The 72,089-nt window shown below is 36.0% G+C and overlaps 1 protein-coding gene and 1 pseudogene across 1 annotated transcript; both read left to right on the top strand.

Moving 5' to 3' along the window:
- The first annotated feature begins 24,981 nt into the window (after nucleotides 1-24,981).
- LOC138305592 (myomesin-3-like) lies at nucleotides 24,982-43,716 on the top strand. Its single transcript, XM_069245895.1, has 3 exons — nucleotides 24,982-25,097; nucleotides 33,362-35,035; nucleotides 43,511-43,716. Exons 2-3 carry the CDS (start codon nucleotides 33,772-33,774, stop codon nucleotides 43,714-43,716), a joined length of 1,470 nt encoding a protein of 489 aa, XP_069101996.1. The 5' UTR covers nucleotides 24,982-25,097; nucleotides 33,362-33,771.
- On the top strand, nucleotides 43,146-54,966 carry LOC138305904 (uncharacterized; annotated as a pseudogene).
- The last annotated feature ends 17,123 nt before the right edge of the window (nucleotides 54,967-72,089 follow it).

Raw genomic sequence — 72,089 nt, forward strand, 5'->3', positions numbered from 1 at the left:
GGAAATTCTCTCAAACATTGATAATATTTAATTCTTCACATTCATGTAGGCCTATGCTGTGAGAATTAACACATCATATATATTTCCAGAAAACATAAAGGCCTACATGTATGTTACTTTCCTTTTCTGTTGTTTCCTGTTCTTTTTTGTGCTCTGGAGAAAAAGATGATTGAGTTGAAGAAAAGTAATTAATTAAGAGAAATGTGTACCACAGTACTTTGTCTGTAGTCGAGGGGTTCTATACTGTTTTAATAGTCCAGTAATTAATAATTAAATTGAAAATTTAAAATTAAGATGAAATTGTAAATTCCATTTTTGAATGAAGTGGTTCCCCTCCTTTGAGAGTACACAGTGTGTATACCCTTTTTGGTTTTTAGGAATAATACCTGAATAGGAACCTGAAATAACATGACAATCAATCAGGTATGTGTGTGTTGGGGGGTGGGGGTGTGGGGGGGGTCTAAAAGACAGAAGAATCATGAGGTTGGGAAGTTGTAACTTGAGGGGGGGTTGAAATATAGAAAGAAATAGCTACAGATAACTGGAAGTGGAGGGTGCTTTATCATTGATCTGGTCATTGCATATTTGGGGGTTTACATGGCTTTTTTTTGTTATTTAGTCTCATTGATTTTGGAGCAACTTTGAATCCATATGGTACTGTATATCTTTCTTTTTTTCCATGTGTAGCTATTTCTTCTGTATTTCACACCCTCCGCCCAAGTCACAACTTCCCCAATAGGTACCACTTTTTTGTTTAGAACTCAAATCAAAGACATGTACATAGTACTACATACTACATTTTAGTCTATGTGTTTGTAATCACTGTTACTACAGTATTAATACATAAATGGTCTATGTACAAGTTACACATAGACAATAAATGTGAAATTTGGTTCAGACAAAAAGATTTTTGTTATTTCAGATAACTTGCTAGTTTTATGGTTTTATTTATATGTTGAGTCTAACTCTCTTGTAAAGTAGAATTTAGAAATCCTAAGACAATGGTATCTATATTGCTATATGTAAAAAAAATCCTTATATTTTAAAAGTAATTGAAAAGCTATCTCACAAGCCCTTACAAACAAATGGGCAGGCATATGGATGCAAGAATTATAATCACTGGATCTAGAGGACTAAATATTAACAAATATTTCTACAAAGTTAAACAATGAAAAAGTATTGCATCATAATTTTATTTAATGATTACAGTTGAAATGAACATTTAATGAATTAATACTGTTTAAATGTTCTGTTCATGATCTTCTAGGTCCATATTGGAAAAGTTTACTTTCAAGAGCACTCAACTCAACATTCTTCAGTCTTCATATGATGCTAATTGTATGTATATGTATACATACACTTGTATACAGGTCCAAGGGATGAACTTTCTGTATTCATGTCACTATGCATGCATGGTGCCTGAAAAAAAAGAACCAACAATTTTTTTATATCTGTTGAATATGACAAAAATTGAAATGATCAATTTCAAATATATATAAATGAATAAATGTAGGTTCGTTTCTACAGGGTTTTTTTTATTTTTAGAGAAAACATTTTATAAGTTGTGAATGTGTCACTGATGCATTTGATAGAATCAAATATTGTTTTCAAAAAAAGATACAAAATTCATTATCTATAGTTCCAACAAAAATTCAGAATAATTATAAATGATACATGGCTGCAGTACATTTCAACTCTGTAAAGTTTGTCATATACACATGAACCAAGTACAGTTTTGTAAGAAATATACAAACACTATTTATTATTATGACCAGAAATAATACTGTATGTGTCCTCAAAATATATCTAAAGAACAAGCTAAAACCTACATGTACATATGTATATGTGTATATCAGAACATATACAATACAATTTTACCAATTAACCTACAATGTAAATCCTATATACATTTAGGTATGTGTATAACACTACCAGAACATGTACAGAACAAAAATTTACAAACTAAAAATTTATAAATATATACATCAGAACTGTATGAATTGACCGGTAGCATAATATTATAGATTAATTGAAACAAATCTTAGCTTGATAATGCACTAGCGGTTACATTCTAACTGTACATGCATTACAAACGGTACATTTTATAAATATACAGGGCATTCATTACCCCTAAAGAGGCCCCACGAAAGAACCGCTATTTACCCCAGGGTTACGTTTTACGCGATTGGGGAACAGGTATGAAAACATGTGACCATATGTGACCACTCATTTATGAAAAAATACTGCTCGAGGGGACTATTTACATAATGATCAAAATACGAAGACTCACTCACTATCAGCTGAGCAGGGAGTACCGGGTAGTAGGCCTAACAGTTAGGTACGTACAGTAGCGGTCTGGAGCCGCGTGCTCGTTTGAACTGTTCTCTTCACTATAACAAGTTGTATTAACACTCTCCATGCGTCGTTATGTTTACCGAGTCAGTTGTTGGGATTGTCGCTGCTCCCATTGCCTTTCCTTTCGCATTTTAGGTGAGTCAGTTGGTTTGTTTTGGCGGAAACCTTTTGGTTCAAAACTACGGTAGCCATGTTTTTGTTTACTACGGAGAGTGGTGGATGTTGCGCAAGCGTTAAGATTGAACTGCACTCATAGCCGGTAGGGAGGACTTTTAGGATTCCCATAGATATTATTATTTTCTTCGCATGTACAGCGATTTTTGACGGAAAGTTTTATTTTTCTAATTCATAAGAAAATTATACCGGATATATTAATACCATTTTTACCGATTTTACAGTCACTTGCCCGACTATTCGCATTTAATACCTTTCTATTTATTAAAAGTATTTGATTCTACCATTTCCAGAATTTCAGAAGAATATTTTTGAAGTTTTAGCCTATTTGACCCTTTTTTAGCCCCACCCCCTCTGCCCCCAGGGGGTCGGCCAGGACCAATGTGGATATGATATTAAAATGCTATCTCAGGCTAATAATTCTAACCAAGTTTGAGTCGTTTCCAATGAAAATTGAGCAAAACATGCTCATAAATGTGTTTTCCCTATATAAACTATAGTAAACTTGACCCCCTCCCCAGGGGGAAACGCGAGACCCCAGGGTCATATAATTCACAATTTTTGTAAAGGACCTTAAGACCTTTCTATTTATGAAAAGTATTTGATTCTACCATTTCCAGAATTTCAGAAGAAGATTTTTGAAGTTTTAGCCTATTTGACCCCTTTTGACCCCGCCCCTAAAGTCCCTGGGGGTCAGTCATAGAAAATTTGTTAATAGGATTAAATGGCCATCTCATACTGATAATTCTGACAACATCTGACTCATTTCCTATTACAAATGACCAAATAATCTGCAAAAATGTGTTTTCCCAATATAAACTATAGTAAACTTAACCCCCTCCCCAGGGGGAAACTAGAGACCCCAGGGTCATATAATTCACAATTTTTGTAAAGGACCTTAAGACCTTTCTATCTATGAAGAGTGTTTGATTCTACCACATCTGTGAGTAGAGAAGAAGATTTTTGAAATTTTACTCAATTTTACCCCTTTTGGCCCCTCCCACAGCCCCCTGGGGGCTGGGGACCATATAATTCACAATTTTGATTGGCCTTATGCCTAAGAAGGTTTGTGCAAAATTTCATTGAAATTGCTTCAGCAGTTTTGGAGAAGAAGTTGAAAATGTAAATTGTTTACGGACATACGACGCACGACGGACGACGCACGACGCACGACGGACGACGCACGACGACGGACAAAAGGCGATTAGAATAGGTCACTTGAGACTTCGTCTCAGGTGACCTAAAATGATAGGACAAACAATTATGTACAATCATCAATATAAATTTAGTTAAACGAGTGCAGCCACGTCTAACGTTTAGAAATATCATGGTCGGAGGCGTCTAAATACATTTTTCCAGGCGGAAATATTTGAAATTACTAACTGCATATTTCGTTGCCTGCTCAGTTCAATTTGCGTTTGTGTTCTTTTGCAAATTCGTCAGCATTCAAGTTTCAAAACCGTGACATTTATGTTTTGCAAAACGTCGTCCGCACACAGCTTGTTTGCCAGTGAACAGCGCAGATAGCGAGAGCGACGTCATTTTCGTCAATATGACGTTCGTAGCAAAAAGCGCGCCAAAGCATAGTCCCGCGGGAAACCATAGTCTCGGGACTATGTCAAAAATCTAGAGAAATGTTTTTGCAAATGGGGCCGGTAGTTCTTAGTGACGGGACTTTGTATGATTTTGAAAGGAAAATTATTGCTCTTTCCAGCGGTAGTAGCCGTTTTTATGAAGATGTGCTAGAAATGTGTTTATAAAGCCGCTAAATGTAGACGGATTAAAGATTTAGCCACAATGTTCAGCTGACGTTTGATCTTCAGCAAATGAGACTTCAAACATTTTTAACTCCGCCTACTTCAATTTCAGCCAATCCTCGCCTCCTCAGGGTTAGTGTGACGTGATTATCTTGTTGCGTCACTTCATTTAATACAATGTACACTTGCTGCAGTAGTATAGTACTTTCGTCGTTCAAAGATGGGGTTCAACGGCAGTAACACCGAGTGTAGAATCATACCATGATGCCGAGCATTTTGCATTATATTTTGCCTTTTGTGCTCTCAAATCCCCACTACTAGTACTTGTCTCAGTAACGGCACTTTGTAGAGTTGTGTAGGAGGATTTTGAGAGGAAACTAAATTATCGCTCTTTCCAACGGTAGTACTCGTTTTTGAAGACTTACTAAACATGTGATTTTTAGCCGCTGCTGTATAGTATATGTAGAATACGAATTTTACACTCGTCTTGAAGTTTTAATTTTTGCTCGACAAGGCTCGCAACAATAAAAACTTCCAAGACTCGTTTCATAAAATCCCATATAAAATGAACACTCATGTAAGATTCTATATATATTTTTTTTTTATTTCTATTCATTTGCAATACATTGCCGACCGATTGGATACTGTTACTTATTTGAAATTATATATGGCTTAATGATATGTTTGAAAATCAAGACTTTTTCAGTAAAAGTACAATGTTTTTGGACATCAAGGTACACATTCCTCAAAATGTGGCGTTTTATAGTATAAAGGTTGAATATAATTGTAGTTTAAAGTAGTTTTAGCTATTAGTCTCTATGATAGGTAGATAAGATCACTAGGATCATTAATTTGGTGTAACAATTAGCATGTCCAATTAGTTTGTAGTTATTGGGTCAGCAGACCAGCAGGGGTTAAATATAGATGGCGGTTATGGTCAACGCCAGCTGTAAACCGAGCCATTTGTAGACTAGAAAGGGCTGTGGTCAGTCTGAGAGTGCTAATTATATAGTAATGGTGGTGAGAACATTAGGGCACTGAAGGGAAGTTGGTATGCAAATAGGGGTCAGTGATTGTGTATCTATAGAGCCTAACTAATGAGCTGTCTGTAGTAAGGGTCGGTCATTAGGCTAAGGATGGAAAGGGGATTTCCTTATCTTAGTTTTGGAGTTTTTTATATACTTCTGCTCTCTGGTGATTCCGACGCCTATCTTTAGCAGCAGATAGAGATGTGGTGCATTGGTCAGTCTTTAATTTGCATATTCAGTATTGTCCTATGTTAAGTTATGGTATCTAGGTGCTATGTCTAATTTCGGCCAGGGTCACAAAGAGTTCAAGGACCATCCTATTTTAGGTAAGCATGTGTGTTCATAGCCGTCATATAAATATATATCCTTAGTTTAGATTATTTAGTTAAGAATAGCAGTTTATAAATATGTATCATTAGAATAGAGTATATAGCTAAGAATAGTGGTCTTATAATAGAGATGTAAATTAGAATCGGTAAAAGGGAAGGGGACCCTTGGAGTTGGGCAGTTCGTGGAAAGTGAGTCGAGAGGTATAGCTGTAGTTCTTTGGAGTTCTTTGGAGTTTGCCGAGCAGTTGGGCAGTTAGTTGGGAGTTAGCCGAGAGGTACAGCTAAAGTTATTGGACAGTCAGATGATAGTAGTTAGCGATTAGTTTTTAGTGAGTTTAGATAAGTCGAACAGTTGGTTAAAAGAATTAGTTTACGTATTTAGTTGTTGCTGTTGAGTGAAAACCCTGAACTTTTGCTTAATTTGATACAACTTGAATAAATGGAAACATATCTCATATTAGGACTTTGTGTAATAATTTTTTTATCGGCGCCTGACAACCTGAACTTGAACTTTATTTATACTTTGGTTAAAACAAAGAGAACAACTGGTGTCAGAAGTGAGATACTTCTTCAGGATAAAGAATAGACGGAAAACCTCACAAAAACAATTCGTTAAAATAATATTTATTTTTTTTTTCTCCTGAAAATTTCAAAAATGTGAATCGTGAGCTATTTTTCCATTGTCATGTTCTCTATTTGTTCAAAGTTTCGTGCTTTTATTAAAAGGCCAAATTTTGAATGACAGGTATAAGTTGTTTGAAAATCTTTTTTTTTTCAATGAGAGGACAATGTGTTTGTTCATCAGGACAAACATTCATCAAAACAGCAATTGTTAATCGTTAATATGATATTTAATTTCGTCTCGTAAAAATTTCAAAAAAATGTGAATCGTGAGCTATTTGGTTCTTTACTTGTTCCAAGCTTCTGTACAAATGGGCGGGGTTATATTTACTGCAAACAAGAGGCCCAAAGGGTCTTAACGGTCATCTTACTACCTTGACAGTAGTAAAATTAATTATATATGGTGTCACTTTGTTAGGATCATGTCAGGATCATTTTCAATTTCTTTCAACAATTTTTTATTTCAAACAAGAGGCCCAAGGGCCTTAACACATAGGCAATTAATTAGATATAGTATCATGATAGTCATCTTCGATTTGGGATCAACCAGACATGCAATAATACTTTGTCGGGACCATGTCAGGATCATTTCATGCAAGGTTCAGCCAAATCCCACCGCTAGAACTTGAGAAGAAGTTCAAAATGTGTTTTCAAGATGGCGTCTGTGACGGCCATCTTGGATTTCGGATCGACCCGAAAAATAACAACACATTGTCGGGACCATGTCAGGATCATTTCATGCAAGTTTAGGCCAAATCGCACCAGTAGAACTTGAGAAGTTCAAAATGTGTTTTCAAGATGGTGACTGTGGCGGCCATCTTGGATTTCACATCGACCCGAAAAATAACAACACTTTGTCGGAACCATGTCAGGATCATTTCATGTAAGTTTCAGCCAAATCGCACCCGTAGAACTTGAGAAGAAGTTCAAAATGTGTTTTCAAGATGGCGGCTGTGGCGGCCATCTTGGATTTCGGATCGACCCGAAAAAATAACAACACTTTGTCGGGATCATCTCAGTACGATGGCCGAAAACGGCTGACAGAATTGTGTTACTAGTAACACGTTTTCGTCAGCAAAATATGTACGTACAAATTTTGTGCCAAAAACCTGTTGTTATAAGCATGCTATAGTAGTACGTTTTCGTCAACTAAATTTGTACGTACATGTACATATTTTGTTGACGAAAACCTATTGTTATGATAGTAGTAGATTTGGCTGTACACGAAATGTGTACATGACAAAAACGTGTAGTTTAGAAATCTACTGAATCCGTATACCAATTAACATTCCTTTGTTCTGTGATTGATCGTTACACGGTCATATGCTGACTTTACCCGATAAAGGCTTTGAAAGACCAAAACAGTTTCCTTTCATCATATTGTTGTTTTCAAATGCATCAGGTTTAATACATATTTAAACCTAATTCTGAAGGTAACCCTGATAGCTATAGTTACCACATTATCAATTACATATTCATTCAAAGTTAATTACCTGCAACTGCGAAACCGCCATATTCGTATGGGAAAAACAAGACATACTTCTCATAGTAGTAAACCTGCCCATATTAATAGGCTTTTTTGCCTGTAAATCAGGGAGGAAAAAAGGGGGGGCTCGAATTAATCTTGACCCATATTGTTATAAGAATAGAACTATAATACGTCTAAATGGGTTATTACTGAGAACGTCTTAAACGTTGTATATCATGACCCATTGCAGTAAATGTATACATCGTGTTTTGCTTTGATACCATGCCCTTATCAGGTAAAGTTACTATATGACCGTGTAAGAATCAATCACAGAAGAAAAGGAATGTTAATTGGTATACGGATCCAGTAGATTTCCAAACTACACGTTTTTGTCATGTACACATTTCGAGTACAGACAAATCTACTAGTATCATTACAACAGGTTTTCGCCAACAAAGTATGTACGTACAAATTTTGTTGACGAAAACGTACTACTATAGCATGCTTATAACAACAGGTTGTTGACGGCGCAGGACGACGGACGAAGCATGATGGCTATAGGTCATTCTGACCCGTCGGGTCAGATGACCTAAAAATGCTGTACCATAGGACAATGGTTAAAATTAGAGAGTATAAAAGGAATTAGTTTACGGCATTGTTTGGTTTTTAGAATACTGATACTCTTTAACGGCCCACTACCTTTCTGAAACGACTTTTAATATGGTAATGTAAAACGAAATTGATAAAGAGTTATAAGCGTTAGGTAAATTCTACATGTATCTATCGTCATTATACCCTATATCCTTTCAAACATTAATGTATCTTAAATAATCATAAACACATTAAATACAACTGTTTAATTAATTATGTGAAAAAATGTACATTTCAGGAGAATAAGTCCACATCGTTCGGCATATACATGTATTTCTGACGCGTGCGTCTATATAAGGTACTGCGAGTATGGAAGAGAATGGGGGATACACTTGGATTGTCCAAAATCCTTTAACAGAAGTTATAGATATATGTCCTATCACATTTTTCTTTAGGTCATAAAACATTGGAAAATAATCTCTTACCTGAACATACAATTTGAATATCCTAAGGTTAGTAGTTAGAACGACTGAACTGTTAATAAATCATGTTCCCTTGACCTAGTTTTACCTGGAATGACATGGCCGTTTCTCAGAATAACTATTTTCTGTCCCGGTGTGTTTGCTTAGTTGTTTATATAATGTATTCGATGATCAGTCTTATTGTGAACTTGTGGCATTAGATACTGAGTCTATCTCACTTTGAACTATGACTACACCATATGTACTGATACATAAAAATTCGTGTCGTTACCTGTTCAATTGAACGGTTCGAAATGTATTATTATTATGTTACTAATTAGATTTTCCATAGGCATTCTATGATGAGGATTGTGAGGTTTTCGTTTTACCTCTGATCTGCTGCTGTCTTTAGCAAATACGTTTTCAGTATGCGATAGACGTCATGTAATAGCTTAGCAGGGGCGTAGGAAGCGGGGTGGGGGGTGGGTGGGCAATTGCCCCCCCCCTCGTTCTCCAGGACGGGGGAGGGGGCAAACATGTATTTTTGGCCCCCATTTTCGCCGAGTGAAATGTTCTAAAAATACACATTTGAAAGAAAAAAGGTCCTCCTGCACATTTTTGTACTTCATTTTAGAAAATTTTCCGCTGCGCGGCGGGTTTCCTAAAATGTTCAAGCATGTAATGTTGGAACCTTTAAAAATGAAAATTCAATACACACGAACTAGACTAAAAATGTCCATCAAGGGATTATACTATTAAAAAAATGCTTCTTAAGATATTAATTTGTTTATATGGCTTAGCAAGACAATCAATTCGTTATTATTTTGAGTTACACAACAATGTGCCGATGGTGTGAATCCGGTATGTTCAGATCGAGCTGGGTTTCATAATAGCATGACGACACTCACAATTATCATTTCTCAATGCAGGTAACTTTAAATCGAAAAATTACCGTGTTAAGAACGCTTTAAAATCATCAAAAGACATTGTAAAACTCATCTCAGCCATTCCAAATCGTAATATTTTTTTCTCGGGGGAGACCCCCGGACCCCCCAACCATCAAAATCTCGCGCCTTCGGCGCTCACAAATTCAACAAAATGCATCATAAAACTCATCTCAGCCATTCTAAATCCTAATTTGTTTTCCTGGGAGAAAACCCAGGACCCCCAGACAACAAAATTGCACGCCTCAGTGCCCGAAAATTCATCAAAATGCATCGTAAAACTCATCTCAGCCATTCTAAATTGTAAAAAAAAAAAAAAATCCGGGGGAGACCCCCAGAAGCCCCCAAACACCAAAATCTCGCGCCTTCGGCGCTCACAAATTCAACAAAATGCATCATAAAACTCATCTCAGCCATTCTAAATCCTAATTTGTTTTCCTGGGAGAAAACCCAGGACCCCCAAACAACAAAATTGCACGCCTCGGTGCCCGAAAATTCATTAAAATGCATCGTAAAACTCATCTCAGCCATTCTAAATTGTAAACAAAAAATTCCGGGGGAGACCCCCAGAAGCCCCAAAACACCAAAATCTCGCGCCTTCGGCGCTCGCAAATTAAACAAAATGCATCGTAAAACTCATCCCTGTCATTCTAAATCGTATATTTTTTCCCGTAAGGACCCCCGACCCTCAAAAATACCGACATATTTTGCCTTCGGGGCTCCCAAATACGATGGTCAATATCAGCCGACATGGCAACTGCTTTACTAAACTGTAGTTGTACACACATTTGTGGTGATTGTCATGGCAACTGCTTTAGTAAAAAGCACTTGCCAACGTGTTTTGTCATTTTACTCGTTTGGCAACTGCTTTACTTAAGTACAATGTAACTGTTTTGTCATCCTTACGGATTACCGTAGTTTGCATACACAAACAATTTTAAGCATAAATGATTTTAAATTGCTCATGAGACTATTAAAATATTTTAATAGTGTTCTTCAGCACATTACGACAATAACTGATCACATGGGTCCGAGAGACTGGGTCACATCAAGTTAAAGTAGAAACAAATACTATATAGATGGACATAATACTCCAGTCAAGATAGTGAAAATATAGACCTAATTCAGAAATAATTGTAACAGAAAATGTTTTTGCTTTTTATTAGTAGTTATCCTTAGTAGTAATAACAGAAGATATATACGTTAAGAAAATCATTGTTCTGGGAAATATCGGGAAAATAGGGAAATTTGCTCAAAATGCTGCTTTAATAGTGTATTTTTAACACTGGGGGTACAAATTAACTATGCGTAGTTTAGCCTCATTATAGTACCTATAAGCTGAAATGGGAAAAAAGTTACTAATTGAATGAAGAATATAGATCAATAAAAATGACGAAGCATGTTTTGAAAATGGTAATATCAACATTTAAACCCTGTTCAGATACGGACAACATTTCATTAATTATCATTTGTCTGGTATCATTTGCATATATGTTGATTCATTCACAAGATCCTAATAAGTAGGAATTTTATCAGTTGGCCGATCATACCAATTTCCTGATATTTTATATCCATTATAAATATTTTACACTCAAATGTGATCAGATATAAGTTTTACTTATAATCCGTTTACTATTGAAAATAGATATTTCTGGGAAAACAAGTTCAATTTGACACGAGTGCTAAAAATTAAACAATTATATAAAAGGTTGTGAATTAAAATTTTTGAACAAATAGATAAATAATTAAATAAAAACAACTTAACTCCTTTCAAACACATTTTAACATTACCTAAAGCTATGTCGATTATCTTAATGTTTCGCCTAATAAGTCCAGCAAAAATTGTTCTAACACGAAAGAAGTAGCTAAAACTCCAATGTTTCAAGAGTCGTTTTTTCAACAACAAAAGGAAATTAATAAAAATAAAGAAATGCACACGTTTGATAACTTTTTAAGTAAAATATCTGCTATATTTGCAATACTTCAAATATGGATTTGATGTATAGTAAGGCGAACTTTTGGTTAGTATAAATAAGTTGAAAGGATACATTATTTTAGTTTATTGATGAAATAAAGGAGGATGCAAACAAGCTGAAAACCTTTTTGCGAGTATTACCTTTTGTGTCTTTTTAGATGTAAAAAAATATAATATCTAACCCTGAACAATACATAATTTTTTATATTTATGCATGACTGGTAATACATTTACAAGAAAAAAACACCGAAATATTCAACTGTCAGGTCGGCTGCTGGTACCGATTTGATATGTTTCATATCTAGATATTGAACAGAAAACCTATTTCGTCAGCCAATATTTCGAAAAAATGACAAACAAATGCTTTCATCTATGTTATATTTTTACGGATGTTTTGTACTTAATTCAAGTTTTTATCATTTGTACTAAAATCAGTATGAATATGCATACGTTATTCAGTATAAAAAAATCGGAAATTCGTATGAATACCAAAAATGACAAAGTCCATAAATCTGCAAGACAAAAATCCTTATTTCTCAGAATACCTATTTTCTGTCCCAGTGTGTTTGCTTAGTTGTTCTTACATATGTGACATCTTGGCATGTGATTTTTTTTCCTATAGAAATTATTGCTTTGAACGGATTCTGGTTTAAATTAATTTCTAAGTGAATCTTGTCAATTGAATTTAAAAAAATGATTCATGTTGTATTCTAAACAAATTTGATAGATATGTTTAATAAAATAATCATAAAAATGGTATTTTTTAACAGCTAAAATGGCCAAGAATATGTTAATCAGGGTGTGAATTGGCATATACACCGAATGAAATGGTTTTTTCCATCGGAAATTTGAATATATTTTTATTTCTATTTATTTGCAAAACATTGCCAACTGATTTTATACTGTTACTTATTTGAAAATATAAATGGCTTAATGACAGATATTTGTTGTTTGATTTTTTCAATAAAAGGACGATGTGTTTGTACATCAAGATCAACATTCCTGAAAAACAACAATGGTTAATCGTTAAAATATTATTTAATTTCGTCTCATAAAAAAAAAATAAAAAATGTGAATCGTGAGCTACTTTTTTCTATTGTCAAGTTTCCGTGCTTTTTAATAGTTTCGTGCTTTTATTAAAAGGACAAGTTTCTGCACGAAGTTGCAGAACTACATTTACTGCAAAAAATGCCGTAAAATAGAACAATGGTTAAAATAAATGAGTATAAAAGAATTAGTTTTACGGAACTGTTTGGTTTTTAAAAATTCTGATACTCTATAAAGGCCCACTATCTTTCCGAAACGGCATTTGATTTTAATATCGGAATGAATAACGACTGATTGATAACTCTTTGTAGAGTCGCAAAAGTTATAAACCGTTAGATAAATACTGCACTGCATGTATCTATCGTTATTATACCCTATATCCTTTCAAATATTTTAATGTATCTTAAATAATCATTAACAAATTTAAATACAACTTTTTAATTAAATAAATTGTGTCTACATGAAGACATTTTGTAAGCTTGCAAATATAAATTTTGAAAAAGTATGTGAAAAAATGTACATTTCAGGAAAACAAGTCCACATCGTTCGGGCATATATTTCTGACGCGTGTGTCCATATAGAGGTACTGCGAGTACGGAAGAGAATGGTGGATGCACTTCCGATATTTGGATTATCCAAAATCCTTAACAGAAGTTATAGATCTATGTCCTATCATATTTTTCTTTAGGTCATAAAACATTGGAAAATAATCTCTTACCTGAACATACAATTTGAATATCCCTAAGGTTAGTAGTATAGAACGACTGAACTGTTAATAAATCAATGTTTCCCTTGACCTAGTTTTACCTGGAATGACATGGCCGTTTCTCAGAATAACTATTTTCCTGTCCCGGTGTGTGTTTGCTTAGTTGTTTATATAGTGTATTCGATGATCAGTATTATCGGAAACTTGTGGCATTAGATACTGAGTCTATCATCACTTTGAACTATGACTACACCAGGTGTACTGATACATGTATATAATAATTCGTGTCGTTACCTGTTCAATTGAACGGTATTCGAAATGTATTATTATTATGTTACTATATTAGATTTTCTACATGTATTCTATGATAAGGAATGTGAGGTTTTCATTTTACCTCTGATATGTCGATGTCTTTAGCATTAGTGAGTTGCAATCACCCGGTATTTCAGTATTCGATAGACGTCCTGTCCCAGCCACCACTGTAGCCTATCACTGGTTATTTTCCTATTGATCACGTCTCCTTCTTCATTTGATCTAAACAGGGATCTGATAATTAGTTACGGTTGTGTAGAGTTGGGCGATCATCTATTAATATGGAACCCATATTGGAGTGCAGTACTATTGACCATATTTATGTAGACGATAGTATGTTTGGTTTGGTGTAGTTATTTCCAAAATAATCGAAATAAAATTCGTCATTCCACATGTACATGTACTATACATCCTCGATCGACCTGAGACTAACAATTCTAACCCCACATAGTTAGTTTTAACGGCTATGTGATCACATATTTAGTAAGTTTTAACAAGTATCCTAGCTTCCCCAAAAGCTAAGAAAGGCTACCATACAGTCATTATTTTATTAGGAAAGCACATAATAGTGAAAGCTTGAGACATACATAGTTCTGTTCACTAGGTGAGCTGCTCATCAGGTTCTTTGGACATATTCATTTTTTTTTGTTCGATAGAATGAGATAATTTAAAGGCTTTTTTGATTTCTATGTTTAAGATAATAATCAACTTCATGTACTAGGGCCCACTATGACTTCCCTGCTTATGTATCATTTATCTTGATATGTGCGTTTTATCCATATCCTATATAAACTCTTATTTTCCGCACACACTGATGAGGTCATTTTCAAAAGCATAACAATTTTGCCCCAGTTCGGGCTGCAGTCCATTGTTATAGTCAACTAACGACTTCGTGGCTCCTGAGCCGGCATTAATCAGCCAGGACCCCCCCCCCCCACCGCACCCCCCATGTAAGCAGTTTGTTGCAGTGTCACCATGAAAAATTTGTTTATTAGAGAATGCTATATATACGTATTGTGTCATCCATTGTAAATGCTATGTTCAATTGTTAACACATTTTTATTGACATATAGTAATCATTTAGCAGTTCCAAAAGTTAGGTGGACAGTAGGCGATATCTAACTCTTATCTTCTTAATGGTGACAAGTTGGCTAAGATATACTAGAAGATAATATACAATGTACAACATTTATGACAAATACTCAAACAAACATAAACAAGCGGGTTGTAACTCATTATTGTATTCTATTGAATTTAATATTGAACTTGAGTGCAGAACGTTGCCGGACCCAATTCGTACCGTGTGCGTATGATTTTCCGTGTAAAACATTGGTGGACTATCTTGGACATTTCCACCTAACAATCATGTGCCAATCTTTAACAAATAACACATGTTTCGAGACAATCTCGGAGACATTACATATAAACACATTTATTTTTTTGAATGTATTATTGTTACCTATTTGACATGAATAAAATAATAGATCTCTGCATAGTCCCTCCAGGGACTCTCCGCCGCCCTCGTTTCGGCATGGATCCTCGCTTTTCAGTCCGGATCTCTCGGTTGGACGACGAAGTAACTGGGGAAACGCCGAGACTAAATCAAATAACTGAAAATACGAGAACGATTTTTTGTCGACGTCATGAAAAAAAGGGCGGATGACGGGATTCTCGGGAGAACGCTGGGGGGTCAGTCAAAAGGGGCGCTCTTTTATGAATGGCATGTTGTGACTTTGGCATCAACATTGAAAGACTGTATAATTTTTCACGCGGGACAATATATACACAGTGGAAATTATTGGTATCGCTCGACTTTTGATGATTTTTATTGTTTAAGGAGAAAATGTATTAAATATAACAGATTATACATATTGCTGCTCCTTGCATTTGTTTATGAGAGTGTACTAAACCCAGATGAGAGCAGTCGAATGAAATTGTACGTATAAAGCTTATGCGATTTAGATAATTTACCTGCAATTAATGTGATTGTTATACAAAAAATATTCATAGAAATAAATTGCTGTGACTCCCATACCATTCGAGTGAGTGAAACGTATTTGAACATTTAAATATTGTGTGTGACACTTGCGCAGTATATTCCCGCACTCAATTCTATGTTCTCGCTAATTATATCATATTTTGAACTTTGGAGTATTGAATTTTGATCCTTGAAATCTGGTAGCTGGACCATGGGATATATACTAGTAACAGGTAAAAAAATAATGTCTAATACTCTTTCGAATTTCCTTTAAGTACTATTCCACGGATATGCATGCAATTTGAAAAACACGCCACATCTTGTTTATATGAGTGAGCTTGATATTAGTAATGTACTATACCAAATTGTTACCCCATTCACTTTATGGTCCTCGTTTAGCTGCAAGACGAACAACTATCCACAGGTTATCTGACAATGATAGCGTATGTTATAATCAACCAGGAGACAGAATCCTCATATCCATTTCACTACGAGCCGGCAGGCTCAAGCTCGCAACATCAAAAGTACAAATGTGTATGTCAAACCATTAGTGGTCAAGAGCGTGAGTTAATGAGAAATGGTGAGAGATCACCTAATTGAGTCATCTTTATATAGACCAGGCAATATCAGGAACAGACGAGGTATATTTTCGTAACTCGCCCCTACCTACGCAATGCAGGTGGTTTATGAATAATGTAATTCTTGATACAACTTAAGAGACACTAGGCTGGGAAATAATATTACTCATGTGTTTTCTTTTTGGCCATTGTTGATTGACTTTTGCTCCTGTAAATACCGCCTTAACTCCTATAGATGAGGATTAATTAACATGTAAGCAATGCAGATCACCATAATCTATTTACTTAGTGTAGAAGCGGGTTGTCATTCTTCTTGTCTATTATTAATGATGGTGCTATAAATTAGTATTTGAGATCGTAGCCTTGTGTATCATATTCACAATATCTTTGATTGATAAATGAATTCATAGAGATAAGTACCATTAGATTTGATGAAACGTAAAGGCCCCTTCACGTAGGTGCCCTAAAGGTTGACAATTTCCCGTCGCCTTAACGTACTAATTGCTTCTATTTGATGTACCAGTCATATCTACATACCTGTGAATAAAAAACAAATCAGTATCCTAACTTTCTGCTAAATTTCTATGTTAGCGCGAGTGTAGCACTTTATTATGTTGAATTTAAATAAATGACCAATTATATTCAATAAAATTACAATATTAATAGCCTTTCTCTGTCAGAAACAGACTTGACAGAATTTAAAAACTTTCTTACATATTTTACATCTTAATGTCATGCTCAACCCACAGATTAAACATCTGAAACAGATGCGCCTTGAATACCCAATCAGCAGGCTCCGAATCCTTCACTTGGCTATGAAATTTTTTGTCCATATGGGGATTTCTAGAAATCTATTTTTGGTTTGATTCTGCGTCCCATTACCAACCAGTGTCATTGAAGGAGGTTTCCCATGTATGTGATGTCTTGAGTGGAGTACTAATTTCGTATTTTGGGGAGACCCTGTATTCATATTGTGTATGGTGGAATTTTTTCCCTCTGTATAATGCTATATCACTGTAGCATTCCGCCGAAAACCCGAAGCAATGCACCCCACTCGGTCACATTATATTGACAAAGGGCGACCTTTAAACATTTGTTTGTTTGTTTGATTGATTAACGTCCTATTAACAGCTATGGTCATGTAAGGACGGCCTCACACGTATGCGGTGTGTTTCGTGTATGTAGTGCGAGGTGAGTGTTTTGGGAGACTGTGGTATATTCATGTTGTGTCTTCTTGTATAGTGGAGCTATTGCCCTTTTTAAAGTGCTATATCACTGAAGCATGCCGCCGAAGACACAAAGCAACACAACCCACCCGGTCACATTATACTGACAACGGGCGAACCAGTCGTCCCACTCCCGTTATGCTGAGCGCTAAGCAGGAGCAGAAACTACCCCTTTTATAGACTTTGGTGTGTCTCGGCCAGGGAACAGAACCCAGAGCCTTCCTCACAGGGGCGAACGCTCAACTCAAGGCCAAAAGTGAGGCGGTGCCAAGGGAGGCATTAGGAAAGACAAAGTCAGTCAGAAAGAAGAGAAAAGTTAGGAAGAATGAAGTAATTTAGGAAGAAAGAAAAGATAAGATCCTAAATAGGGGCAGCAGGTACAATTCTAACGCCCTACCTGCAGGGCCATCCTTCTAGATAAATCCACCCAATGCCTATTACCTTTCCAAAAGAAATTTAAGTTCTTAAAAACAATAATAACCAGGAATTAGATATCGATGACCTCAAAAATGAGGTTATAACAACAAATAGATGCAAGATTCCATTTCGCTGTTTTGCAGTCTTGCTTAGTGATGTTAAACTAACACGCGGTAATTAAGACGACGGCGGGAACATAAGAGGACCCGCGTTATGAAATTGAGCAATTGATTTATTTAAATTAAATTGTTTAGAAGGTGATGGTTAATTAATGGCATAACAAAAATATTTACGACTGCATAAAATCATCAATCTTGACTTACATTCCCATGTTAAAAAAACGTTTCTGAAAGGCAGAGGGCCTTTAAATAAAGCAACTAACGCAAGAAATATACACATAAGAAGATTCAACATGTAATAGTATCAAGATACTGAGTATGTGATGTAATTTGTAGAATACCAAAATGACCTACAACAGATATATTATTAGCCCATAGATACACATATCAAGCTAGAAAGGGTTTACACCGTTGACTTGATCAGGGGATTTTCAAAAAATGATAACGACTGTTAAAGATTAAACTTTGTACGGGGCGTTATTTGACTAATCGTAACATTGTGTAACAAGCTAAACGGCTGACACAAGTGAGATTGATTTTCTTCATTGATTTAAACAACCTAGTATTCAACTTCATACCCGACCCAATATATATTCGTGAGTATATTTTTCAACGAATACACATTTATTTTTTGGTCAGAATGACCTATAGTCGTCATGTTTCGTCGGTCGTCGTCCGCCGTGCGCCGTCCGCCGTGCGTTAACTTTTCACATTTTGAAGTTCTTCTCAAGTTCTACCAGTGCGATTTAGCTGAAACTTACATGAAATGATCCTGACATGGTCCCGACAAAGTGTTCTTATTTTTCGGGTCGATCTGAAATCCAAGATGGCCGCCAGAGCCGCCATCTTGAAAACACATTTTGAACTTCTTCTCAAGTTCTACCAGTGCGATTTGGCTGAAACGTGCATAAAATGATCCTGACATGGTCTCGACAAAGTGTTGTTATTTTTCGGGTCGATCCGAAGTCCAAGATGGCCGCCACAGCCGCCATCTTGAAAACACATTTTGAACTTCTTCTCGAGTTCTACTGGTGCGATATTGCTGAAACGTGCATAAAATGATCCTGACATGGTCCCGACAAAGTGTTGTTATTTTTCGGGTCGATCCGAAATCCAAGATGGCCGCCACAACCGCCATCTTGAAAACACATTTTGAGCGTCTTCTTAAGTTCTACCGGTGCGATTTGGCTGAAACTTGCATGAAATGATCCTGACATAGTCCCGACAAAGTCAATCTGATTAAAATACAGATCCTTATTATCACTACGTTAGATAAGAGGATCTGAGAAAATCCCATCAGGGGTCATGTCCAGGTGACCTTTGTAAATGGCCAATCAAATTGCTGCTGGCAAAATTTTGACAGTGAATTTTAGGGGACGAATTAGTTTGAAAATCTGTCAGAATTATTTCCGTGTACGTAGTCATCTCGCCCAAAGATCACAATAAAGCTAATCGTATCTGTATGTTGGGGCGAAATGGCGTTGTTAATTGACAGAACAACGTGCAGAAAATGCATTTGATTTGAAGTACACGTGGTATAAAGGTCATCCGACCATGACCCTTAATCGGATTTTCTCAGATCCTCTATTGAATGGAGTGGTTATAAGGATCTGTATTTCAATCAGATTGCGACAAAGTGTTGTTATTTTTCGGGTCGATCTGAAATCCAAGATGCCACCTTGAAACCACATTTTGAACTTCTTCTCAAGTTCTACCGGTGCGATTTGGCTGAAACTTACATGAAATGATCCTTACATGGTCCCGACAAAGTGTTCTTATTTTTCAGGTCGATCCAAAATCCAAGATGGCCGCCACAGCCGCCATCTTGAAAAAACATTTTGAACTTCTTCTCAAGTTCTACCGGTGCGATTTGGCTGAAACTTGCATGAAATGATCCTTACATGGTCTCGACAAAGTGTTGTTATTTTTCGCGTCGATCCGAAATCTAAGATGGTCGCCACAGCCGCCATCTTGAAAACACATTTTGAATTCCTCAAGTTCTACCAGTGTGATTTGGCTGAAACTTGCATGAAACGATCCTAACATGATCTCGACAAAGTGTTGTTATTTTTCTGGTCGATCTGAAATCCAAGATGGCCGCCACAGCCGCCATCTTGAAAACACATTTTGAACTTCTTCTCAAGTTCTACCGGTGCGATTTGGCTGAAACTTGCATGAAATGATCCAGGCTTGGTCCCGACAAAGTATTGTTATTTTTCGGGTCGATCTGAAATCCAAGATGGCCGCCATCTTGAAAACACATTTTGAATTTCTTCTCAAGTTCTACCGGTGCGATTTGGCTGAAACTTGCATGAAATTATCCAGACTTGGTCCCGACAAAGTATTGTTATTTTTCGGGTCGATCTGAAATCCAAGATGGCCGCCATCTTGAAAACACATTTTGAATTTCTTCTCAAGTTCTACCGGTGCGATTTGGCTGAAACTTGCATGAAATGATACAGACTTGGTCCCGACAAAGTATTGTTATTATTCGGGTCGATCTGAAATCCAAGATGGCCGCCATCTTGAAAACACATTTTGAATTTCTTCTCAAGTTCTACCGGTGCGAATTGGCTGAAACTTGCATGAAATGATCCTGACATGGTCCCAACAAAGTATTGTTACATGACTGGTTGATCCCAAATCGAAGATGGCTACCATGACACTATATCTAATTAATTTCCTATATGTTAAGGCCCTTGGGCCTCTTGTTTGAAAGAAATTGAAAATGATCCTGACATGGTCCTGACATTAGACATTATGGTCCTACGTTAGATAAGAGGATCTGAGAAAATCTTATTAGGGGTCATGTCCAGATGACCTTTGTAAACGGCCAATCAAATTGCTGCTGGCAAAAGCAATAAATTTTCGACAGTGAATATCATGACGTTGCCAAATAGTCAAAAAAATCTGTACACCACAACAAAAAATTATTTCCGTTCAACGTATTTTCCGCCATCTCGCCCAGTGATAGAGCACAATAAAGCTAATCGAATTTGTATGCAGGGGCGAAATGGCATTATCAATTGACAGAGCAACGTGCAGAAAATGCATCTGATCTGAATTACACGTTGGTTATCAGGTCATCCGACATGACCCTTAATCGGATTTTTCTCATATCCTCTATTGAACAGAGTGGTTATAAGGATCTGTATTTCAATCAGATTGTGAAAAGCTAATCAGTGTTTTCTCAATCTAACCTCAATACGTCGTTTTATTATACTACTCTCCTTATAAATGTGCATTGATAATTTATACTACAGTATTTAGAATCATTATAGCTCATTTTGCATTAGAATGTTTTGATTGGATAAAACGTGATCACATGACATTGAAGGTGTTAGATATTTATCGAAATTGGAAGGCGAGTGGAAATAACCTCTGGTAGCTTCCGCACCAGACAATGAACGTCATCTGCAACTTCAACCAAAGATCAATCAATGTTTCTAAAATCTAACGACTAAGATGCTAGACACAACACAAAATATTGCGCGCAGTCATCAAATGGCTTACATCATGGAGACTTTACTTTAATTCCTGTTGAATACACAAATTTATGTGGTTTTAGTTTTGTTTCAGTATAATTTTGGGACACATATAGAATTGTCTCTCTGGAACTTTTTCTTGGGAGACAATTCTAGATGCACTCAGACACAAAGGGACAGAATTATTTGATGATAGCGAACAGAGCCAAAACATCGTCATTCCGTTTTATTCAACAGTAATAACAAGAGTAAATCTATATAACTCATGTAAATAGCTGCCAACGACGTTTGTTAACTCCATCAGTACGCAGTTCATGATAAAAGTCATAATGACTGTAATGAACATTTGTGCATCTTTGTTGTTAAGAATTTTAGAAACATCATAGCCATTTTGGTTGGGGTTACAGATGACGTCCACATCCGGACACGTGCGGAGCGTCCAAGCGGCTAGCTCCCTCGGGGGTTATTTCCCCCACCATCGTATTCCATTGATACATCAAACCTATTCAATATCACGTGATCACATTTAATCTAATCGGGTCATTCTAAATGAAAGTGAGGTATAATAATTCTAGTGGTATCCCTCCATAGAGGGCCATAATTGTGTTGTATACCATGATGATGTAGTGTAAACTATTTAGGTATACGTATAAAGAGAGTGGAATAAAACGAGGTATTGAGGTACAATACACAAAAATTATACCATAACTTTACATATTTCACAGTAAAAATGATTATCTTAATATCCAAAATGGCGGAAATACAAAACCTTGCTTTTTTCATCAATTATAAATTGTACCATAGCTTGTGAACTCTCAGCGCCTCATAATTTGATGTAGAGTGGTGAATTTTCACACATTATACATTATATATGTTAACATATATATCTATCAAACATTGTCTACAACAGTGTGTTCATTTCAAGTTAATAAAATACGAAATGGCGGAGCGGATATATAGCACTACAAATATGACGATTCGTTCGTTTTCCGTAAAGGAATAATGTTCAGAAGTATGAGCAAACTGGGCTCAAATTATGATTAGTTTTGCTTTAATGAAATTTGAGGTCAGTTTGTAACCTAAACAATGATACAAAGCATCATTTGTATAGTCTATCAATATTTCAATACCTAAGTAACAATGTCCACAACTTGTGAATGTCAAACTCTATTGTATTCACCCTAGTGAACATCCTATGCAAATACACTTATTTGTTTTAAAAGATTAAATAAATAAATTCCGGTCCCCTCACCATTCACATTACATATCACTGGAATATATAAGCTCATGATATAGACATTTTGTCTTTGGTTTTAGAACACCACATAGACCTTTTATCTCTGATAATTGGCATTTTACAGAATTAGGTCACTGTGACCTATACGCTGACAGTAAGTTATATTTTACAATTTGGTTTATTTTTGACATATCAAAGCATATCAATTTTCGCAAAAATCATTCAAAATATAATTTCGTTCTAGCAAATCTGGACCTTACAGAAAATTGACCATCATGTTTACCCCTCCCCCATAAGTCTGAAGAACTCAGTCTTGACCTTAATCAAATGCCATATCATGCTGTGCTAACCCCCGGGTATCTGTAAACAAAAATAATGCTGATCAGTCAAGGCCACCAGTGGACCTAATAGGACAATCTTCCTTTCACCGTAACTTTATGTGTTTTCAGAGCCTTTTTCTTTATTTTCAGCACGTATATACTTTAAATTCGATCAATATCTACAGAAGTTGAGTTTCAATGTTATATCATAAAAAGTTGGAGATATATTGTTATGTGGAAATGGCAATTTGGTCATCATAGTTGCACAATAATCGCGATTGCTTGCAGATATCTGCGACATCACACAAATATCCGACACCACACGAATATTCCGCAGTCCCCAAAACACGTACCGCGCACACGCAGCACATCCCATACATGGAAAGCCGCCCTGACATGATCCGGACTATTAATATTACGTTAATGAATTCAAGCAAACACATCTGTTTTACGGCTACTTCTCATAATGTTAAGAAGAGGTCTTTCTAAAATTCCATATGTTGTTTCCCCTTGGACACTAGTTGTGTCTATGGTATTTTTGGATCGAGCAGTCGATTAGATTGCCGACAGGGCGCTCTCTTCGATTTGAAATTGATTGGCTTGGTTTATTATATGAACGCCCCATTATAGAGAGTGCAGATCTAAATGATTTCTCTTAGACGACAATGTTAACGATTGCCACAGTCCAGGTTAAAAAAATGTTTTCAATTCTGGTCACCCGTCACTAATTTTGAAGGTCATCTCACATACCTGTTAATAAAAAAATCTACCAAATTGCTAAACGTCTATGAGGGACCGCATCTTATGTTGAATTCCGCACCAAAAATCGACCAAAACTTTTATAAAATTATTTTAAAATTCCTTTACATATTTTATATCTATATGTATTGCCCAACCCACAGATTAAACATTTGAAACTTATGCGCCCTGAATACCCAATCAGCAGGCCCGAAACATTCACCTTTCTATGAAATCTTTTGTCTACGTGGGGCTTTCTAGGTTGATTATGCGGTCCCATTAACAACCAATGTCACTGAAGGACGGTCTACTATTTAAGTGGTGTCTTGTGTGTGTGGAGTACTAACTTCGTATTGAGGGAGCCCTTGTATAATTGTATTGTGTTTTCATGTATAGTGGAATTCTTGCCTCCTGTATAATGCTATATCACTGAAGCATGCCGTCGAAAACCAAAAGCAATACACCCCACTCGGTCACATTATACTGACAACAGGCGACCTTTAAGCATCCTTCTAGATAAATCCAACCATTGCCCATTACCTTTCCGAAAGAAATTTAAGTTCTTAAAAACAATAATAACCAGGAATTAGATATCGATGACCTCAAAAATGAGGTTATAACAACAAATAGATGCAAGATTCCATTTCGCTGTTTTGCAGTCTTGCTTAGTGATGTTAAACTAACACGCGGTAATTAAGACGACGGCGGGAACATAAGAGGACCCGCGTTATGAAATTGAGCAATTGATTTATTTAAATTAAATTGTTTAGAAGGTGATGGTTAATTAATGGCATAACAAAAATATTTACGACTGCATAAAATCATCAATCTTGACTTACATTCCCATGTTAAAAAAACGTTTCTGAAAGGCAGAGGGCCTTTAAATAAAGCAACTAACGCAAGAAATATACACATAAGAAGATTCAACATGTAATAGTATCAAGATACTGAGTATGTGATGTAATTTGTAGAATACCAAAATGACCTACAACAGATATATTATTAGCCCATAGATACACATATTAAGCTAGAAAGGGTTTTCACCGTTGAATTGATCAGGGGATTTTCACAAAATGATAACGACTGTTAAAAATTAAACTTTGTACGGGGCGTTATTTGACTAATCGTAACATTGTGTAACAAGCTAAATGGCTGACAGAAGTGAGATTGATTTTCTTCTTTGATTCAAACGACCCAGTATTCAACTTCATACCCGACCCAATATATATTCGTGAGTATATTTTTTCAACGAATACATTTTTTTTTTTATAAATGGAGTTTGTCTGCGAAATTCCTCTTAAATTAAGATCATCCATTTTGTGAAAAGCTAATCAGTGTTTTAGCCAGTCAGTCTAACCTCAATACGTCGTTTTATTCTACTCTCCTTATAAATGTGCATTGATAATTTATACTACAGTATCTAGAATCATTATAGCTCATTTTGCATTAGAATGTTTTGATTGGATAAAACGTGATCACATGACATTGAAGGTGTTAGATATTTATCGAAATTGGAAGGCGAGTGAAATAACCTCTTGGAAGCTCCGCACCAGACAATGAACGTCATCTGCAACTTCAACCAAAGATATCAATGTTTCTAAAAATCTACGACTAAGATGCTAGAAACAACACAAAATATTGCGCGCAGTCATCAAATGGCTTACATCATGGAGACTTTACTCTAATTCCTGTTGAATACACAAATTTATGTGGTTTTAGTTTTGTTCGGTATAATTTTGGGACACATATAGAATTGTCTCTCTGGAACTTTTTCTTGGGAGACAATTCTAGATGTACTCAGACACAAAGGGACAGAATTATTTGATGATAGCGAACAGAGCCAAAACATCGTCATTCCGTTTTATTCAACAGTAATAACAAGAGTAGATCTATATAACTCATGTAAATAGCTGCCAACGGCGTTGTTAACTCCATCAATACGCAGTTCATGATAAAAGTCATAATGACTGTAATTAACATTTGTGCATCATTGTTGTTAAGAATTTTAGAAACATCATAGCCATTTCGGTTGGGGTTACAGATGACGTCCACATCCGGACACGTGCGGAACGTACAAGCGGCTAGCTCCCTCGGGGGTTATTTCCCCCACCATCATATTCCATTGATACATCAAACTTATTCAATATCACGTGATCACCTTTAATTTAATCGGGTCATTCTAAATGAAAGTGAGGTATAATAATTCTAGTGGTATCCCTCCATAGAGGGCCATAATTGTGTAGTATACCATAATGTAGTGTAAACTATTTAGGTACACGTATAAAGAGAGTGGAATAAAACGAGGTATTGAGGTACAATCACAAAAATTATACCCTAACTTTACATATTTCACAGTAAAATAATTTTATCTAAATATCCAAAATGGCGGAAATACAACCTTGCTTTTATTCATCAATTATAAATTGTACCATAGCTTGTGAACTCTCAGCGCCTCATAATTTGATGTAGAGTGGTGAATTTTCGCACATTATATATGTTAACATATATATCTATCAAACATTGTCTACAACAGTGTGTTCATTTCAAGTTCATAAAATACGAAATGGCGGAGCGGATATATAGCACTACGAATATGACGATTCGTTCGTTTTCCGTAAAGGAATAATGTTCAGAAGTATGATAAACTGGCTTTGGCATTTAATTAGAACACCACATAGATTTTAAATCTCTGATAAAATTGGCATATTTACAGAATTAGGTCACTGTGACCTATACGCTGACAGTAAGTTTATATTTTTACAATTTGGTTTATTTTTTGACATATCAAAGCATTTTTTGCATATCAATCATTTTCGCAAAAATCATTCAAAATATAATTTCGTTCTAGCAAATCTGGACCTTACAGAAAATTGACCATCATGTTTACCCCTCCCCCATAAGTCTGAAGAACTCAGTCTTGACCTTAATCAAATGCCATATCATGCTGTGCTAACCCCCGGGTATCTGTAAACAAAAAATAATGCTGATCAGTCAAGGCCACCAGTGGACCTAATAGGACAATCTTCCTTTCACCGTAACTTTATGTGTTTTCAGAGCCTTTTTCTTTATTTTCAGCACGTATATACTTTAAATTCGATCAATATCTACAGAAGTTGAGTTTCAATGTTATATCATAAAAAGTTGGAGATATATTGTTATGTGGAAATGGCAATTTGGTCATCATAGTTGCACAATAATCGCGATTGCTTGCAGATATCTGCGACATCACACAAATATCCGACACCACACGAATATTCCGCAGTCCCCAAAACACGTACCGCGCACACGCAGCACATCCCATACATGGAAAGCCGCCCTGACATGATCCGGACTATTAATATTACGTTAATGAATTCAAGCAAACACATCTGTTTTACGGCTACTTCTCATAATGTTAAGAAGAGGTCTTTCTAAAATTCCATATGTTGTTTCCCCTTGGACACTAGTTGTGTCTATGGTATTTTTGGATCGAGCAGTCGATTAGATTGCCGACAGGGCGCTCTCTTCGATTTGAAATTGATTGGCTTGGTTTATTATATGAACGCCCCATTATAGAGAGTGCAGATCTAAATGATTTCTCTTAGACGACAATGTTAACGATTGCCACAGTCCAGTGTTAAAAAAAAGTTTTCAATTCTGGTCACCCGTCACTAATTTTGAAGGTCATCTCACATACCTGTTAATAAAAAAATCTACCAAATTGCTAAACGTCTCTATGAGGGACCGCATCTTATGTTGAATTCCGCACCAAAAAATCGACCAAACTTTTATAAAATTATTTTAAAATTCCTTTACATATTTTATATCTATATGTATTGCCCAACCCACAGATTAAACATTTGAAACTTATGCGCCCTGAATACCCAATCAGCAGGCGCGAAACATTCACCTTTCTATGAAATCTTTTGTCTACGTGGGGCTTTCTAGGTTGATTATGCGGTCCCATTAACAACCAATGTCACTGAAGGACGGTCTACTATTTAAGTGGTGTCTTGTGTGTGTGGAGTACTAACTTCGTATTGAGGGAGCCCTTGTATAATTGTATTGTGTTTTCATGTATAGTGGAATTCTTGCCTCCTGTATAATGCTATATCACTGAAGCATGCCGTCGAAAACCAAAAGCAATACACCCCACTCGGTCACATTATACTGACAACAGCGACCTTTAAGCATCCTTCTAGATAAATCCAACCATTGCCCATTACCTTTCCGAAAGAAATTTAAGTTCTTAAAAACAATTAATAACCAGGAATTAGATATCGATGACCTCAAAAATGAGGTTGTTATAACAAACAAATAGATGCAAGATTCCATTTCGCTGTTTTGCAGTCTTGCTTAGTGATGGTTAAACTAACACGCGGTATTAATTAAGACGACGGCGGGAACATAAGAGGACCCGCGTTATGAAATTGAGCAATTGATTTATTTAAATTAAATTGTTTAGAAGGTGATGGTTAATTAATGGCATAAAACAAAAATATTTACGACTGCATAAAATCATCAATCTTGACTTACATTCCCATGTTAAAAAAAACGTTTCTGAAAGGCAGAGGGCCTTTAAATAAAGCAACTAACGCAAGAAAATTACACCATAAGAAGATTCAACATGTAATAGTCATCAAGATACTGAGTATGTGATTGTAATTTGTAGAATACCAAAATGACCTATCAACAGATATATTATTAGCCCATAGATACAACATATTAAGCTAGAAAGGGGTTTTCACCGTTGAATTGATCAGGGGAGTTTCCACAAAATGATAACGACTGTTAAAAAATTAAACTTTGTACGGGGCGTTATTTGACTAATCGTAACATTGTGTAACAAGCTAAATGGCTGACAGAAGTGAGATTGATTTTCTTCTTTGATTCAAACGACCCAGTATTCAACTTCATACCCGACCCAATATATATATTCGTGAGTATATTTTTTCAAACGAATACAATTCTTTTTTTTTATAAATGGGAGTTTGTCTGCGAAATTCCTCTTAAATTAAGATCATCCATTTTTGTGAAAAGCTAATCAGTGTTTTAGCCAGTCAGTCTAACCTCAATACGTCGTTTTATTCTACTCTCCTTATAAATGTGCATTGATAATTTTATACTACAGTATCTAGAATCATTATAGCTCATTTTGCATTAGAATGTTTTGATTGGATAAAACGTGATCACATGACATTGAAGGTGTTAGATATTTATCGAAATTGGAAGGCGAGTGAAATAACCTCTTGGAAGCTCCGCACCAGACAATGAACGTCATCTGCAACTTCAACCAAAGATATCAATGTTTCTAAAAATCTACGACTAAGATGCTAGAAACAACACAAAATATTGCGCGCAGTCATCCAAATGGCTTACATCATGGAGACTTTACTCTAATTCCTGTTGAATACACAAATTTATGTGGTTTTAGTTTTGTTCGGTATAATTTTGGGACACATATAGAATTGTCTCTCTGGAACTTTTTCTTGGGAGACAATTCTAGATGTACTCAGACACAAAGGGACAGAATTATTTGATGATAGCGAACAGAGCCAAAACATCGTCATTCGTTTTATTCAACAGTAATAACAAGAGTAGATCTATATAACTCATGTAAATAGCTGCCAACGGCGTTGTTAATCCATCCAATTACGCAGTTCATGATAAAAGTCATAATGACTGTAATTAACATTGTGTGCATCTTGTTTGTTAAGAATTTTAGAAACATCATAGCCATTTGGGTTGGGGTTACAGATGACGTCCACATCCGGGACACGTGCGGAACGTACAAGCGGCTAGCTCCCTCGGAGGGTTATTTCCCCCCACCATCATATTCCATTGATACATCAAACTTATTCAATATCACGTGATCACCTTTAATTTAATCGGGTCATTCTAAATGAAAGTGAGGTATAATAATTCTAGTGGTATCCCTCCATAGAGGGCCATAATTGTGTAGTATACCATAATGTAGTGTAAACTATTTAGGTACACGTATAAAGAGAGTGGAATAAAACGAGGTATTGAGGTACAATCACAAAAATTATACCCTAACTTTACATATTTCACAGTAAAATATTTTATCTAAATATCCAAAATGGCGGAAATACAACCTTGCTTTATTCATCAATTATAAATTGTACCATAGCTTGTGAACTCTCAGCGCCTTCATAATTTGATGTAGAGTGTGTCAATCACATATATTTATACATTGTCTACAACAAAATATTTCAATAATTTTATATGACGATTCCTTTCCGTGAACATCAGCAAAACACAAATATTATTATTGCTGTAATTTAACAGATTACAAAATAAAAAATTAAAAAATAACACCTCCCGCTCCTTCCGCTCCCTCCCCATCCCATTACATCTCATGCAATATAATATCATGATATATGACATTTTTCTTTGGTTAATTAGAACACCACATAAACTTAAATCTCTGATAATTGGCATTTTACAGAATTAGGTCACTGTGACCTATCTGCTGACAGTAAGTTATATTTTACAATTTGGTTTATTTTTGACATATCAAAGCATATCAATTTCCGCAAAAATCATTCAAAATATAATTTCGTTCTAGCAAATCTGGACCTTACAGAAAATTGACCATCATGTTTACCCCTCCCCCATAAGTCTGAAGAACTCAGTCTTGACCTTAATCAAATGCCATATCATGCTGTGCTAACCCCCGGGTATCTGTAAACAAAAATAATGCTGATCAGTCAAGGCCACCAGTGGACCTAATAGGACAATCTTCCTTTCACCGTAACTTTATGTGTTTTCAGAGCCTTTTTTCTTTATTTTCAACACGTATATACTTTAAATTGGATCAATATGTACAGAAGTTGAGTTTCAATGTTATATCATACAGAATTGGAGATACATTGTTATGTGGAAATGGTAATTTGGTATTTTATAGCAAAGTATTTGAACTATGTTATTGTCGACTTGTTATGCCTGCGTCACACAGTCCCGATATTGATATCCGATGGACATACGAATATAAAATTTTCAATTTCGGGTGAAAATCGTCCCGAAGGAGGTCTTACCCGACGTCTACACCGAAGTGACAGCCGATGAAAATACGATTTTTAAAAAAGGCTACACGATTGTATTCGAATCAAACACGAGGTCAACTCGAATATATGTTTTATAAGAATGTAGATACGAAAGCTCAAAGAAGGACACACGAATGTTGAGCGAAGGCAACACGATAGCTATACGACGTCGTGTTGTAAATATGATGTGCGTACGAAGGCAATACGAAACCCCCCGTCCTAGACAATATAGAGAATAAAAGCAAATATTAAGAAATGCAATCAAATATCGTTCAAGCTCAAACAAATGTATTGTTCTAAGCACATGCTAATAATTTAATCAATTATTCCACTTAGCAATTAAAATAAAATGTTGTAAAATTTGTAGAAGGAACATGTTGACATGTTCAAGTTTTACATGTCATAAGTGGGCGAGAAGTTTGACATGTTGTTTTTCCTATAGTATTTTTTGAAAACCACAACCTTTGACAAATTCATTCAAAATCATACAAAGGCATGGTGTATGATGCTTCATAAACATTGCAACAACACATAATTTATGCACTGTGATAATTCTCGTTTTTTCATGCTTTATTTCTTATGATGTTTAAATGAAAACATATCTGAAGAAATCATGTTATAATTGGTAATATCACTGAAAAAATGTGAAATGAAATTGTAGACCACAACTTGGCTTCTTTGTTTGATAATTAGTACTTATTTCATTGCATTTGAAACCAAAATATCATGATTTTTGGCAGTACAGATAAAATTCGTTTTGAGCTCTTATTTGACTTTATAAAACTATAGCCTATGTATTGTGAGTATTGTAATAATAGAAATATTGATAACATTAAAATCTCTTCTGGATTCGTGAGCATGCAGACTACGACACATATAACTTTAAGTGTTATAGTTTCAATGTACGTGTTATCTTGAATCAGTGTAGGATTGTTGTATTAATTATATATCTTCAAAATCTCAAAATAAATCAATAACGAATTAAGTTCTGTGCCTGCAATGGTTATTCATCTTTCTCTCAAAGTTGAAATAATAGAAGAAATATAACTGTCTGCTTTTTTCCTATTTATTATCACCATAACATATCATTTCTGCTGTTACCCATGCTGACTTAGAAATATACCCTGGTGAGTTTTATACATGTGTTCATGTGAGCGACTGAAATTACGTTGTCTTCGTCAGCACCGTAGTTCTATCGTGATGCCATCGTAATAGGATACGATGTCTTCAAGACGGTCTTACGAGGGCTTCTCGTAGTCGTGTCGCCTTCTAAAGACCATCGAATTACTTCGTGTTTTCTTCGTATTGCGTTCGTGATTATAGATGTGTTCATTGTCGCCAATGATTACATGATGGTAAGACGAAGAAGACACGAATTGCCAAGATGTCTTCACGATTGCCGTACGAAGGGCAAGATGAACACACGAATTCAACACGAAAATGAACCTTTGTGTATGGTGTTCGTATGCCAAAGGGAATTTACTTCCGAAGCATGAGAAAGTTCCCCGGCGATCTTACCATGGCTAAAGATGGCCTCGCAAATGGCCCGATGCGCCCACGAGCAGTGCCTAATTTGGAATTATTTTTTTCGTGTGTCTATCTTGTGTCGATTTCGGAAGAGTGTGACGCCAGCAAAGGCAATTTATCAAAGAAAAACGACACAGCCTATGCTTTAGTACTTTTGCTATGCTTCACGACGAGAATATAGCTAATCATTTCCCCTTATCGTATCGCAGTGTCGTCTACATTGTTTCTTTATTGTAACTTTTGCCCGGTGATCGGACACACTCTATTGTGATTGGTCGAAAATGCTCAAAGCACAGGGGATTCCTAGTTCTACTTATTATTGATTTGATTTGTGAACATTTGAAGTGGTATTCTCAGGTTAGCAATGTGTTTTGTCAAGGCCTGTCCCGGCAGTTTAGATTAATGATAAAGCGGCAAAACTCAATTTTATGATATTGTAGCTGATGAAAATCGATATAATATATGTTTTATTTCCTATTGTTTACTGCCAGAAAACGGCATTTGTAAATACTGTTTACATATAAAAAAATATGTAATATATTTATTTCATACTATCTTTATTACGAAAAATATCTTTGGAACAAAACTTATCAGGATCTATGAATACATCATTGAATAATTAATTTTTACCCAAGCAACGTCACTAATATAGGGGGATAACGTGGAAAATTATCAGTTGTTATATATTATTTACATGTTGTCCACTTTGATAGGCGCTTGGTCTTGTTTGGTTTCTTTATTACGTCCAAGTAACAGCCTGTGCCATCTAAGGACGGCCTCCCTTGGATGTTGAAACTTGCATGGGTGAAGTGCGAGATGCGTGTTTTGAGAGACTGTGGTATATTCGTATCGTGTCCTCTTGTATAGATAGCAATTTAAATAAAAAAGCCTAAAGGTTAATTTTTTATTATTAATCTTTCAGAAAAAAAAGAACAGAACCATTCAGGTTGTCAGAACAAATGACTAACACAGAGAGCATTTACATAATTGGAACATATGTACAAACGAAGACAAACACAACAGTGACATAACCGTTTATCAGATGTAATTGTAGTTTGTACAAAAAAGTCTCCAGATATCCCGGTTTAACCTGTTGGGAGTGAATTCGCTTATAATTATGTGCTATTGGAGTGGAAGAGACATTTAGAAAGTTATATTACATGCTATCAAGTAAGATTAACAACCTAATTTGAAACGTCCTAGCAAAGGCCCGTCTACACTGACTTTTACAAACCTTGTCATCGTATTTGGGAACTGAACTCAGATACAGACTACTAATTTAGGTTCAGAGCATATTATCAAGATGGATAGAGCAACTTTAGTGAATTGAATATGGATCAACGACAGAAAGCTGGAAAACCAATCGTGTTAGATGTCAAAGAAGACCATGTCATGCTCAGATGGGATAGACCGGAAGACAAAAATGTGAAGATTTACGAAATTATATTCAGATCACAAAATGATGGTACATGGTCCCGACCTATTTTTACGGAAAATGCCGATACATTCTACAAGGTTGACGGACTGAAACCTGCAACAAGATATCATTTTAAAGTCAAGACGCATTACGAATCAGGTGGAGGGGTATACAGTGAAGAAAGTGATATCGCTAGGACTTTGGGCGCAGAATTGGCGGATACAAACAGCTGTACCATGGATTCTTCAACACAACCCGGTAAACCAGCTGCTCTTGATGTTGGTTTTGACTACGTTGCTATTGCTTGGGGAAAGCCCGACAGAGGAGACGTCGAATGTTATGAAATAAAAATGAAGACCACAGCCGACCGGTCTTGGTTCAAAACCCCTTCCTTCACAGACGGCAGCGTACCATACAAAGTAGTTAATGACCTCGCGCCAGGAACGGAATACGAGTTTAAGGTTCGTGGTCATTTTGATGAAGATGAAGGTCAGTTCAGCGACAAAAGCAACCCGATTATGACAAAACAACCCTCAGTGCTGACGGCTGATATTGCGAGAACAACATTGGCTAAACTGATGACGCGAAAACCAGGGAAGCCTTGCAGTCTTGCGGTATATAGCGACTCCGTTGATTTACGTTGGGATGCCCCTTCCGAAAAAAATGTTTCCTATTACGAGTTGAAATCAAAGATCTTAAGAAGAAAAGCATGGGACAAGGTGCCCGTATTCACTGACGATGATAAAACGTTTCTACGGGTGACGGGACTGGAGTCTGAATCACAATATGTGTTTAAAGTTCGAGCACATTTCCAGGAGGAAGAAGGACAATTTAGTGATGTAAGTGATATAATTTCAACATCAGGAAACATGAATATGGAGGAACAATCGATGTCGGTACTGGAGTTTCAAGATAAATATCCACCCGCTAAAGATGTCTCATTTGGATTTACCTCAGACAGTCCAGCGGGTTATCGCGTACCATATCATCCTGATAGAGACAATCCCGAACACATTGGACATTGGCACTATATGGCTAGGGAAACATATGGGCCTTTGGTTCACAGTCGCAAAGATGGTTACCTGTTTCATGGTTCCTCTGTAGATTCATTCCCTGTTAATGAACGGCTACCTCCAGCTCAAATTCAGGATATACATTACAACAATCAAGTCTCAAAAGGTAAGTAGGTAATTAGGGGAGAATCGAAATTATTTGCCTTGCTCAGTTAATGCCTTAGCAACGGTTTGTTTGTTTATTTGATTAATCAACGTCCAATTCATAGCAAAGGTCATTTAAGGACGGCCTCCCGTGTATGCGGTATGTGGCTTCTTGAATGTGTGAAGTGGAATTTGTTTGTTTGATTAATTAACGTCCTACATGTATTTACAGTCAGGGTCATGTAAGGACGACTTCCCGTGTATGCGGTGTTTAGCGTGTACGTAGTGCGGCGTGAGTGTTTTGGGAGAATGCGGTATATATTGTGTCCTCTTATATAGTGGAACTGTTGCCCCATTTATAGTGCATTGTCACTGACGCATGCTGCGGAAGACACCAAACAACGCACCCCCCCCCCCAATATACTGACAACGGGCGAACAAGTCGTCCTACTCCCTGTAAGCTGAGCGGTAAGCAGAAGCAGAAACGTCTTCTTTGATAGACTTAGGTGTGTCTCGGACAGGAGACAGAACCGAGAACCAACCTCTAGGGGAGTCGCCTTTTACGATCATGCAATAGGGGCGCAGGTACAATTCTAACGCCCTTCCTGCATGGCCAAGCTGTGTGTTCTGGGAGAGACAGTGGTATCTTGCATAGTGTTGTGTGTTCGCGTATATTGGAACACTTGCCCTATTTTTAGCGCTTAATCATGCGGTCGAAGACAGCAACACACCCCATACTATCAAATTACTCTGACAACGGGGAACCAGTCGTGCCACTCCCTATATGCTGAGCAGTACGCAGGAACAGAAACTACCAATTTTAAAGACTTTGTTCTTAACATAATTTCAAGCGATCAAATTGCTGAAAATTTTTAAAGTTTTTAATGCTCAGATATAAAATATACTTAACTAGGTCACTATGACCTACTTTTTGAATTTTTCTTCAGTTTTCTGAACTGAAATTCACAAACCAAATATTTGAAGGCAAAAACTGCAAAAAATGTAATCTCTATTCTAATATTTAAAGATGCTCCGTCGCGGATAATTGGTATTTTTTCTCTATAGAAATAAGCAGCAGACGCTGGAGTAATTTTCTTCAGTTAAAAAAAGTTACTTACTTTACACCGTTACCACCATTGAAAAGTTTGAGCTTCTAATGTTACGTCAAGATAAACATTCTAAAAATAATGTATTATTGCATCCCGTACAAAATATTCATGGTACTATATCCTAGATGCAATGAAGGTCCGATGCACCAAAGGCAGAATGAATTATTTTTTGTTATATTATTGATGTGTTAATTAGACATATATACACAGTTAAACACCAATTACTGTTCAAATTATAAGTGTTATTTATGCACTGTCGGCGGTGGAGCATCTTTAATTAATTAGGACTTACACAATGAAAATGTGAATTTACGCCCTTTGGACTTTTGACCTCTGAACTTACCATGATCACAGTAAAATTAGATATTCTAATTAATCTTACAACATGCAGCTGACCCTAAGGTATCTTCATGCAAAATAATTTGCTTATTACTGAGTGGCCGTGTGAAACGCCCCAAAGTGATATTCCTCCTTTCTAGTCGGGCAGGTACGTTTTTATGTCACCTGAGACGAAGTCTCAAAGTGCCCTATTCTAATTGCCTTTAGTACCGTCGTGCGACGATAAACAATTTACATGTGTTTGACTTCTTCTCCAAAAACTGCTGAGCCAATTTTGTTGAAATATTGCTGAAACCTTCCATGGCCATAGGTCAACAAAAATTGTGAATTATATGATCCCAGCCCCCATGAGCTTGAGGGGGGTGTGGCCAAAAGGGGTCATATACTTCTAAAATCTTCTGAAATTCCAGAAATGGAAGAATCAAATACTATTCTTAGATGGAAAGGTCTTAATGTCCTTTTACAAAAACTGTGAATTATATGACACTAGGGTCTCACGTTTACCCTTGGTGAGGGGATCAAGTTTACACTAAAGCACATTTTTTACCATTACTTGGTCATTTGTAGCTAGGGAATAAGTGAAATGTTGTCAGAATTATCAGTATGAATGGTCATTGAATCCTATTTAACATTTTTTCACGACTGACCCCTACAGGGGGACATGAGGAGTGTGGGCCAAAAGGGTTCAAATAGGCTCTAAAACTGTATAAATCTTCTTCTAAAAATTTCCCTGCAGGTAGGGCGTAAGAATTGTACCTGCTGCCCCTATTGCATGATCGTAAAAGGCGACTAAATTTAGGATCTTCATCTTTCAACCAGACTGCATGACAGAAGACAGGTGTTTGTAGAAAGACTTAAATGAAAGATAAATACTCCTTTCGGTTATATTTTTCTGTCAAATTAAAAAACTTTTTTACTGTACTGTGTACGTCTATAGAAGTCTAATTAGGAATTCACCAAGGGAGTTTACAGATAAAATTTGTTTATATATTACCACGAAATGAAAGTTTTGGTACACATTAGTTTTGGGTAAGCAAATTATGGCTATTTTTTATAGAAACCTTAAGACATGTTTTCAAGTTTAAAAAATACTCTGTTCATCTAGAAAAAATATTTTAAATATTGTTATACACTGGCATGATTAACCATGTTTAATTGTTACCATTCAAGATTTTGAGCATTATTCTGGAGATTTAATTTTATCAGATTCCATTCATTGATTATTTTCTATTTTTCCCACATTATGCTATGTTGCTTGTTTTCCTATGTTTCGTACCTTGTGCGCCGTTTACATTGCGCCGTCCGCCGTTAAACAGTGAGTGCGCCGTCCTTAACTTTTCACAAACTCTTTTCTCAATTTAGGAGGTGTTCTATATAACATGTACATTGTCCCGACAAAGTGTATGCATGTTTGTAATCGGATCCAAAAACTTTAAAGGACATACTTCCTTTATCAGTTTACCTGCAGTTGGCTGAACTTGCAATACTCCTGACATGGTTAAGATGTGTAAACATGGCCGCCACAGGCGCCATTTAAACATATTTGCGAAAAGGGTTCTGTGTTAGGTTTAATGAACTGTTTGGTTTAAATTATAAAAAACATTAAACAAATTAATTGATTTGATACGGGTCAGCCATAACAATCGCCACATGTGTAACTATATTTAACAACGAATAAATCCCTCCAATTTTAGATGTTGATTTGCTGATACAGTTTAAAAGATTGTTGATTAGTTGTCATGGTAAGCCGACAAACGTGAGGTTAAAGTTCGGGTCAATCCGAAAATCCAAAGGGGGATGGCCGCCACAGGAGGATCTTAGTCCATCACATTTTCTTCCAAAGTTCTACGGTCCTGATTTGGCTTGAACTTGCTTGAAATTGATCCTGACATGGTCCCGACAAAGAGTTTCGTTATTTTTCGGGCGCGTTGCGAAATCCAGATGCCGCCACAGCGTTATACTTTTCACATTTTAAACTTGCTTCTCAAGTTGGATACCCCAGTGGATGAGCTGAAAAAACTTACCATGATATGATCCTGACATGGTCCCGACCAAAGTGTTGTTATTATTCGTTCGTCGATCCGAAATCCTAAGATGGCCAGCCCCATAGGGCGCCATTCTTGAAAACACATTTTGAACGTCATGCTCAAGTCTATAGGCCGGTTCGATTTCGCTGAAACTGCATGAAATGACTCCTGACATGTCCAGACACAAAGTGGTGTTTTATTTTTCGGGTCGATCCTGAACATCACAAGATGGTCCGCCACAGCTCGCATCGTGAAAACACATTATGAACGTCTTCTCAAATGTATACTGACCCAGTGCGATTTGGCCTGAAAACTTTGCCATGAAAATGATCCCATGGTCCCGACAAGTTTTGCTTATTTTTCGGGTCGAATCTGGAAATCCTGGACACAGTCTCCATCCTTGAAAACACATTTTGTTCTGTCTTAAGTTCTACCGGTGCAATTTCGCTTGAATAACTTGCATGAAATGATCCTGACATGGTCCAGACAAAGTGTGTTAATTTGTTTTCGGCGGGGGTCAATCCAAAAAGAAAATTAAAAAAAAAGATAAAAAACAACCTGAAACAAGATGGGCCAGTACACAGACCACCATCTTGAAAACACATTTTGAACATATTCTCTCGAAGATCTCAAATGAAATGATACTACAATGTGCGTCCAGGACAAGAGGTATTGTTAATCTCCAGTGAGTTGATCCTAAATCGTGATTGAATCAACCACTGACACTTAATGAATTATACATTAAGTTCCTATATTTAAAAAGGCCCCTCCTTGTTATGAAAATAAAATTTTGTTGAAAGAAAATTGAAAATGAGATCCTGGACATGATCCTGTTTGACAAAGTGACCCACGCCACTATAGACAACAATAGCTATATACAAAAATATACAAGGTGCAGTCAGATATGTACCGTAAAAGGCCCTTTGGGCCTCTTGTTTTCTATTAACTTACATTAATAGCCAAGGCTTGAATTTAACACAGAAACTGCATAAATTATTTTATCCCCCCAGGACCACATTTGTTCACATAACCCACATGATGACTGGTAGTCCCCCCACATAGAACTCCTAAGACCCAACACATTGATTGGTGTTCCCCCAATACACATGTTTCACTATAAAGACCCACTACCACTGATAGTGTGTTAGACTGTACCATAAGGACTCAAGACACTTAGAACCCTGACGTGGTGTCCCCCCCCCCTAGACTACCTCATGGACCCTCAACTGTTTTGATGTCTCTAGAACATCTGTCCTCATCTAATGACCCTGACTGAGTGGTGCCTTAAGGACCACCTGACCAAATATGACCCTTTGACTGATGGTGCAGTAAGACACGACCTTGCCTACTAATATGGACCCTCTGATGGGGTGTCGCCCTAAGGACACCTGTCCTTATAATGGAACCCTGGACTGTATGAGTGTCCACCCAATACCTGTCTCTAATTCAATCTGACCCTGGACTGTTGGTGTCTCCCTAGACACCTATTCCTACATTTGACCCTGACATGTTGGCAAGAGGTGTTTTGTTTAACGACTTTTGACAGAGTCCTGTGCCGTTTTTATGATTGGGAAAAAATGTTCAGGCATATTGGGGGAAATTGGGAAAATATGTACAAAATCACAGAAAAAATAACACACAAAATCAACAATTCAGTTTTTTAGATGTGATCCTTAGCCCTTTGACTTTACAAAAGGTACCAATACAGGTACTGTAAGGCTGCGAAAATGAAAAATACAGGACAATTTAGTTGTCGTTAAAGATTTGTTGAAAAAATCACAGTCTGAAGTGTCCTACCAGGTATGAGACTATTAATGTTTACATCCAAAGTTTATCGGTGTTATTTATCACATACATATTCAATCGAACTTCTTTTTAGACAGTAAAATTTGTGAACAAAGATCTCCAACATGGTCCCGTTTTTCTTTTTAGTATTCAGTCCTTTGAAGTCATCAACCAACTACTCCCGATCTGTAGAATTGAAATTTTATACTTCAATATGTAGTGTGCTAGAACACCTCATTCACAACCCTCACACCAGACTGCCGTTGTGAAAGTCGGATTCTCTTTGGTGTCAGAAATATTGTTCAATCAGAGAGAAACCCACTTTCCCACAACAGCATTGGAAGATGCTGGGGATTGCCCATGCTAGCTCAAATAGAAGCATGACAGAGGGGAAAACATTTGTTGTAAAAATTGGTCCGTCATGAAGCGGTCTGTATGTATGTCTTGAAGTTTCATTCAATCTTCTCATATTCGCTGCAAAGCCGACAAAATTAAAAATGTGGACTATCAGCACAATCTGTCAGTCGTGTTTAAAAAAATTTAAGTCTTGAAAATCAGAGGAATTATAATGATAAATGATCACTACTGCAAAAACCTGCCAAGTGATCTATATTTCGCAATACTATATGATAATTTTTCCGTAATACTAGCTAACGTTTATCTCATAAAACCGTGATATTGAAGTTATCTAGCTAACGTTTATCCTAATCTGAAAATTTAGTAGGTAAACACAAAGATTCATTTTTTAAGATTAATTTAATTTAGAACACTTAACTTAAGGATTGATTTAAATAAAATAACTGAATGGACTTACTCTACTACCTCATCCTGGCTGTGGTGACTGTAGTACACATAGTCTTTCTTTCAATATCGGACTCAATTAGAGAACACTGTAGTACTGAACAGTGTCCCCCTATTTGACATGTTCTGGGTGATGGGGGGGGGGGGGGACCCTCGGGCTGATGGATCCACCTAGATCTGTTTGATTCAGCTCATAGGACCCTGGACTGGTCATGCGTGTTGACTGAGAATTGTAGACATACTACTGTGACTTAATGACCAGTTTGGTGTCCGAAATTTTTCAAATTCCCCCCTAGACACCTGTTGACCCTCACTGTTGGTGTCCCCTTAAGACACCTGTCCTCACCTGTCCTCACAGTGACCCTGACTGTTGGTGTCCCCCTAGACACCTGTCCTCATATGACCCTGACTGTTGGTGTCCCCCTAGACACCTGTCCTCATATGACCCTGACTGTTGGTGTCCTCCTAGACACCTGTCCCAAAATCACCCTGATTGTTGGTGTCCCCTAAGACACCTGTCCTCATATCACCCTGACTGTTGGTGTCCCCTACGACACCTGTCCTCATATGACCTTGACTGTTGGTGTCCCCTATACACCTGTCCTCATGATCATATGACCATGACTGTTGGTGTCCCATAAAACACCTGTCCTCATATGACCCTGACTGTTGGTGTCCCCTAAGACACCTGTCCCCATATGACCCTGACTGTTGGTGTCTCCTTAGACATCTGTTCTCATATGACTCTGAGTGTTGGTGTCCCCTAAGACACCTGTCCTCATATAGATCTAGAGCTGTTATCATATATCGGCATCGTGATATATCACGATTGTAGACAAGAGACGACGATATCGTTAAAAAAACTTATATCTACGATATTGTCGTCAGCTGTAACCCATCATGCGTTAGTTGGAAAGGAAACTGATTACAAGTTGACAACTTAGTTAAATAATGTTTGAAAGCATCTCGCCGAATATTGGTAAATCAGTCAGTGTTTACTAAAATAGCAACACAGTTATACATTGTGTACTGTGTAGTGTGGTCAACTCTATATTGTACTTTCATGATTGGTCCCCCAAACATGACTTACCTGGTATATTTCATAAATTCCTTTTATATTTTACTCGGCAAAAATCGCGATATTATCTTGACGATATCGTCAAATTTTGACGATATCGCGATGCACATTTTCTCTACGATAACAGCTCTATCCTCATATGACCCTGACTGTTGGTGTCCCTAAAGACACCTGTCCTCATATGAACCTGACTGTTGGTGTCCCTTTAGACACTTGTCCTCATATGACTCTGACTGTTGGTGTCCCCTAAGACACCTGTCCTCATATATATACATGACCCTGACTGTTGATGTCCCCTAAGACACCTGTCCTTATATGTCCCTGACTGTTGGGTGTCCCCTAAAACACCTGTCCTCATATGACCCTGACTGTTGGTGTCCCCCTAGACACCTGTCCTCATATGACCCTGACTGTTGGTGTCCCCGTAGACACCTGTCCTCATTTGACCCTGACTGTTGGTGTCCCTCTAGACACCTGTCCTCATATGACCCTGACTGTTGGTGTCCCCTAAGACACCTGTCCTCATATGACCCTGACTGTTGGTGTCCCCCAATACACCTATCCTCATTTGACCTTGACTGTTGGTGTCCCCTAAGACACCTGACTTCATATGACCCTGACTGTTGGTGTCCCCTAAGACACCTGTCCTCCTATGATCATGACTGTTGGTGTCCCCTAAGACACCTGTCCTCATATGACCCTGACTGCCCCCTAGACACATTTTATGACTTTAAGTGTCACAATTTAGGTGATTTTGACTAGATGTATTCTTGACGCTTGCCTCATGAACCTGCCTATTGTATGAAATGTGTCCTCCACAATACACACCCTTCCATCCCAGACTAAGTTCTAGCTAACATGAGCTGTGTGTTGTACCTAGATATATTGTGTCATTATATTTAAACAATAGGAAATGATAGGTAATCATCTATTTATATACATACAGTGCAGTCCTGATGATTTGCCAAATGTGTTATTTATTATTAACCAGATATAGACATTGAGTTATTAGCATTTATTTCCTGGTGATATTAACATCTGGTCTGTGTAGCATATTTAGTCCATGTAGAAGAGCAGGTAAGACTATCAGGCACCATATCTAACTTTTAACTTTTACTATTAATTTATATGTTTGTTTGAATTGTCATATCTCCTTAACCGCTAATCAAATGTTGTATATTTACAATTCCAAGGTCGTACAAACAGTCAGTGAGGAAACAATCGCAACAACTCAGACTGGTCTGTTTCTCAATTTCATCAATTATTTCAGCTTGACTGTTGAAGCTTTGTTTTGTTTGTTTTTTTGTTTTCGTCCTCTTACATGTGTAACAGCCAGGATCATTTAGTGATGTTTCCAGGTTTAGGAGGTAAAGCCAGAGTACCCATAGGAAAAAACACCCTTCAACAGTCAGTGCCTGACAACTACAACAGTCAGTGCCTGGCAACTACAACAGTCAGTGCCTGGCAACTACAACAGTCAGTGCCTGGCAACTACAACAGTCAGTGCCAGCTGGCTACTATTCCACTCGTGTTAATAGAATCTTTCCCTACCTTGAAGGTGTGACACTGACAATGAAATCACAATCCGAGGGAGAATTCATGAACAAGCCTCCAATTGCACATTCATGAATTCCCATGAGGGATGTGATTTTGTTGTCACACCTTGAAGGAAGGGAATGATTATTTTCCACACATACAATAGAAAGGATGAGACCACAAAATAACTATTCTCAATGTGACAAGAACATTGGTCTATCAACTACATTTTACGGTTACACTAGATGAATTCATGATGTCATGTCCTTGTTTTGCTGGAATTTCTGGTTCAAAAGGTTAGCAGTCGACAGTCACATAATCTGTCATATCCTAGATGTTGACAGAGAAATTTTTCACACCCAAATGTGTTAAAGTCTCAATAGTTGATGAGGATATATATACCTAGTAGCTATGCTGTTCACCAACAGACCTTGCCGTTCCACGTACAGGTAAAATGATTTAGCTACTACATTACTCTCTCTATTACAGGCAAAGCAATGCAAATAAATTGGTTTTGTTATATAAGAAATTGTATAATTGTCTTTCTCAATTTTTGATCTGAATGTTTCAGATTAATGCAAATCATCAGTGCACTTTGATTGGTTGATATGGAGCTTGAGGACATGGATATGAAGTATGATTTAAAATCGACCAAGCGCGGCTTAGTGTACATCATTGTGAATGAGAGGTTTACAGCCGAGGGCTACCCGAACAGGATCGGAGCCTATACAGACTACAAAAACATGAAAAAACTCTTCAAGCCTCTCAATCTTAAACTGATGACATACTATGATAAAACTGCGGAGGAGATCAAGAGTATTTTACGAAGTGGTAAGTATGAAAAAAAGTCTGAAAGAATAATATCAAGGGAGACTGTATTCGCTGCAAATAGCGCACCTCCCCCGCCTCTCCCCCTATAAGTTATATATATATAAATTCCCCCATCCCATGGATTTAACAATGTTTTATACATGTGATGCCTCTGACAAGAGTATTGTATCCCATATTACATGATGAGCTTTAAAGGGACAATTCAGTCTAATAGAACATTAAAATTGTGTACATATATCGGACAAACACAGTTTTAATGGAAATTAGATCAGTCATTTTTACTGTGATATGCCAGAAAAGCCTATAGTGGTGAAATCCGTGTGAAATGTTCAAACTCGCTCGCTGTCCGCCATTACACATTGTGGTCGAACATCTTGTATACTGAACCCTGTCCCTTGCTCGTAGATTAAAGCAACTTTTGTCTAGAACTGCTCAAATCGATCTGACAGTAGTGTGTTCACCTTTTTAGGTGAAATGTCTTGCCTAAAATTTCATTCTATCACCTCCTCAGTGGTTATGTAGTTCATTTGTTTAACGTGCATGACTTTGGCTCAGGTATGGGTACAGGGTACATATTGTACCTGCTTAATCATATTGATCAACGATTTGTAATTACAACGATATCAATCAAAATACTAAACAACGATGTGGAATTTGTCAATATTTTGTGTTATGTGTTTCATAAGAAATATAGAACGATACATTTATTCCACATTTTGCTTCTTGGTTATGTAAAAGAATTAGCCTGAGTGAATTGTCCATTTAACAAGTGAATCACAATATAGTAATGTGTCTCAAAGGTTAAAAGCCATATGCATGTTTACTGTACAGTAACAGATAATATGTCATGAGTACAGAAAGAGTTAAAATATGGCTGACATTTCATCCACAACTCAAAATTTTGGTTCACTAATAAGCCCCCCTCCCACCTTTCAATTCTTGAAGCGCCCTGGACACATGTACCATTGATTAGGATACTAGTATAAGGAAGAGTAACACTGTATGACTATATGTTGCTTGTAATAGAATGTACATATATTTCTTTTGATTTGATACTTAAAATGAAATAAAAAATATAGCCAGTAAGAATTACATTCACTATTGGGAATAATAATCACTAATCTTATAAGCATTTTTATATTATTATACAGTCGAGACTGTCTGAGCGACCCCCTGCATGTAGCGACTCCAGATCCCTGTCTTATGTGACCTTACTTGAGACCCCCCCAACGTATTTTGCTATATAATGGGTCTGTTTTCAGTGACTCCCTGTCTTACGTGACAAGCGACCATGTTTTTACAACCCAAACATCATAAAAAGTCTGTCTTGAGCGACTTTTCATTCGCCTGAGGCCATAATTATGATAGATAAAGAGGTGTGAACATCGAACTAAACATCGACTGTTGACTACGATAAGAGTACATTACTGTGTAACCAGTTTTGACGGATCTTGAAAGATCGTTTTTTTCCACAAAATTTTGACTTAAACTATTAAAAAGGCTAGATATCATTCAGATATCTCTCAATACTAAACAATGGTAAACATTGACAATTAATAACGGAACACATTTAATAAATCGGCATGTTTTATTTTGCCTACCGTCAGCTGACCGTATCATCCTATGGCTTGGCGTGGATTAGGCGTGGGTGACTCTCTTCTTGTTTTGTACATGGCATTTACGACCAAACATAATTTCGTTCTTTGATATGAGTAAACAGTCATTATAACTGCCATCCCATAGTCAGAAACCCTATATTTTCTTCATAACATCAAAAAGTCTTTTAAGGTTCATGTAATGGTTTTAACCAGTGATATTTTGCAAGCCTAAAACATATTACTGTGCTGCTATTGAACAGAACTAATTTCATTAATTGTTGGTATATACCCTGGCTAACTGTCAGTCTTACTGTTGATAAGTAATTTGTGAAGCTGCTTGTAAATTTCAGTAAAATAAGAGAAAAATGTATATTTTCGTGTGAATTGCATTGATGGCACCAAATAAACATGCTATCGTGTTCAGTAGTGACTATGCCAGGTACTCCAACAGTTTGTTTGGCAAAATCGGACCAGCGAATAGCGCAGGAGTCTATTGTTGTAAATGCAAATGGCTGCTTTAAATGGCGGATCACAAATATAGCATATAAGAAGACATTTTAATTGATACAAGTGTTCTTATATACACTATAGGGTACTCTGAACATGACAAGAAGAATATTTATGAAAAAAATAGTTAAATTGAGGACTTTGAGGCTCTTTCCGGAAATTTGCATTTTTCGCCCCAAACAGATTGTTTGAACTATTTTTTTCGTGAAGAGTCTTCTTGTTATGTTCAGAGTACCTTATGGTGTCTATAAAAACATTTGTATCAATTGAGATGGCTTCTTATATGCGATATTTTTGATCCGCCATTTATAGCAGCCATTTGCATTTACTACACTAGGCTCCGGCGCTATTTGCTGGTCCGATTTTGCCAAACAAACTGTTGGAGTACCTGGCATATTCACAACTGAACACGATGGCATGATTATTTGGTTCCATCAATGCAATTCACACGAGTTCTATGTCTTCTCCAGAAATCTACATTTTTCTCATATTTTACTGTATTTTACACGCAGCTTCACAAATAACTTATCAACAGTAAGACTGACAGTTAGCCAGGGTATATACCAACAATTAATGAAATTAGTTCTGTTCAATTGCAGCACAGTAATGAGTTTTAGGCTTGCAAAATATCACTGTTTAAAGCCATTACATGAACCTTAAGAACAAATGCACATGACTTGGGCTTCTGTAATGGCCGCCATTTGGTAGCAGTGTACAGTAGATTCGTAAAATTCAGCAAAATAAAGCCCAGGTTTTAAAATGGTACCTCTACTGTACAGTTAGCCCGAGATACTCTGGCCCTGACACCAGACTTAGACATTATGACAAATAGTGTCTGGTTTAGGGCCAGAGCGCAGTAGTACTCGAAAACCTGGAATAAGCCGACACCGTTTGGTATCAGGCCAGGTCATCTCCGATTCAGGCTACTTATAAAATATTACCACCGAGAATCGCCACTTACTTTGGTCTTTTCAACAAATGAATAATTTATCTTCTCATAGCCATCCATTTCATCACGAATGCACGGTTCTATTGTGTCAACACATTAGTTTCTTTTTCGCAGCTTTAAATTTCCCTCGTCGTCGTCGCCATTTTCTAGTAGTATGCAAATCACCTTAATATCGACGGATTGTAATATTTGGGTAGATATAATATTCATTTGTTGAATAGACTAAAGTTAGTGGTGCTTCTCGGTGGTCAGTCTGAATCGGAGATGACCTGGCCCGATACCAAACGGTGTCGGCTTATTCCAGGTTTTCGAGTACTACTGCGCTCTGGCCCTAAACCAGACACTATCTGTCATAATTGTTTTGCAATGGTTGTTTTCTGACAAGTGTGATTTTTGTATTTTTTTTCAAGCCTGAAAAACCATGACACAAATATTTTTTTTAATTGCAAAAAAATGAGATTTTTAACCCAAAATCCCCCCTCCAGATAGATTTTTTTTCTTGAACAAAGTTTAAAACCAAGCATCAATGTATGTCTGCTTGTAATTTATAACTAGATCTAAATGATTTTTAATTAAATAAAAAATTCCTTTTTTTAAAAAAAAAAAAAAAAAATTATTATTATTTTTTATTTATCTTTTAAAAAATCAGGTAATTGATATATTTATAATGAAGAATAAATTAACAGACAATTAAAGACAGATTTTTGTACAGTGATGTTGCGGATGAACTTGGACTGCCTTAAGTGACTCCCTGGCTTATGTGACTTTTTTGTGATGGTCCCTTGGAAAGTCACATAAGACAGTCTCGACTGTATTATATATAATTCATAAGAGTTTTTATTTTCATGTAGAATTTGTAGGTTTAATTGGGAATTTTAGCTCACCTGGTCCGAAGCACCAAGGTTAGCTTAATGCGATATTGCATTGTCTCAATTATAAGAATTGAATTGACTTCTTCATGACAGCTGGTCAGAATTTTTAAAAATTTGACTGGTAACATCCTTTTAGGGTTCTGACTAAAAGTTTTACAAATGGTAGGGCTGACCTGAGGGGTGGGGCCAAAAGTGGTCAATTTGGCTATTTCCATGTAAACGGCTTTTTTATCCCCTTAACTCCCAAATACAACAAACTACGCCAATAACGTGTCGGTGTTCAATAAACCGATCGGCGACTTTTCCTTGTACAGAGAAGATAGTCATCAATTTAGCAGTTAAAAAATTACTTTTCAAAGTTTTGTAAGCATGTGTTATATGCTGATTGTTTTCTTGGAATGCCATTCTTATATTCAGTTTTTATGATTTTTAACAAATCTGAGTCAGCAAATTTTTATGTGATAATAATGGTCCTCCGTCCATCCTTCTGTCCGTTAACGATTCCTGTTACCACTATTTCACAGAATTAAAAGTACTGAAGGGATCTGTCACAAATTGTACATGCAGGTTCTCCAAGGGTTCTAGTTGTACAAATTGCATTTTCGAACCAATCGGTGAACACGATGGCTGACAGGACGCTATCTTGGATTTTGATAATTGAAGTTTGTTACCGCTATTTCTCTGAAAGCACTGAAGCGATCTGTCTTAAATTTTTAGTATGTTTGAAAAAGTTTGAAAAGCTGAAAAAAGATCCCTCTTTCCATTATCAGACATAGATCATTCTTTTTTGGGTGCCAAGATCCGTCTGGGATCTCTTGTTTGTTTTCTGTGTCCATTATACATTTGGACATTTTATCTAAACATCTTGATATGGGAGAATACAAAAAAATGTAATCTGGCTTGCTACAATGACATAATGGAAATGATTGAACTTTATTAAACTGATTTGAGTATGAAAATGAAATATTTGATGTTGTGAACAGTAACATGTCAAACAACCAATTCTGCAGCACAATACATTTTTTTCGAACTTATTTGCCTTTATACAGGCATTCTTGTTTTTATCAGTCACTGTTATTTTGTATGTTTATTGTTTTTTCTCTCACTCAGCTTCCAATAAGCCTGACCTTGCGGAGAGAGCCTGCTTTATCTGTATAATTAGTTCCCACGGCGAACAATGGACAGAAGTTGATCAGAGAAGAAACAAAAGGACGATGGAGCACGCCATTGTGGGTGTAGATGGCAAAAGAGTTCTCACAAAGGATTTAGTGGAACTCTTCTCAGAGGAAAAATGTCGCGATTTAAATGGAAAACCTAAATTGTTCTTTATACAGGTAAGTCTTGTATTCTGGACGTCTTCTCACATTTAGGGCTGTGGTGGCCAAATGGTTAAGATGTTATTACCAAATTACCACATGCCCTGCACCTCTGGGTTACAAGTTAATGATAAAACAAATGTGTGAGGGGCCACGGTGGCCAACATATGTAAAATCATCAATAACAAGAAAATACCCCTGTGTCTCAGTGAGAACTTCGCAATGGACAATATAGCTGCTATCACTAATAATCTAATATCTCCAATATTGCTGCTATTGCCTATATATATATTAAATTCATGCTTTGTACAACAATGATTGACACGTGTCGCTGCCTATCAGGCCGATTATCAATAGTTCAACCTTCAATTTCACAAACACCGTTTTCCAACAGAGATTCTTATAATATATCCTTGACAGTTAACCCCGAAACTCTTTACAGGAGGCTTCCACTCTTTTCTAGCCTACCAACGGCTCTCAACTTAAGAGTGAAAACTATTAATCACTATAGAAACCCATCTTAAAGCGAGACATGCCAAGTCCATCATTGTAAAAATTCACAAATATTTTCAACCCAAAAACATAACAAAAATATCGACTGATAGCGAAAAATACACCCACAGTAATGCTAATGCATTTCCATACTACAGGATAACAACAAATTAGGGAAAGGATGGGAATCAGATATAAATAAATCACCTATGATTTAAAATCGACCAAACCTAGCCCGGCAGAAACTGGAATTCTCCGCGCAGTCCCAAGATCTTGTGACCAGCAAAATCTTGTTAAAATCTCAGTTTATACAACTTGGGGGAAAATGTAACAAACGAAGCGCACCACTTCTTTACACATTGATACTCCCTACCCAGATACTATGCTTGTCCCTTTGGTGGTCTTTTTACACAGTTATGAGTTATGACTACATACATTTATTAGCTCACCTGGTCCGAAGACCAAGGCGAGCTTATGCAATACCGTGGCGTCCAGCGTCCGTCATCCCTTAACAATCGACTTCCCCATAGCTGCTGGTCGGAATTTAACAAAATTTGACTGCAGGTAGCATCCTTATTGGGTACTGACTGAAAATTGTACAAATGGTTGGACTGACCCCCAGGGGCCTGAGTGACGGGGTCAAAAGGGGTCAATTTGGCTATTTTCATATAAACTAAGCATGGGATAGCACTCATATTTAATGCAATGGTGGCATACTTATAGGGTGGGGATTCAAAATGTACAAATGATGGGGCTGCAACCCAACCCCCCTCCCCCTCCTAACCTAAGGTCTGAGGGCGGGACCAAAAGTAGCCAATTTGGCTACTTCCACATAAATGACTTCTTCTCTGAAACTAAGCACCAGATAGCACTCATAATGCAATGGTAGCATCCTTAATCCAAATGATGGGTATGACCCCTTGGGGGCCTGAGGGGCAGGGTCTTTGTGTAAAAAAAACACCAGGTGAGCGAAATAGGCCCTCTGGGCCTCCTGTATGGTAATGTTTTATTTCCTTGGACAGGCCTGTAGGGAGACTATCTACAGTAAAGATCGTAGTCAAGCTCTCGACGCTGGTGTAGGTGTCCAGTATATCGTGTCCGCCAAGTTGTCTAAGCATCATCGACTGAGACAAAGGTTATCTACCAGGTCTTACTACGACAACGCCGATAGTAAACCTGACGATTCTGGTATGTACCTTAATGCTAAGATTGTTGCTAATGTTATTGCTGAGGATGTTGCTAATGTTCTTGGTGCGGTTGTACCAGATCTTACTACGACAACGCCAATAGTAAATCTGACCAATCTGGTATGTACCTTAATGCTGAGGCTGTTACTCATGTTCTTGCTAAGGCTGTTACTAATGTTCTTGCTAAGGCTGTTACTAATGTTCTTGCTAAGGCTGTTACTAATGTTCTTGCTAAGGCTGTTACTAATGTTCTTGCTAAGGCTGTTACTAATGTTCTTGCTAAGATTGTTGCTAATGTTCTTGCTAAAGTTGTTGCTAATGTTCTTGCTAAGGTTGTTGCTAATGTTCTTGCTAAAGTTGTTGCTTAAACAGTACAGGTATTACACAAGAAATTACAAAAACAAGCCTATATTGATACTATAATTACAGGTGTACCTACAGATGCTCTGGACCAGATCATTGGTTCACTAGACATAGACAAGGATAAAGACGAAGATAAAGACGAGGAGGAGGACGAGGAGTTTTCTGACGGCTATGACACGGCTACCACAGATGAAGATTCTGAGGCTGATTCAGATAGAGAGGTGTGCTTCCTTGTTACATGTCTGATGTTAGTGGGGGTCGGGGTAGGGGTTGGAGATAGTGGGAGATGGGGATGGTGAGGGTAGGGAGGTTGGGGAATGAAGAGATGTGCTTCCTTGTTATATGTCTGATGTTAGTGGGGGTCGGGGTAGGGTTAGGAGATAGTGGGAGATGAGGGTAGGAGATGGGGGTGGTGAGGGTAGGGAGGTTGGGGAATGAAGAGATGTGCTTCCTTGTTATATGTCTGATGTTAGTGGGGGTAGGGGTAGGGGGTGGGAGGTAGTGGGGGGTAGGGAGGAGATGGCGGTGGGGGTTGGAAGCTAGGGGAGATGGGGGTAGTGGAGATGGGGGTGGTGAGGGTAGGGAGGTTAGGGGATGGTGAGGTGTGCTTCCTTGTGTCTCAGTTTATACATGTCTTATGTTAGTGCGCATTGGCAAAACAAGAAGTACATGTTATAAAACATATATGCAATAAGGTTACAAATATATGTGGTGAATGTAAAATAACAAGTACATAAATGAGATTGATACCAGGTGGTAAGAAATATTACACTCATGCCATCACACACAATCCAGACTGCAAAGTACAACATTTTATGTTTTACAGACAGGACATGAAGACATAAAGAAAAGGGACCGATCCCAATACAAGGATCAGAAAAAGGACATCGCCCCCGAAAGTGATCTTAGTATCCACATAGAGGCTGTAACACCGACGGACCAGAACAAAGACGTCACAGAGAGTAACGAAATAACCCAACAACAGGAGAGGCTGGAAGATGGTCCAAAGGACCAGGCAGATGCCGGTGGTAGAAAAGGGACCAGACGAAAGGTCATAACAGACATACCAGTGGCAGAGGTCGTGGAGGTCACAGCCATTCCTTGTCATGATGACATGCTTGTAATGTTTGCTTCCCCTCCAGGTATGTACACAAACCAATACACAGATTTAGTTGTAAACCTATACACCAATGTAGTTGTAAACCTATACAGATGTAGTTGTAAACTATACACAGATGTAGTTGTAAACCTATACACAGATGTAGTTGTAAACATATACACAGATGTAGTTGTAAACCTATACACAGATGTTGTAATTAATGTAAACCTATACACCAATGTAGTTGTTGTAAACACAGATGTATAAACATATACACAGATGTATAGTTGTAAACCTATACACAGATGTAGTTGTAAACCTATACACGGATGTAGTTGTAAACATATACACAGATGTAGTTGTAAACTTATAAACAGATGTAGTTGTAAACCTATACACAGATGTAGTTGTAATCCTATACACCGATGTTGTAATTACATGTAAACCTATACACAGCTTCTATTCCTGAATGTATGCAGATGTCACTGCCGAAACTTGTTTAATTAACATGAAAACACAAACTTTTCTAGTGGTTGTTTACTTAGTATACATAGTATAACTTGTTTATCTGTGAACCATGACAGCGACATTTCTTGTTTATCGGAGAACTATGACTGCGATATTTCTTGTTTATCTGAACTATGACAGTGATATAACTTGTTTATCTGAGAACCATGATATTTCTTGTTTATATCGGAGAACAATGACAGCAATATTTCCTGTTTACTTTTTGTTTATCTGAGAACTATGACAGTGATATTTCTTGATTACTGTTTTGTTATCTGAGAACCATGACAGCGATATTTATTGTTTATTTGTGAACCATGACAGCAATATTTCTTGTTTATCTGTGAACTATGACAGTGATATTTCTTGTTTTTACTTTAGCTTTGTTTATCTGAGAACTATGACAGCGATATTTCTTGGTTTATCTGAGAACCATGACAGTGATATTTCTTGTTTATCTGAGAACCATGACAGTGATATTTCTTGTTTATCTGAGAACTATGACATTGTGATATTTCTTGTTTATCTGAGAAACGATGACAGTGGCAATTCTTGTTTATCTGAGAACTATGACAGTGATATTTCTTGTTTATCTGAGAACCATGACTGCGATATTTCTTGTTTATCTGAGAACCATGACAGCAATATTTCTTGTTTATCTGAGAACCATGACTGCGATATTTATTCTTGTTTATCTGAGAACCATGACAGCGTATTTCTTGTTTATCTGAGAACCATGACAGTGATATATCTTGTTTTATCTGAGAACCATGACAATGATATATCTTGTTTATCTGAGAACCATGACAGTGATATATCTTGTTTATCTGAGAACCATGACAGTGATATTTCTGTTTATCTGAGAACCATGACAGTGATATTTCTTGTTTATCTGAGAACCATGACAGCGGTATTTCTTGTTTACTCCACAGGAAAACTGGCCTGGAGGAGTACAACAGAAGGAGGCTGGCTTTTAGCAAACCTGTATAACGTCTTTAAACAGTATATCCGCAGCCGTGAAATCAGTAATCGGGACTTTCTCAGCATCTTAGTGGAAGTTTCGCAGGAGGTCTCGCACAAAGAAACAGTGACAGACGATCCTAATTACAATGGGTTGAAGATGGTGCCTACTATTTACCACCGACTCACAAAAGATGTTGTCATGTGTGCCGGAAAAAACACGGGGCTATTAAGAAAACTGGCAGAGAAGGTCTCAGAAATTATCACAAAATAATCAATTTGGGGCTTCGAGGCCTTTAAACAACATGGTTTAGTCCCATGTTCCATGATTGTGACGTCGCAAAAATCATGTCAAAATATGACATCACAATTACTGGAAGGTGGGACTAATCGACAGTAAATCTTACTTTTTTATAAACTTATTGTTTAGTCACAACATGTTGTAGATTAAATTTTTAACGGTGTGATGACTCTAAGATAACAATGTTAACCCAAGTAACACATAGAAAATCTGGTATCTGTGATATTTAGGAACCAGTTTATCACCTTTTATTTCTCTCAGTTAAAATTCCACATTAGAGGGAGCGGGGAGGGGGAATGGGGTGGGATGATTTTTATCAACAAAAAATTATTTAAAATTAAGAACTTATATAATATATTAGTTACAACTGTGATATTGTTGGTTGAGTGACGGAGTGAAACTCCATTATCACTATAAAAGGTTCATTCGTAACCCTCAGAGTCTGATAAGTACTACTGCTTCATGATAGAGTTAAACTCTTGATAGCTTTGTGGTGTTTAGTACACTTGACCTTAAAGGTAGGTTTCGCCCAACCAAATAAATATTTTTTTGTGAAATGCGATAAGCGGAAGAAAAGATGAAAAAACATATTAAAATATCTCAATTTAATTTCTTTATGTGTTTGAGATTGAACAAATGTGTCTTGAATACAAAATTGAAGGAAATCCTTGATTTATTACGGTGTCCGTCAGACAAAATAATATGCAAATGAAGCTGCGATGGATTGTGTTGTCGAAGTTTGGCGGCACCCTAGGATATCTATAGGGAATTAAATTCAGAAATGGCATGTAGCAATAAAAGAAACAGAAGCCACATCTCAAGCGGAACTTGCCGGGATCTGTTGGGACTTGTGTAACGGCATTGCACGTGGTGAGTTAAATTTCAACACATATGCCAGCGCACAAACAGCCGCAGACTAACTACATGTATATTTTGTGTACAAAGTTAGCGAGAGTGTGTAAGTAACATCAAGGATTTATAAGTGAGAAGGATTCGTGTCTGTCTCTTTACACTACTAAACACCACGCGAGACGCTTATGAACCGGGAATAAAAACCGTTTTTCTCAACAAATACTTGTCTTATCGAGTCAAACGAAACGCCAATGTAAAGTAAATTAAATTTCACAACGTTTATAACTTGCTTTAAAGACGGAAGATTTAGAAGAAATGTCTTAAACTATCGTTAAAAAAATACGACCGCTCATAAAATGGCAGCACGCTTCAGAAAGTAAGACGGTAACCCTCGCACCCCCATGCTACATCAAAGGCTGCGGCGGCGGATATCAAAGGAAATCAGTCGTCGCCCAACGTCACGGTCAGTGCACAAACACAAAAGCGCCTGCGCTGTCTTTGCCCAAAACTCAGTGTGACTTATCCTTCTCATATACGTCCTTGGTAACATGAAGTGTTTTAGATTATATGATATGTATTAACAGTCCCTCGCACTTCGATTTGTTGTTGTTGTTTTTTAACTAAATATGCCGTGGCAAGACTGTCACTTCCGTATGTTGCTGCGGCCTCGTTTTGAAAAAAAATATGTCATGTTCTATGTAAAGCTTGACTTCGCTCTATTTTTAGAGGAGTATTTTCCTAGTCAAGCTAGGCAACTGACCACCCATATTGTTCGCTGTATGCATTGAAAATGATCTGAAGATTATATCTATGTATAGGATAAATTTCAATTTCGTAGTCTTTATATTTCATTGGGCGAAACCTACCTTTAAGGGTCAGGATGACCTATAGTCATCATGTTTTGTCTATCTTTGTCCGCTGAGCACTGTGCGGAAACTTTTCAAATTTTGACCTTTTTTTCGAGTTCTTCAAGCGTGATTTGGCTGAAACTTGCCTGAAATTATCCTAACATGGTCACGACAAGGTGTTGTTATTTTTCGGGTTGGTCCAAAGTCCAAGATGGCCGTCATAGCCGCCTTCTTGAAAACACATTTTGAATTTCTTCTCAAGTTCTAACAGTGTGATTTGACTGAAACTTGCCCAAAATGATCGTGACATGGTCCTGACCAAGTAAAAATGCTGGTATTTTTCAGGTTGATCTGAAATCCAAGATGGCAACCACAGCTGCCATCTTGAAAACACATTTTGAACTTAAAATTTTACCAGTGAGATATGCTGAAACTGGCTTGAAATTTTCCTGACATAGTCTTGACAAAGTGTTTTTATATTTTGGATTGATCCCAAATCGAAGATAGCCACCATGACACTATATCTAATTTATTTCTAATATGACTGTTGCCAAGGTTTTCAGATGACCGTTGAGGCCCTTGTACAGAGATCACAGGTTGAATCACAGATTTTATGTCTTTGTTAGGTGGATCACTGTTGTTATTTTGTTAACGTGACTTCCATACCTGTGTAACAGGACTAAGTTTATTTTAGTGTTTTATGTGGAACCTTTTCTAGAATACTTAACAAAATAACGTACCGGTATTGATAATGTATAAAAAGTTGTATGCACAGAATGCGAGGGAAAAACAAATGATTAAATTCCCTCTATTAGACAATAATAATGTATATAAGATTGTGATTGTATCAGAGATTTAAATAGTATACATAATTGTACGAGTATACGAGAAAATCAAATAAATGATTATATTCTCTATAAGACATAGTGGTCAGTACATCAGGCCTGGCACCATAAAACTTTCTCAGACAGATTTTTTACTCAAGTCTATATGTAAAATCATATACTTGAGTAAAAAATCTGTCTGAGAATAGTTTTTATGGTGCCGGGCCCAGTGCTATAAGGAAACAAATTATTGGTTCATAACTAAATCAAATGCTAACATACTAGGTCATACACATTAATGTTAATTGATCAGTTGTGAGATTCATACAGTGATGAATTCACATCAAATATACTGGGCTATAGGGTATTATGTTACTTGTACAGTATATAACAGACATTATACATGTATACTTGATCCCAATTGTTCAAAAAGTGATTACATGTAGCTTAATCACATGATTAGAAAATTGTTCTTTTCTAATTTGCTGTAAAAACCGTGATTCCATCTGTATAATAAATACAATACTTCAGAATTCTGTAAATTTAGTCGAGTTTGTTTTCTACAAGAAGTTACCAGTGTAATCTTAATTTGAAAATTGTTGTTTAAAACTGATTAGCCTAATGTGTCCATCAACTTTATAACGCCTGAACCACGATATTATATATACCAAGGAATCCTTGTATATACATACAATGTACATGTATATAAAGAGAAATATTATATAAACATACGATGTACATGTATATAAAGAGAGGTATTATATAAACATACAGTGTAACAATGTATATAAAGAGAGATATTATATAAACATACAGTGTACATGTATATAAAGGAAGAGATTATAGATATAAAAATCAACTATAAATGTACATGTATATAAAGAGAGAGATTATAGCTAGATGACTATACAACTACATACACAAGTACATGTATATAAAGAGAGAGATTATAGCTAGGATGATAAAACAACTATATTTAAGCTTACAAGATTATAGTAATGATAACAACTATGTACATGTATATAAAGAGAGAGATTATAGCTAGGATGATAAAACAACTATATTTAACTTACAAGGGTAAGACCTGCATGTGGTAAAACCAAATAACTCAAATATTGAAACACTGAATTATTTACACTTCAGTTTATTGTTATGCTATATAAATTGTAATGTGTATTTGTTTATTTTTTGTAGAAATTATTTAAGCTTACCATTAGTGGAATTCAACATTTGTAAGTGTTCACTGTGTGTGTATATTTTGGTACTTTATGTCAAGGGAGATAATCTGTTATTTCTATTGAGATTTTAAGGTTGCAGGTGACATTTTTATTTCTCTGCAATAAATGTTTTTTGATCTCTAATGTCTGTTTTATCTGCATAATTTTGAATATACATGTGTTATATTTCCTCGCCAGATACCAGGGGGAATAACGGGGGCTATTGTCGGGAAGGGAGGGTTATACGTGTATTTGTTCGTAGAATATGATTCCGAATATGATTTGTTCAGTTTTATTGGGAATTTAGGGGTTGGCATTTGTTTGTACAAGTAAGAATATTCAGTATAGAATCAGTTCATTTTAAATCATTTTTATAACATATAGACTATATTCTAATAATTTGTGCTGTATAGCCCATATCAACATAGTACATGTATAGTCCTCATAATATATGCAATAGAGTATGTAACCTACCATATTCACGAGACTTTATTCAAGTAATGCCATACATATTTAACAACCCTTTGTTTGACCCAAGTCATGATGTAATCATGCATGATAATAGCCTTTCTATTCAGTATCATTGAGATAAAAATGACTGTTAAATGCTGACTGCTTCATATACTCTGAAACATATATATATATATCAGAATTAAAAATTTTAATATAAATATATATGTTTTCTGATATACTAGGTCAGTGACCATTGATTGGCTTCCTTTGAAAATATTTAGATATGTCGCTTTATAGAACAATCTGATTAAAATACAGATCCTTGTCATCATTACGTTCGATAAGCCCATTAGGGGTCACGTTCTGGTGACCTTTGAAAATGGCCAATCAAATCGCTGATGCCAGAATCTTGACGGTGGACGAAAAAGTTTGAAAAAGCTTTCCGAATTATTTTCACGTACATAGTCGTCTTGCCCAAAGAGCACAACAAAGCTAAATATTTATACAGAATAATGTATATACTGAGACAAAATATATAATGGCATTATTAATTGACGTAGCAATGTGTAGAAAATGCGTTTGATCTGAAGTACATGTGGTATAAAGGTCATCCGAACATGACCCCTTATGGGGTGTTGTCAGATCCTCTATAAGGATCGTATTTCAATCAGATTGTATATAGAAGAGGCGTTGCGTTCCAATTAGTGTGATAGCAATTTCGTATGAATATGGCAGACCGGACTAGTTCTAGTTCACGTGTCAATAAGATGTTGTGTCACATGATAATCTAAATAAATGTAAAAACATTCAGTTTCTAGAAAAGGCATAAAATTAATTATATATACCAATATGAAGGTTTCAAGATACTAAAACAGGCCAGAATGAGTACAATTTTTACCACCTTTTTGACAAATGCCATGGAAGGTGGGAATAAACAATGGTAAGGATACTTTGTTAACACTGTTTTAGTATCTAGGAATAAAGTAATGTATTTTACAAATATTTTGTATGTTGATCTCTTTCTATGTATTTAATATTATTTCCCCTGATATCACATGTTACTGCTGTTTTCATTGAAAATGTATATGAAAATATTCATATATAAATATATGATGTTATTTTTATAATAAACTGTGCAAATATAAGATACTTGTGTTATTGAAATTTATTATCAAACCATGGCACGCATACTAGGAAATTCACAAGATATAGAGGTTATAGCACAAAGACGAATTCGCGTTAATTATCATCATTGCTACTGGTTCATTTATTATGTATATAAATTCATAATTATGGAATTGCACACCAGCACAATATGAAGATTCCCCGCGGCTGAGGACAAGTTCTTAACTTTTTCCATTCTCTCTTTGAATTTATTTAACATTTATTATATCTCTTTAAGAGGAAATAAAGCATGAATGAAAAGTTTAGTGGATAATTTGCAGCCTGTGTCATTTAACTTTGTGCCAGGTTTTGGAAGAGTAACAAGAGCTGTTAGAGAACAGCAAAGTTTGCCTCTGGAATTTTGATGATTTAATTCAGGTTCCTTGTAATTTATCAGTATTATAAAATATAGCAATGTCATTACATAACTTCATTTTTCAGTCCATCGGGCCTCTTGAAATTCTCGAAATTCAGCATTTTCCCTTTCAGTAATTGTCCTTACCCATCACAGCAATTATAATTCATGATCATCGACGGTTGTGACGGATAACAGTATTACAAAACTAGCATCAAAATTTTAACCTGACTATTTCGGCCCAAATGGGCCTCTTGAAATTCGCTAAATCCAGCATTTGGCTCATTGAAATGATTGTCCACAACCATAGCAACAAGTATAATCCAAAATCATTGTAGAAATCAACGTCAGTTGTGGCAGATAACAGTAATTACAACACTTACACAAAAACCTTACATGTAGCCTGGGACTTCCGACGCCGACGCAAGCCCCCCACCCCCTCTGTCTTGGAGGGGAGCTAAATAGTTGGGACTCCTAATATAGTTAAATTATTCTGGATTGCTGGTAATTACTGTTTACCTTGAAAAGGTCACGGCTCAGAAGTGGAAACTGACGGACGAGATAATGAAAATGAAGCAGAGGTGGTGGGCTTATGTTGAAAAGATAAAGAAGTTTAGAAACTGTTAATCTTAATTTCTTCGTCAATATCAATTACTTCAGAAAAGTTAGAGATACATGTGTCAGACAGTAAAATTGAGTCAAGTGTAGTGTGGAGGACGTGTGCGCTACACGTTATATACCTTACCTGTATACCTCAAAATTCAGAATGTTGACTAAGTGAGAAGACACACCTATCCATGACATTGGTGAGGTGAAATTGTATGGATAATATCGTAGAATAGGTCAAAGTTTGTATCGCCAACTATAATAATGTGTGGAGTTTCTTAGAAGGCAGCTCAGTGTCTATAGAAAGTTGTTTTTTTGGTCCCAAAAAGTGATTGAACGCGTTTCGCGGGGCATTATAAAGAATTAATCTTTTTCATTAGTAAAAAAAATTTTAAAAAATCAAAAATACGTTCAAATGGTGGATACATGAGGTCCCCTTAATACAAACCCAGAATATTGTTAGAAATTATCATCATTTTAGATCATTTTAGGTTCTTTCTTCCTTTTTAAAAAAGGCAAAATAGATAAAAATTGATTTAAATATTTAAATCTCTGGCAGTGTTGACCATTAAATTTATGGAAAAGCTCTGTGTAAATTAAGAACAGTCACAAAAATAAATTCTGCTAGGCCTAACTCTTTGAAAGCGAGGCTGCGTGGAAATGTCAATACAGACATAGGACGTTTTCACAGGGGGCCAACTCAATGAAAATGGATGTGTTGTCATACATTTTTTTTTTGTATTTGGAGGATGGACTGATGAGTATATATGACAGTCATTTGATTTTTTTCAAAAAATACGAGATTTGAAAAATTTATTAAAAATCGGGATATTTACTATAAAACAGAGAAAGGGACGACAGTCGCCATATTGATGATTTTTTACCCCCACCTCGATTAAAGTTAATTTTTTCACAATAGTAGGCCTATAACCTTTTTTCCTAGAGTCATAATCACGCATCAGTCCTCCGATAATCCATAATCACACACAAACCATGCCAAAAGCATATAAACGATGTCTATATAGTCAAACGCAATATTTTAATACAAAATTACCGGCGCTTTCTGACTTGTGACATCGAAAGCAACGTCCTGGTGAAGAGCGATTAGAGTGACTTCCCCTGCAATGTCATTCAATGGGTTTAGTCAGAGGTATTCCGATACGTTTTAATATTCAAATTTTCCGCGAAATAAACCGATTGAATTACACTGCAGGGGAAGTCACTCTAATCGCTCTTCACTAGGACGTTGCTTTCGATGTCACAAGTCAGAAAGCGCCGGTAATTTTGGATTAAAATATTGCGTTTGACTATATATATATATATAGACATCGTTTATATGCTTTTGCATGGTTTGTGTGTGATTATGGATTATCAGAGGACTGATGCGTGATTATGACTCTAGGAAAAAAGGTATACTATTGTGAAAAAATACTAGTATATAGTGTTAAAAAATAACTTTAATCGAGGTGGGGGTAAAAAATCCAATATGGCGACTGTCGTCCCTTTCTCTGTTTTATAGTAAATATCCCGATTTTTTAATTTTCCAAATCTCATATTTTTTGAAAAAAATCACATTACTGTCATATTAACTCATCAGTCCATCCTCCAAATACAAAAAAAAAATGTATGACAACATCCATTTTCATTGAGTTGGCCCCCTGTGGACGTTTTAGGATTCATATAATGTAAATTAATTTCTTCGTGTGCAGATCAATTTTGATGGAAATTTTATTTTTTCTATTTCTTAAGAAATTGTAATGGATATATTAGCACTATTATCACAGATTTTAGTTTTCTTTTGCCAGATTATTTACTTCAAAATTGATGTTGCAAATTTTGATTTCCATAACATGGGTCGTCTTATGCTTCCCACCGTTGTCCTGTAAGGAGATTTCAGAAAAGATGGCGTGACGTCACAGAAAGTTTACATCCGGGTCCTCAAAGGTACAAAACACAGTATGGCGACTGATAAAAACAATAACAGATACGTATATCCCTGCTTCATAATCGATACTTTGACAAAAGTTTACACTTTCATACTTGCAAATTCTGATTTTGAAATGGTTTCTTATTGTTTCACTGGTTACGGATGTTAACATTTTTATATTTTCATTTGTTTATTGATAACAAGTGTAGATTTAGTGTCGAAGCCACCTATCGAAGCGCTGCCGGGCCATCACACGTACCCGATTTTGTTCATACGTATAAATTGAGGTTATGAAAAAGTGTTTATGAATAAATGATTTATTTCAATGTATCATGTTTCTGTTAAAAATGAAAATGCTGTTCACAACACGATATGATATAAACAAAACGTGAACCACCTGACCAGACCACGGCTGCTCGGGTATGGCTTCATCGCTGGTAGATCACCGCAGGCCAAAGCATTGTTGGGGAAATAAATCATATGAATAATTACCAACACTTTTATCTCAAAAGGTACGTGTTTAAGATATATATATATTTCGTTATTTAATATGTACATGTTGTTTTAATGGAATGCCCTTGTATTAACTACTGTGTTACACGTACACGTATGGCTGCCGATCTCGAAAAATAATATATGGTGAAATCGTTCAGTTTTCATGCTGCATATTTCATTTTTGATATTTCATTTTCAGCCGCTTTTATGCCATGGACTGCTGTGTTAAGTCTCCAATTGAAATGGTATTAATTTTATATAATTTGAATACATATTAGGTAGACTTCATTTAAATTGATATGAATTATAGATCGTAGTACTGTACGTAAATGCCGACCAGGATACATTGCGCACGGCTTCGAGAATCCTAAATACTCAAAGTTTTGTTTAAAAATATGATATAATGAACCTACAAACTGACTCATTTGTATGTTATAAACTAAATCCCAAAATTTATGACAAAAATATTAACCAGAATACGTAATTTTATGACACTGAAAACGGGCGAAATTCGGGTTCTCGGTTGTGGAGTACGGTTAAAACGGCCCCACTGCAATAACGGCCCCAGTTAAAACGGCCCCAGTCGAAACGGCCTCACTTTTATGTAGGCAGATATAAGACAAAGCTTATGACGGAACACATTGAGATTAATTAAAAGTAAATTTAAATGAATGAACATGTTTGTTGTCTATCTTATTAAAGATGGTTGGTTAGGTTAATACTGTATACCTACATATACAAGTAAATGATGTTTCAAATGATGATTTTTTTTTACGTTCACGATCTCTAGCAGCGTTTGATAGATCTAATATTCAAGTAAGAAATCAATTTGAAATGTCTTCAAAATACTTTTAGTATTGATTTCTCATCGATTCATGTATGGTTGAGACGAAGATATTGTTGAAAAGGGAAGTGCTAGCATTTAACTGGGAAATTACTTGTACTTGTTTAGTAGGAGTTTTTGATATTTTGACAAACGAAAAATATTGAGAATGCAGTTAAAGTAATAAATATATTCAAATCTTTAATTATTGTAATTTTTTTCAATATGTTCAGTGTGTTGATTATATACATTTGTCTTCTAAATGTTCACTGTAAAATATGTGGTAAGTTTTGCTTGTAACATTATCTTACAAAACGAATTACATGTAGCTCACATATCAGTATCTAAGAAATTACAAGAAATAGATTATCTTTCTCATTAATTAAATAGAAAACGTCCAAATGATAGTATGTGAAACATTTTGTTAAACTATTAGAAATCATAATGTAATGGCTGCCGTGGGCTTGGGGATATCTACAAAAGCAAATGTTTAATTTTGTACTAATCACACATCGTAAGGTGTTTTATCAAGAAACCCTTCGAAAACAGTTATTGCTTATAATTATATTTTGGGGGACTTTGAATTTAATTTGTAATTTCAAGTTGATATTTGCAATATATCTGACAATGTTTATACGTAATGGCGACCGTGTTTTCTCGTGGCGGTCGAAAATGGAGTATAAACAGAGTAAAATATATGAATACCATATGTTTAAAATTGTAAATTATTGTAAAATATTTTTATTTACACTTTTCGAAATGTAAATAACGCAATAGTTCTCGGATTGTCGTACTATTTATTACAATAAAATGTAAACAAACATCGCAAGCGGCTGTGTTCCCTCAATGTTTATGTGTACAGATATAGGAGTTGTACCTTTGAGCGCCCGGATGTACCTTTGTGTGACGTCATCGCCATCTTTTCTGAAATCTCCTAAGCGCGCGAGTTTACTCTCAATGCATCAGATATTTAAACAGGCATCCTTGATATTCCAGGGGTTCCGATCACTTTCGATCTCTACACCCCTGGACTATCTCATAGTAAAACTGGAGGCAACAGAACTGAACAGGTAATTTAGTCATTTGACGTACATCAAAAGAGCCGTATAGCTTTGATGTTAGGCGTCGCTCTCTCTGTAGTCTTCAAAGGAAATCTTTGCTAGCCTGTGATTGGTCAAATTTTTTTTCCGCTGAGCTGCCTTCAATTTCACTATGAGATAGTCCAGGGGTGTAGAGATCGTAAGTGATCGGAACCCCTGGAGTATCGAGGATGTATAACAGGGAGATGAACTGTTAACATGGATTACACACGGAATTCGTTTATAAGGATCAAGATTACACTGGATACTTATAAACAAATGTCATTAAGATCCAAATTAATTTTTGCCAAAGAAGTTACTCCTACAGTGTAGACAAGATATGATGTTCTACTTCGTACTTTATCCGAACATGAATTATGTCATTTCTAAATATTTTAATTGAAAATAAGAACACAAGACTGACATTCGGTAGAACGTTGTATTAGGCTGCTGGATTGGTATTATTGGACGTGTAAAATGTTTATATCGGAGTGAAACCAAGCGAGCCACCCAACCTGAAAAATCCTGCAGTGCAGGTTAGCAGGAGGTGCACCAGCACTCAATGCTTAAGATTTCAAATACTGGATTTAAGAAGGCCGCGAAAACAAAAATATGACCGAATAAGATAGTCCTTATTAAACATGACCGAATAAGATAGTCTATATTAAACAGTATTAAAACGAATAAACATCCAGTGGACATCTAAAAAACATCTGTAGACACTGTATAAACACTGTAACCTCAAAAATGGGACATCTCCGTAAAGTTAGGTCCAATGAATGCTGGTCCTCTAGGATCCTACACCAAGTCTAGAGCGTTGCAACTTATATATACAGAAATCATTCCAAATTCTACAACAGAGAAAACGTCATTAGTTTCTTCACAAACTATGTATAAACGAAACTGGAACTGAATATGGAGAACTATATAGACAATGCCTGCGGACTAATCCCTTTGATATTTGTCAATAAAATTCTTGAAATTGAACACTTGCAGCTTCCTATAAAACAAACATTCTGAAGAAGAAAATGAAAAAAAAAAATAAAACACATCCATATATAGGTCGATAGCAAAATGTTGTCGATTGTATGTGTATGAACCCTACAAATGCATGTGTACTGTACGTGCCAACCGCATACATCTACCCGGCTCAATAAATTTTGTTTCGTTTTATTTTAAATCATAATGACTTTATATATATAGAACTAGATATCGCACCATACATCTTGAATTTATAGAAATTTGCCATGTGTCCGAATATCAAACAGCAAGCCATGATCTGATAATTATTGAAATATCTAAAAGCTTCAAGCATGCTCTAGTGAAAAGTGGGTTTTTTTTTCTGATGACTTAACTTTTAATAGGTTTCTGGAAATAGGAGTTCATAGCAAAATTGAAAATGGAATAAAAGCAATATGGTAGTGTGCTTTATTTTGACATTGTATGAATCAGATACTTATTTGATGCGAACTGTGGCAGTGGCATTAAAGACAATTTTCATTCTATAGTGAAATATCATTATGGAAGACTAAGCATGTTTAATTTTTTAGAACTTATACAATCTGAAACAGAAAAAGAATGAAGAATTTGAACTTGTATATACGTGTATTGCGCCTACCTGCTAAATTTTGAAGATGAAAATGTTTTTTTTATTGTTTTTTTTTTTTTATATTTTTCACAGATTGAGCGGTTCATAGACAAAAATGCAGTTCAAAAGAAAACAAGTCGCTGTTTCTAAAACCATCATGAAATTAAAGGGTCAGTGTGCTGGATTTTTTTATACAGATACAAAATTTGTAATTTTTTTCAGCTATTCTTGCTAAAAATTAAAATTATCTTTAACTTCATTAACATGTAAAAATGAAAGTCAAATAGTGTTTTCTAATTTAGAACGTTTAGAATTTGTATAAAAATATTGTGGAGACAGTGCCAATTGTACAAAATGGTTAAGTTATACAATTAGAGACCCAGAGAATATGTACCACTGAAATTCCTATTACAAATATGTCTAGTACTTGTTGGAACCTGCCTCAAAATGATCACGCATTAAACTACCATTGTGCTGTCTCACTCTAAAGAAAATTTGAAAACAAATAAAGTTGATTCCTTAAGATGGCAGGTTCATGATAAGGGAGACAACTTATCATTTGTTTTGTGTAGACGCTTGGTTTTTGACAGATGCCTCAATGCAAGCTCTACAAGCGCTTAAACAGGTGCATCTTTTGAAATTATTCATAAATTAAATGTTCTTATTTTAAAATAACAGTTATAACCTCCATAATCTAATTTTTACGATTTTTGTTCACTATATATATTGATTGAATACCGTTATACATTTAGGATTAAAGATATAGACGTCTAGGTGATATTTACTGATATTTTAACTCCTTAAATGAAAATCATCAATGACATAATATTATAATTCTTGCTACATAGATCTTGGTCTTCTGTCAAAATTCCCATCATGTTGATAATTCAATGATTATTGCACCAGGAAATACCATTTTTTCTTGGAAAAAATATTTTAGCATAAAAAACAAAGCTATATTCTGGTCTACAAGACAGATGGTCATAATAGCTCAAGCCAATATTTGTAGAAGAATAAAATTTAAAATTGACATTTATTTCCAATAAAATACTTTCTATTTATCTATTCTTTTTCAATTTACTTACTTTATTTCGGTAAACTTACAAATTAAACAATAATACATACAATTTTGAAATTTATGGTACATGTAATATCATTGACTACAGAATATAGGGAAAAGTTCTTTGGAGTGAGAATGTGAATTAGTAGTTTTAATGATAGAGTCAGTTCGTACGCGCCTCCCATGTCAGTCCAGTCTAGTCGTTTGTGTCCTGTCAGTTGGGAGGTTTTTTGTCAATGTCTTGCAGAGTGAGTATAAGGATTAAAGAACTTTTCTATATTCTGTAATTGAATACTATATAACAAGTCACTCAGAAAGCAGGGCATGATAACAGGTAGTCTGTTTACTACTTTTCTTCAAACTTTGCATATGATATATAATGCGAGGCACTTGGAAGATTACTCATTATAAGAGTTATTTTCAAAAATATACTGGTTAATGCAAGAGCTAAAAATGATCCTACTGGCTCTCATAGACTCAAACATAACATTTACAAACGTGTCATTATTATTGCAATCTAAAGTTCTTAATTATTTAGAAATACTACTCCATGAAATTTGATAATTGGAAAATAAAAACAGAGAAAAGAATTTAGAGTTTTATCTTCTGTAATATTAATTATGATTATATTATAAAACTAAACGTTCTTTTAAAATTATTGAGGTTTCTGTTTTGATGAAAAAGTAGGTTTTCATAAATCTTTAAAAATAGTTTTCTCCCTTAACCAAGTGAAGAAAATTGATAATGTGCATTGAGAACTTAGATCCCTATATAAAAACTACAGTTTTAATTTTAAAATTCAAATATAATTTTCATGAGAGTTTTACAGCAATTCAGAGATTTAAATATCATTTAATTCTTTGCTTTTATTATTCATTTATTTGAATCATATATCTTTGTTTTTGCCATTCTAGAAATTAACAGCTATATATAATTGTATTTCACATTTAGAATGTCAGATTTTGTACAATCAGCAGTTTTGGCTAGTTACACTTTTACTATACCCTCATAAGTCGCTTGGTGAATTTTACCTGTGTACTGGCCAGGCTCCAGGGCGAGAAACCAAGCTAGGGGTCACATGTCTTTTCATGCATGACTGCCCCTCCCCTAATCCTGTAATTGCCTATATGAGGCCAGTTCAATTAACACCAAAAAAATGTGATTCCTGAAAATACAAGTGAACGGGTGCCCTATGAGTTTTGATTTTTGAAAAGTTACAGAACTTTGTATTTTGTCAAGAGACAACAAGTTAACTGAAATAAATTAAGTTGAAATTTATTAAAAAGTATTTGCTATCTTTGTACCCAAATAACTATGTCAGAGACATACAAATATAGATTCTATATGTCTCTGACTCTGTTCATTAATTCTAGCAAGAAATTTATATGGTTATTTAACAGCTGTGCGATTGGGAAGCTCAGTCAATCAAATTTGCAAAATCATTCCATATGATAAACGGACCACGTTGATGAGTCTAATTATTTAAATCAAATCCTTATTTCTATTCAAACATATATTTCTACACATGTAATATTACATCATAATAATATTTGAAACATATTTTGATTGATACATTAAATTCTGATTCATTTCTATATATATCTATGTATAAACATATGAAATCTATATTAAGATTAAGCAGCAAAATTGTGTACATTTATTAAAAGATTATTAACTTAAACTGATGATCATCGACCTGCATGTACATAAATATAATGTGGTGTGTCGCATATAATTCATGTTGTGTTTTAGTGTTTACACATACACATAAAATACAATATTTTTATCATACATATCAAGGATTATTTCTAACTACATACGTGTACATATTAATTATTTAATTGTTATCATATTTAATTGATGTGTAATTGGTACAAAAGTCTGTCACTTACACTGATATACTTATACTCTACATTGTACATGGGAATATATGTACTGCATATTGTATGTGCACGTGATGGGGATACAGGTATACACTGTACCCGCATAAATGACTTGTATACTATAAACTCTAGGCACACAGGTCTGTCTCACCTGGCCAACAAAATACCTTACCTGTATACCTCAAAATTCAGAATGTTGGCTAAGTGAGAAGACACCGTTTTGGTCACTAGGCCTAGGGCCCTTTTCTCCCTATTTCCCCATATACTACCACCTGAGGTCACACCTTACCTGAGATGATCAGTCAGGCGTCACAGGTAAGGTATACCTATTTTCTTTCTTACCTCATTGGTCGGTTGGTTTTAGCTTAGCCAATGAGATTAGGCTATACATAACTTTCAAGATAGTGGCAAAATGGCAGTCAACCTGACCCGGATAACCATTAACGCAGAAAAACGACATAAGGACCACGAGAGGGGGATTTGAACGAACCGTCAAACAAGTAAATACATTTGTTTTCACCTGTTGTTTGTTTATGTCAAAGCCTGTTACTGTAGGCTGCCGTGTTTTCAGTGTAGCGAATAGATATTTTCGTTTGCAAAAATGTTCTCGATCGTGTCCGACTAACGAAATTCGTCAATTTTAAGTTCGATTTTTGAAAAAGTGGTCAAGTTCAACAGGATTTCTTGTTATCATCGTGAAGTGTAACATCTTAACTTTCAATTAAGACCAAAGCCGTTGAAATAATCTGGTCTGGATATTTTTTTACAACACTTTGAACTAAATTACCCAATTTTGCGTCACGGAGGAGTTCCTTACCTTTCTCTATATATTAGTCTATAGTGGGACTTTGACTTATCAGCGTGCTAAATACCTATGCATGTAGCCTGGGACTTCCGACGCCGACGCCAATGTGATTCCATAAGCCCCCCCCCCCCTGTCTTGGAGGGGAGCTAAATAGTTGGGACTCCTTATATAGTTAGATTATTCTGGATTGCTGGTAATTACTGTTTACCTTGAAAAGGTCACGGCTCAGAAGTGGAAACACTGACGGACGAGATAATGAAAATGAAGCAGAGGTGGTGGGCTTATGTTGAAAAGATAAAGAAGTTTAGAAACTGTTAATCTTAATTTCTTCGTCAATATCAATTACTTCAGAAAAGTTAGAGATACACGTGTCAGACAGTAAAATTGAGTCAAGTGTAGTGTGGAGGACGTGTGCGCTACACGTGTCGGTCTGCCAACACAATATATATATACCTTACCTGTATACCTCAAAATTCAGAATGATGGCTAAGTGAGAAGACACACATATCAATGACATTGGTGAGGTGAAATTGTATGGATAATATCGTAGAATTTGTGTGAATTTCCGACAGTTAAAAGGTCAAAGTTTGTATCGCCAACTATAATAATGTGTGGAGTTTCTTAGAAGGCAGTTTTTGGTCCCAAAAAGTGATTGAACGCGTTTCGCGGGGCATTATAAAGAATTAATCTTTTTCATTAGTAAAAATATTTAAAAAAAAATCAAAAATACGTTCAAATGGTGGATACATGAGGTCCCCTTAATACAAACCCAGAATATTGTTAGAAATTATCATCATTTTAGATCATTTTAGGTCCTTTCTTCCTTTTTAAAAAAGGCAAAACAGATAAAAATTGATTTAAATATTTAAATCTCTGGCAGTGTTGACCATTAAATTTATGGAAAAGCTCTGTGTAAGTTAAGAACAGTCACAAAAATAAATTCTGCTAACTCTTTGAAAGCGAGGCTGCGTGGAAATGTCAATACAGACATAGGACGTTTTAGGATTCATATAATGTTAATTAATTTCTTCGTGTGCAGATCAATTTTGATGGAAATTTTATTTTTTCTATTTCTTAAGAAATTATAATGGATATATTAGCACTATTATCACAGATTTTAGTTTTCTTTTGCCAGATTATTTACTTAAAAATTGATGTTGCAAATTTGTTTCGAAGTTAAAATAAATGTTGATTTCCATAACATGGGTCGTCTTATGATTCCCACCGTTGTCCTGTAATTAGCGCGCGAGTTTACTCTCAATGCATCAGATATTTAAACAGGCATCCTTGTAGAGATCGTAAGTGATCGGAACCCCTGGAGTATCGAGGATATATAACAGGGAGATGAACTGTTAACATGGATTACACACGGAATTCTTTTATAAGGATCAAGATTACACTGGATACTTATAAACAAATGTCTTTAAGATCCAGATTAAT

This window comes from Argopecten irradians, chromosome 13 (genome assembly GCF_041381155.1).
Source record: "Argopecten irradians isolate NY chromosome 13, Ai_NY, whole genome shotgun sequence".
NCBI classification, from domain to species: Eukaryota; Metazoa; Mollusca; class Bivalvia; order Pectinida; family Pectinidae; genus Argopecten; species Argopecten irradians.

Bases quoted from the DNA above. Each gene is read 5' to 3' on its own strand.
- LOC138305592 (XM_069245895.1), top strand. From the start codon at position 33,772: ATGGATCAACGACAGAAAGCTGGAAAACCAATCGTGTTAGATGTCAAA. The intron at 35,036-43,510 runs GTAAGTAGGTAA...TGATGTTTCCAG, and splicing joins CAACAATCAAGTCTCAAAAG to GTTTAGGAGGTAAAGCCAGA.